At 39.6% G+C, this 72089-nt stretch overlaps 1 protein-coding gene across 1 annotated transcript; it reads right to left on the reverse strand.

Moving 5' to 3' along the window:
- Positions 1–7983: 7983 nt before the first annotated feature.
- Positions 7984–38920, reverse strand: LOC110154595 (regulator of G-protein signaling 8-like). Its single transcript, XM_020918592.2, has 4 exons — positions 38817–38920; positions 38340–38401; positions 10923–11089; positions 7984–8181 (listed from the first exon to the last, which is right to left on the reverse strand). Exons 1-4 carry the CDS (start codon positions 38915–38917, stop codon positions 7984–7986), a joined length of 528 nt encoding a protein of 175 aa, XP_020774251.1. The 5' UTR covers positions 38918–38920.
- Positions 38921–72089: the final 33169 nt, after the last annotated feature.

Here is a 72089-nt window from a genome sequence, read left to right on the forward strand (position 1 = left end):
GTTTGTCTGTTAACAACATAACTCAAAAAGTTATGGACCGATATTGATGAAATTTTCAGAATTTGTTGGAAATGTGAAAAGGAAGAACTGATTTCATTTTGGGGGTGATCCGGAAGAAATCCTGGATTCTGGATCACTTTGAAATTTTAGTTAACATTGTGGTAAATGGGGCCAAAAAATTTGTTTCTCAATATCTCAGTTAATTATTGACCAAACCCCATGAAATTTGACTCAGGGATGGACAATGGGATCCTCTTTCATATTCCAAAGGCTGATCCGGATCTGATCCAGAAGACTGATTTTATCGCAATTTATATAAAAAATGGGGGTAGTCCTTGGCGGAGGTCTGCGCTCTCTGAGTGCTTTTCTAGTTTTGAATGTTATCACAATTTTGGGTGGACCCTTTGAGAACAACTGATCTCGATACATTATAAACATTGAAAAACATTGAAAAACTACTAAACTACTTAAATAACACACAGTTGGACCTGATTTTGAACTTGAAATTATGAATGACAACAGTAAAATTTCGCAGTGGGTTTCTGGATTGTTAGGTCGGTGATACTGGGGTCCCGGCCTGAATAGTTTAGGATCTAGATAATACAAAATATTATCAATATATAAATGATTGTATATATTGTACACCCATAGAATCTTTTTTTTTTTGATACACTGACACGTGCCCCATTTGTCCAACATATTCTCTACTGCTGGTTTCAGCTTGCGTAAAACAGGATTTGAGGTCAATCCTTTCGGTCTAATGCCTGGATAAAGCACTTTCATATCTGTTATGGCCCAAAGTGAAAATAAATAGAACACACACAAAGAGGTGCAAGATGCTTTTTAATCACAAAATAGAATACTATAGGGAAAATTCCACCAGTGCTTTGCAATAGGAGTGGACTCACAGAGAGAAGAGGGACAGCGGGTGGTTCGTGTAACTGTGGTCAGAGTTTCAGTGGTGGTACAATGGTTTCTTAAAGTAGTATTTGATCATTTGTAGTACGGCTTAACAATTTGGGAAACAAAAACCTCTAATTGGGATTCTTATGACAATACAATTACGGTTAGATTTGCAATTTAGGTCAAGAATAATTGGCAAAAATACTGAAATAGGATTCAGTACAATGATCGCATTTCAGAACAGAACATTTCAATACAAATCTAAACTACTAAGGAACAGGATATTTTGTTGTTTGAGGAAGAATTGCAGCCTTTGTGATGTGATTTGTTCTGGCTAAGTCCAAGTTTATTCCTGGTTTAGTTCTGTTTTACCCGGTTTAGTTCATGCAAACCAAAACCAAAGTTTGATATACATTTACTTATTCATGCTTATATCACAAAACCAGAAGACATTGGGAAACATGTGGATGATGATTTCCTTTGGGCTCTGTTGGCGATAGAAGCTGACAAATTCTGAGAAAACTGAGAAAATGGACGGTTTTCTTCATCTACGTTTACATTTACACTGAAACATATCACCGTATCGGAAAAGATTTGCGTCCAGACATGTCGTTTTTGTGTTCGCAATCAAAGCCTTCGCTATCCACACAGTAATGCAAAATCGCCTGAAACGTTAGTCACAAACAAAGAAGTGAAGCACCGTGTCTGAAGTTGCAGCAGCCATTTCGAGCCGAGGAAGATGGGAAGCGTGAAAGTAGTAAGTAGTTCTAGCTACGCTGTTTCCCGTTTGTCTATGTTTTCTGCAATAACGTCACATGACCGATGTCACGAACCCAGCAAATCAGGAAGGTGCAAGTGACGTGGTCCAATAAGGATGGGAACTAGAGCTCCTATGTCATCGTATCAACGTTTTCAGACGTCCACGGATCAGATCTGTACTCAGATGAATTCGTGGGAGCTGGTGGCACCAGATGGGCCTGTCTTTGGAGCCGCTTTTTATCGGATTAGTGTGGACGAGCACTGCATCCGCAACGAAAATGACTTGAATACCTATTAGTGTGGATGCCTTGGTGTCATTGTATTCTTTCTTTTTTCCATTTATAATTGCCTATTAATTTGTGTATTATAAATTGTCTAACATAATAATTTTAGTGTTCCATTACATTCAGATCAATAGTTACAACCAGCTGCCTGTAAGTGATGTCGAAGATACAATTAGAGTCACGTCCTTCATGGAAAACTTTGGAAGATTGTGAAGATGCTGCTGCTGAATCCATCGTTTTATCACACCGAAAGTCATCATCCGCATGTTTCCAAAGTCTTCCAGTAAGCGTGAATAGAGCCTATATCTTCCTAAAATTGTCCTCAAACTATTTTACACGATATGATTCTATTTACTACTTAAATTCCGATTACCTTCCACCACTGTTAACGCCAGTACACTATAATCCACTGTCGCTCTCCCGTCTATGAGTGGGCTACACATGCATTAAAGGGAACATTGATCCCAACTCTACCGACTATTATATAAACGAGTGCAAATGCCATAGGAGCACGTGGTCACAGCAGGATATAGAAGAATACATAGTCCACGTTATTTCATTGTTCATTTTCCCATGCTGTAAATGCCGTTACTTTGAATAATCACTGAGTAGTGCATCATGCTGCAGTAAAGTCAAGGATTATTGCACAACACATTGACTCAGGGAAGGGCTGCTGGGTTTGGTTAAGGTTTTCAATTTTCTGACAAAAGCACAAAGGAAAAGCTCGGGAAAACAAAGGAAATGAATATAAATGGTTCATATTATTTCCGCGTTGCCTCATAAACTAGTTCCTACTGGGCTCAAATTACTGCCGTACTGTTTTTTCGATTCAGTAGCTGTCAGTATCTAGTAGAGGTGCTTGAGACCTGGTTTAGTTCTGATTTAGTCCTGGTTTAGACCTGTTTTAGACTTGGTTTAGTCCTGGTTTAGACTTGTTTTAGACTCAGTTAAGACTTGGTTTAGACCTGGTTTAGTCCTGGTTTAGACCACATTTAGTCCTGGTTTAGACCTGGTTTAGACCTCATTTAGACTTGGTTTAGACCTAGTTTAGTCCTGGTTTAGTCTTGGTTTATACCTGGCTTAGTCCTGGTTTAGTCCTGGTTTAGACCTGGTTTAGACTTGGTTTAGTCCTTGACTGCGCCTAGAAATTCTGTCCACAAAAACAATGAACAGAACAGGTGACAAAGGGCAGCCCTGAGGGAGTCCAACATCGCAATGGGACCAGGTCAGATTTTTTTCTATGTTCTTTTTCATTCTAGGGATGTAACAATATCTAACACTCTCGATACAATATGTTCACAATACACATTTTACCGTAAGATATTTATTGCAATATTTATAGTATATATAATATAGACCCTACCCCACCCCCAAAAAGACTGCCTTATGCCTTGCACTTTCTGCCTTTTGCACTATTTACTATTTCCACTTGACCCACATAAGAAACAGCCTTTTATTACTGCACTGTACTGTACTGTACACTAGTGTTTTTATCTTAATTTATTTATCTATGGTTACAGTAGTGGTTAGTGATGATGTTATCTGTTGTCTCTTTGCACGTAAATGTTGTCCTGACTTGTACTTTAATGTTCGTCCAATCATAATTTCGATTTCTTTGTACTGTATGCCTGGTACATGTGAAGAAACTGACAATAAACCTAAGTTTGAACTTTGAACTTTATATATATTAATATTTTGTGTAGGCTGACAAGTGTGAATATGCTACTTTTTGTCATAATGCAAATAATTACAATATATAACTGTTTAATAAAGTTATTTCATTATGTGGATTGGACTAAAACAGAGCAAAGGATCATGGTCTATGTAGTTCTCTCTGTTTTTTAGCTGTTGCTGCACCATAACAATGAATTTAAACATAGAAACCAGTAAATCGATATATTATAATGGCCTCCTATGATATTATTGAGACTTTGGACGATACGCTATCACGATATTTCGGTTATTCGTTACATCCCTAATTCGTACTGGTGTAACAAAAGCGTTTTAAGGATGGTACAGTGGTTTAACCCAGGTCTCTGCCAAAAAGAAATGTACTACACAAATAATTACAAACGTACAGTGCTTAGTAAACTGAAAGCGAAACCGAAACCATACCCATCAGCTCTTTTTACAGTACTTCACAGGTAAGTTACACACTGAACCTGTATACGCGTTACAACACACAAGGTTATGTAACAATAGATTAATAAGTGCAGTATCATTTGGCACAGTTTCAGATAAATAGTAGTCACTTGTTCATTGTAAACACACAAGAGGGTGCTGGGTGATAAAAGTATGTGGAAAGTATTGACATAAAATAGTAGAAAATCCAAACTTGAAGTATGTTTAATGTACAGAGGGTGAAGACTGAGGCATGTATAATGTCAGATGATCTTGAGCATGATATGATTCTTTAAGTTAAATGCCTAAGATCATTGTAAGGGTTATTTGTAGGGATGGGACAAGATCTCGTGGCACAAGATCACGTATGACAAAATTGCTACCACAAAAAATGATCTTGTGAGATTTTTTCCCCCACGTTTTTACGTTTGGATTGGATACAAAACTGAAGATAAGTACCAGTGAGTTACTGTATTTTTGGGACTATAAGGCACACTGGATTATAATGTTGATAATTCTCTCATTTCTTTTCATACATAAGGTGCACCGGACAATAAGGCGCATTAAGTGAAACAAACGGACAACACTTGAGACTGATCCCTTAGCCTAGGTGTCCATGATCCATTGGCAGATCGTGGCATAACTCGCCCGGCGTTTCCTCCCTGTCTTGTTGAATATGTATTATGAATATGAATGTGAGTGGATAATTTATACACTGAGTAATAATGTGTTTAATGCAGCTTTGCGCACATTTGTTCACGTTTTACAGAAACAAAACCTAAATCTACTTGGTTAATTTGCATAAACTATAAGTGCCCTGATGCGGTCAAGTTCTGTTGGACTAACTCCGCGAGGCTCCTATGGCAACCAAAATGCTCCAACAATCCATCAAGCGGTGCGGCTTCGTAGCTTACCAAAGTCGTACTAAAACATTTTGACAGATTTTTGAGCACAGTGTACCACATAAAATCGGTTCAAGGTCAGTAAACACAACCAGAATTAAGATATAAAGTGCACCAGATTATAAGGCGCACTGTCGATTTTTGAGAAAATGTAAGGATTTTAAGTGTGCCTTATAGTCTGAAAAATACGATACATTTTTTGAGTAACTTTAGTCCCAAAATGTGCTGCTACAATGACAGCAAAAATATTAAACAAAGTAACTCAAAAATGGTAAGGCCAAAATTGGGAAATGAATTGCACAATTTGTTTATTATGAATCATGTCAAAATCTCATTTTGTCTCGTTCTTGTAGTTCCAATCTCGTGTCTCATCTCGTATTGTGGAAATTGTATCTCGTCCCATCCCTACTTACTTGGATTAGGATGTATCAATGAAATTAAAGTAGTTAAAAATGTTGTAGTCTATACAGGAAAAATCCAAATTTAATAAATTGATAACCCAACCCCCCCCCTTCCCAAACAAATAAATGTCTGGGTAAAAGTACAATAAAAAGTTTTTAAAATACATTGGGAAACATACTCCACTACAGATTCCAAAGTTGTGACATGCCATATTTCAGATTAAAACAATCCAATTCAATTGAAATTATATAATAAGATTATAGGTATAGAACATATATCAAAGTTACATTTCAGGGGTTTCCTTTCCAGCTAGTAATAATTTAAAAAAATCATCAAACCTTTAATAGTTTTAATTAAGTTTCACCAAAAAACACAATATGGAAATGACAAAAAATGCACTTTACACTGCAAAAATTGAATACCTAGCCTGGTTAAAAGGCTCGAATTCATTAAAATGTTCAGAAAATCTCAACTGAGTGTATGCACTTCAGACTTTAACTCATCTTGGTATTGTTTTTTTTTTTTGCAGTGTAGGTTCACCCAGCACACCGAGGTAACACATTAGCTTATAGCAGGTTGTCTTCAGTCTCCACTGGTTCAGACTACAGAGGGTGGACTTCATGCATGAGGGTGGTGGGGATCGGCTGGGCACGACACAGGGGGCGTGGCCAGTTCACAGTATTCACAGCCGCTTCATGTACACACCGAAAAATCTGTCTACTTCAGCTGAAATGACTGAAATGTAGATCTTGATTTGACATTATATTTGCATGTATGAGACTGCGGTTACCTTTCAGTCTGAAGGTATTTGGCAACTCCCGGGCATTTAGATGTATTTTCTTATGATGTAATTGGACTTGTATAAAGTTAAATATTCTTAATACGCTCAAACAATGTGGCAGATGATTTGGCCTAAAAAAAAAAAAAAGTACTAGCTCGGACTCTTTTCGGGTCTGCTTGGCTACACAACGCAGCAAGATAACTGGATAAGAGCGAACGCAGACGCAGGCAAAAGCAAGACTGCAAAAAGAAGATATAGACTAAATCTCATTTCTCTTTTCTTGCTTCCTTCTCCTTGATTTTTTTCCTCGTTTCTGCAGGAAATGGGTGAGGAAGTCCCGCCCACAGAGGAGACAAAGCTGAGACCAATAAAGTTAGATTTTTTTCTAGGCTGTCTGCTCCTGAAGCCTCCCTCAGGTTTGTTCTTCTTTACATGGCTTTCTGTGGGACAACACTTTATATGACAGATTTGACGGACAAATGGTAGCCTGATTCATCAGCCGGTTTCATTTTGGGGAAACCGTCTGACCTCGCAGCATTAGGATTCGTTCCCTCGACAGTAGGCAGGTACTTTTTTATTTACCCAATTGCTGCTGTTTGGTCATGACGTATGTAAAGCGCCAAATCCCGTAGGAAGAAAGGCAATAAAGTCTTCTCCCCTTGATAAAATTCACCAAATATTCTCTTTGTTCCGGCTTTAAATCCTCGATCTCAGGAATCGTTGCCAACACAGAATATCTGGCTTCATCTACATCCATCTCGACCGCTTTGTTTACTGTTGTGCTGTTCCACAAAAGGGACCCAGACAGCCATGACTTGAGTTTGACGTCATGGCTACACAACTCTTCACTGATTTGCCAGTGCGCGCTCTACAACTTCCGGGATTCTTGGAAATGTCTAGTGTATTCTGATTCCTGACCTAGTCACTGGAGAGAAATTAAATTGAGCGGAGGCACAGGATGGCTAGAAAAATGGAGGATCGAGGAGAGGAATCGAGGAGAAGGAAGTGAAGTAAGAAAAATGAGACGCAGCCAATAACTTCAAATAATTCCTTACCAAACTTAACTTCAGTGGTGGCATCTTATAAGTTGAGCTTATATTTTTGCAACAACGATTTCCTGTTTATCGACGCACAACACGCAAAGTTATACCAGATTCCAGTGCATAATTCATCTAGTGTTAACCAAACCCAATACTATTTTATTCAAAGATGTAATTAAGCAGATTTAATGAATTAAAAGATGTTAAAACACAATGCAGAGGTGCGGAAAGGTGAAATAAATGCAAGTTGTTTTGTCTTTACTCTTCGCAGCACCAAAAACCTGGAATTACTAAATGCCTTTTTTGTGAGTTGCCTTATGATTTAAAAGTATATCTAAAGTTGCACCGTGTAACTTTTTGGGTTGGAGGGTCCGCTCACTACTTGGAGATATTATTCCATTGCCTGGAATGAGTCACAATATGGTATTAGACCTGGCCACTTCTATAATAACAAGCATGCGACGCCACTAAGCAAAGTTACAGGCCAGATCTATGGAGAGGCGACCCCACTCACAGTAAAAATGCATGGATTTCAAGATGTTTTTGAGCAATAAAAACAGCTTTAATTGAACGAATGCAAGATGGATTTGCTTAATGGCATACTGTGGAATATTCCAGACAAAGCAACATCGAGACAAACAAGTGATGAAGCCTCTCCTCGGAAAGTTACGCACTGCAACTTTAAGATACAATGAATAATAAACTCAGCTCATTTTCCCGCCATTTCCGCCCATAGCCCTCCCTTTGATTTCAGTGCAGTGGTAAAGTCCGTGCTATGGGGGTATTCGGCGCTAGACCGATCTCCTCTGGCCCTGTACGTGCGATCGGTTTACGATGTCCTGGTACATCTTGGAGCGGAGGAAGCGCGGGTATGAGTCCTTCTCCATCAGGCTGTAGACTTTGGACTGCACCTCGTTCAGGCAGGTCGGGGTGGGGTCCATCAGAAGGGTCTGCTTAGTCCGCTCCCTGGTGCGGTAGTCGATGTTGATCTGGAAAAATATAAGGGAAAAAATCTTTACAGCTGAGGCATAAATAAAGATTTGATTAGGGAATGCACAGATACTGGTATTGAATATCCCTATCCCTAATATCCAGCAGGAACATTTACTGGGTTGGGTATTGGCACCATGATACCAGTCCAGCTAATATCCTGGTTGGGCCTTTAAAGGGACAGTTCAGAATTTTGGACATAAGACCTCATTTCCTAGTGAGCCAGAGTGTTGGAGACGTGTGGAGATACTTTAAAAAATATTCCATCCAGTCCTTGTATTTGCAGATGTCGCTGGTGCTAGACCAGTGCATGTCAATGGCCATAGTTATCCTGCCACTAAAAACAGTCTTACCCACTCCACAAAACACCCTAAGCAAAACTATTATTACACCAGACTGTCGATGTAAATGAATGTGTTCATAGAATAATGTTTGAAATAAAACTAACATGGCATCGCATGAATTGTCACATGTTGAGGGACTATTTTCTCATATATCAGTCCGCCGCTACCATGCTTTCTATCAGGAAGTTCAACTCACTGCTGCTGCTGCTCAGACATAAATCCTTTAAATACAAGGTTGGTTTTACTTCTAAAATTATTCTATAAACACAGACATTCACATCGACAGTCTGGTGTAATAATAGATTTGCTTCGGGTGTTTTGTGGAGTGAGTAAGCGACCTCTGTAAATACAAGGACTGGATGGAATATTTAAAATGTGTCTCCACGTGTCTCTAACACTCTGGCTCACAAGGACATGAGATCTTATGTCCAAAATTCTGACCTGTCCCTTTAAGTGGATGTAAAATCGGCTATTTTACAGACAAATGTTGTCCCAGAAAGTCTCAGAAAGTTTGAACTTTTAGTCATACAAAGATATTCAGTAATTATTTGAATGATAAATAGTAATTACATAATATGGATCAATTTTGTAATAACTTAACACAGTTTTTTGGGGAAAAATCTGTTAGAATTGGATATCAGGAGATACTTAAAACCTCAGTATTGCTATTAAAATGGAAAAAGCTGGATTGGCGCATCCCTAGTATTTTAATGTGGTTCCCTCATCAAAACTACAGGTATATCTCAGGAATATAGAGTTTTTTCATGATGTTCTAATTGTTTTGAGATGTACTTGTATGCCTGAAGTGGTTTTAGATGTCTTCTATGCATCTTTGTGTAATCTTGTGGTTAGCTGTACAAGATCTTGTACAATATTCTGCCCACAAACCTACGTCAACAATGTTCCAGCACAGCCATTTTTCATAACTATACAAGAACTGGATACAAAACCATACACTACAACTTTATAATCTTGATGTGATGTGCAGTAGTTTCATAGTGGAATGCACGCTGATTGTACTTGGCAGCGCTCTAAAGGGGACTCAATGTCAGAAATGAAACTGAAACTTACCAAACATTTTAATTGCTAGTCCAATGAGATTAATTTGGTTTTACGATATTTTATGTTATTAGGTTCTTTTTTCAGACCTAGAGTTTTGTTTTTATACCTGACAGTTTCGACTGCTCACTAGCGGTCTTACTCAGAGTGGTCATGTGATGTTGCTGTGACCACACACAAAGCAGAACACAAACAACTCAAATCGGCCATTTCTGACCATTGTAAAAGAGAGAGAACCACATTATGGACTGGGAGGGAGCAAACATCATTGGGATAGAGGAAAACAAACATCGCCGCTGGATTAAAGAGGCAATTGAAATACAGAAACGTGCCCACGTGACTATAAACCAGGACGAGGGGGCTTTTTTACTCTCACACACCTGGGATACTGTCCTGAAGAAGTCAGACTGCAGGTGGCGCTGTCGTCCTGCCTCCACCGGTAGGAAGACAGCGCCAAAACCTGTTTAAATCAGCTGACCAGACACGTCACAGCAACATCACGTGAGCACTCTGAGGAAGACCGCTGGTGAGCAGTCGAAACTGTCAGGAATGAAACATAACACTAGGTCTGAAAAAAATAACCTAATAACATTTTAATTGCTGTTTTCTGAGAATATAGCATTTTCATGATGATCTAAATCTGTATTTGGTTCATAAAAGTATAGCCAAAGGTGCACTTTGTAATGTTCTGTAGTATGTAGTAATTTATTGATTTTCAGCTGCTTCCCTCAGAGGCTTTTTAGAGCTTTTAGGAGCTTCGTTTCAGCAGCTATCATTCTTATGAATACATTTTAATCTATTTATCGATCAATTTTAATACGTTGTCTTGGAAAAATCTTGTGTTTTTTTTTAATATATTTAATATTTATTATGATCTTAGCCAAGTGTGATGGATGATTTTAATTAATTGTTTATGGAACAAAACCATTCTGCACTGGAGTACTGTAACACTTTATTTTGTAATTGTGTTTTTGTACATGTTTATTGTTCATAATGTGGATGAATTAAATGTGAAATGTGGGACCTGCCTCTCAAATCTGCAAAACAAATTTACCTACAGGTACGAATAAAACAACCTAATCTAACCTAACATGATTTTGCATTTACTAAATTACATGAGTTTCCATGAGCTCATAATTCTGGGGAACTCCAGGCGAGCCAATGACATCTCCATGGAGACAAGCAGATGGGAAACCAGAAAAGTTGCTTAATGCACCTTTGAGAACACCAGGATGTCTTACAGCTGACACTGTTTTTACTGATCTAGGTATCAGTGGTAGTAGTGATTACACCAGACACCGCTGATTGAAAAACTAAACAAATAAACTAGAACGTACCTCTCTTGGCGCCTGCACGTCGATAAACTCCTTGTAGATCTTGTTGGCTTTGGAGGCCAGTTTGGTGGAGTTCTTGACCTTCTTGTAGTCCTCACAGGCCATCCAGAACTCGATGTTCTCGTCACTGAACTCCGACTTCAGGAAAGTCCGGAACACCACCAGCCCATCTGCAAACACACACAACAGGGACAAGAACGTGAGCGTGAAGAACCGGTGTTGCATTTGAGGTACATTCAGGACTGTGGAATAAAAGTAGTCATTCCTGTTGATAATTATGAGCATGGTAAACCAAAGACTGAATTATGTTAGGAAGAAGGAAAATCAATCTTTATAGAATTGCCATTGGTTGGTCCCCTTTGAAACTTGTAATGAAGATGTCTAAATCATAAACCTTCATAACGAAACTCTATTAGTGCAACAAAATAAATCACACTGCAAAAAAATTTAATCTAGCCTGGTTAAATGGGTTGAATAAAAAAAAAAAAAAAAAAAAAAAAAAAGATTAAGAAAATTAAGTAATGTTGACAAGGTTAGATTTGATAAAAAAAAAATAAAAAATCACATATCCCAGTGGTCCACCATCTGCTTGTCTCCGTGGAGATGTTATTGTTTTATCTGAAATGTTCCACAGTCTGACATTAAACACATCTATCTCATCTGTCAAGTTACAGTTACACTCACAGTAACACATTTTTCATAGTGTTACACGTGTAACTGTATAAAAAGCAAGCTTGATACGTTAAATGCCATAGTGTGGAACATTATAGGCAAATCATCAACATATCCATGGAGACGTCAACCAGAAAAGTTACAGAGTATATCTTTAAATTGCCTATATTATGCTATTTTCTGATCTTTGTTGTTTAATGTTGTTTTATTTATTTATTTATTTATTTGTTTTTATTCACACACATTTGCACACAAACTTCTTATTTAGGCTTCAAATTCTTCTCTCAAACTCATTCCACCTTATGATGTCATGAGGTAATACAGGCAGTGCTCCACTGTGTTTTTAAACTCCATAGACCTTCACTTGAATCATTTGGATAATTTCATTCCTGGAATTGCCAGTTTCTGCTGAACAAAGAGTAAAAGGTAGCTGTTAAGGTATAGTTTCATGATATCACAAGGTGGAACAGAGCATTTTGAGCTTTGGAGATGTACCGACTAATAAAAAAAGCTTACTCAAACATGTGTAAGTCAAACAAAACACAATTCTGGGTATGTTTTTGATGAAATAACTACATTCTAACATGGCTTAAACCTCACGAAAGGGGTCCAGGGGGTCTGCCGAAACGAGGTCCCGGACTCCACCAACCACTACATCGGACTTGCAAGACACGGAGATGCGCTTCTTGCTTCAAAAACGGGACAACCGCATCATATTTTTGTAAGCAACGACGTCCGGCTTAACAACTGGTTCGATCCGTCGTGGCGAAAGAGGATGTTACTGACGCTGAAAAGCAACAAGTACAAATCGAGTCACGCGCACATGCTTTTGGGGATGTTGTTGCAAGTTTGCCTTACGAAGAACACGACGCTAGATCCCGTCATGTCTGTGTACATAAATCCGTTCGGAGGTAGCCGTTCGGAAATCTTCAAATTGCGTAATATGGGACCTTCAGTGTGTCGTGCTTTCCAAAGGGAAGAACATCCAAGACGAAAACATCGTTAAGTAATCAAAAACGTGAAGTGTCTGCATTTCAACACGACTTGTATATTACCATACTCCTACATAGTAACACTAGAAAGCACTAACACATCCCAGGACATATAATTCTTGATTTCCTGCACTTTGGCGTGTTCTTGAAAGCTTCCTGAGAGCCTTGTTATTTCATCTAATATAAAGTGATTACGGGTCTGATTTACCGCTGTTCCATTTTGTTCCCAGAAGCGAAGGCGTCACAGAGCTTCGCCATTATGTGTGTGTGTGTGTGTTTTTTTTCTTTGCTCTGATAAAGGTCTCATTAGCGGCCTCTCTCGCTTGCATCCATAAATAAGAGGAGGTGGGTTACGGTCTAAAAGGGTTCGGTCACAATGACATGTTAACACAACCTTTATTTTGTCTGCCGTATAAACAATAAAAGCCCACGCATCGACAACAGGCATGAGAGATGGTGGTGGCTGAGTGGTTTTCTCGTCTCAAACTCAATTTCGATACTAAGGAATGGACTTGCTACTCAATACCAACTCTGATACCATGACGATCATTAAAAACACTCTTTATTTAGACTATAGAATGTGATTTTCTACATTAAAGGGCCGGAATTTCACTATTTTCTGATCTCGGTTATAATGTCGTTTCCTCATCACAGTTTTTTGGAGACAGAGTTAAATCCCGTTAACGTTCCACCCCTTACCCGCCCGGGCCAGGACTAAACCAGGACTAAACCAGGACTGAACCTACGGCGTGTCATTAGCGGATTATAAATATATACAAGTCACAAACCGCAGAGCCGATCGTGAGGACTACATCAGGACTACATCAGGACTACATCAGGACTACACCAGGACTAAACCAGGTCTAAACCAGTGTCATTAGCATACATATATACACACCGTAACCGCGGAGCCGATCACCAGGTCTACACCAGGACTGGACCAGGACTAAACCGGGACTGAACCAGATCTAAACCAGGACTAAACCAGGACTGAACCAGATCTAAACCAGAACTAAACTTAGACTGAACCAGATCTAAACCAGGACTAAACTTGAACTGAACAAGGTCTAAACCAGGACTAAACTTGGACTGAACCAGATCTAAACCAGGACTAAACTTGGACTGAACCAGATCTAAACCAGGACTAAACCAGGTCTAAACCAGGACTTAACCAGGACTAAACCGGGACTGAACCAGGTCTAAACCAGGACTAAACTTGGACTGAACCAGATCTAAACCAGGACTAAACTTGAACTGAACCAGATCTAAACCAGGACTAAACTTGGACTGAACCAGATCTAAACCAGGACTAAACTTGGACTGAACCAGATCTAAACCAGAACTAAACTTGGACTGAACCAGATCTAAACCAGGACTAAACTTGGACTGAACCAGATCTAAACTTGGACTGAACCAGATCTAAACCAGGACTAAACCAGTGTCAGTAGCATAAATACATACATTCTCCAATCGCTGAGCCGATCGTCAGGACTAAACCAGGACTGAATCAGGTCTAAACCGGGACTGAACCATGTCTAAACCAGGACTAAACTGGGACTGAACCAGATCTAAACCAGGACTAAACTTGGACTGAACCAGATCTAAACCAGGACTAAACTTGGACTGAACCAGATCTAAACCAGGACTAAACTTGGACTGAACCAGATCTAAACTAGGACTAAACTTGGACTGAACCAGATCTAAACCAGGACTAAACTTGGACTGAACCAGATCTAAACCAGGACTAAACTTGGACTGAACCAGATCTAAACCAGAACTAAACTTAGACTGAACCAGATCTAAACCAGGACTAAACTTGGACTGAACCAGATCTAAACCAGGACTAAACCAGTGTCAGTAGCATAAATACATACATTCTCCAATCGCTGAGCCGATCGTCAGGACTAAACCAGGACTGAATCAGGTCTAAACCGGGACTGAACCAGGTCTAAACCAGGACTAAACTGGAACTGAACCAGATCTAAACCAGGACTAAACCAGGTCTAAACCAGGACTTAACCAGGACTAAACCGGGACTGAACCAGTCTAAACCAGACTAAACTGGACTGAACCAGGTCTAAACCAGGACTAAACTGAACCAGATCTAAACCAGGACTAAACTTGGACTGAACCAGATCTAAACCAGACTAAACTTGGACTGAACCAGATCTAAACCAGGACTAAACCAGTGTCAGTAGCATAAATACATACATTCTCCAATCGCTGAGCCGATCGTCAGGACTAAACCAGGACTGAATCAGGTCTAAACCGGGACTGAAACTAAACCAGGACTAAAGACTCTAAACCAGGACTAAACCAAACCGTCTAAACCGGGACTGAACCAGGTCTAAACCAGGACTAAACTGGGACTGAACCAGATCTAAACCAGGACTAAACCAGGTCTAAACCAGGACTTAACCAGGACTAAACCGGGACTGAACCAGGTCTAAACCAGGACTAAACTTGGACTGAACCAGGTCTAAACCAGGACTAAACTTGAACTGAACCAGATCTAAACCAGAACTAAACTTGGACTGAACCAGGTCTAAACCAGGACTAAACTTGAACTGAACCAGATCTAAACCAGAACTAAACTTGGACTGAACCAGATCTAAACCAGGACTAAACTTGGACTGAACCAGATCTAAACCAGAACTAAACTTGGACTGAACCAGATCTAAACCAGACTAACCAGGTCTAAATCAGGAACCAGGACTAAACCAAACTCTAAACCAGGACTAAACTTGAACTGAACCAGATCTAAACCAGGACTAAACTTGAACTGAACCAGATCTAAACCAGGACTAAACTTGGACTGAACCAGATCTAAACCAGGACTAAACTTGGACTGAACCAGATCTAAACCAGGACTAAACCAGTGTCAGTAGCATAAATACATACATTCTCCAATCGCTGAGCCGATCGTCAGGACTAAACCAGGACTAAACCAGGACTAAACAAGGTCTAAACCAGGACTTAATCAGATCTAAACCAGTACTTAAACCAGGAGAGCAGCCACCGAGCCGATCCACTGATGGTTTCATGTAATAAAAACACTAAAGTCACTCTCTCAGTCTGGTCCATCGTTCCGGGAAAAGACCAGGAAATGTCTCTTGTTTCCAGGGCCATAGACGTCCTGGAGGTCAAGTATTTTTCTCCCGTTCATCATTCATTTGATTCACCTGACCCGCACATGTGTAATCACTACCCGCTCGTAAAATTCCACAACGTTAAAACCCACCTGTTTCAGCAACTATTTGTTGGACCCGGTGCAGAACTCTGACCTGGAGTTGTGTTTTGTTTCATTCACGCATGTTTAACGCACAAATCCTGCACATTTAGGCCGAGTTCTTCTCTCAAACTGAAAACCTGGTGACTGATGGTCCTGTTCTACCTTGAGAAGTCATGTGGTAATACGGGAAGTGCTCCACTGTGTTTTTAAACTCACCTACACCTTCATTAGAACTGTTTTGATCATTTCAGCCCTGGAATTGCCAATCTCTACTGAACTAAAGGTAAAATGTAGCTGTTAACTTGAAAACTACGGCTTAATGAGGTGAAACAGAACATTTTGAGCTTTGGAGATGTCAACAGACTAATAATAAAACTCTGACATTTGTGAATGAATCAAAACACAACTCCAGGTCTGTTTTTGATGAGGTAACAACATTCTGACATGACTTAAAGCTCACAGGAGTCAGTTTTGCGTGATATAGGACCTTTAAGAAAAAATGGGGATGCTGCTTTTATCATTTACGCCTCAATTCTGTGGAACTCGCTACCCTATCTATCTTGTTCCTCTTTTGTAATTGACTGTCTTCTGTATTGCACCGTGTTCTTTATTGTTCTAATATTGTAATTTTGTTTTTATTATGCGTCCGGGAAGCACCTTGTATTGCTAAGAAACACGAAAGGCACTTGATAAATAAATTATTAAATCAGAATTCTTTCATAGTCCATGCCTTATACTTGTTCTGATACAGCTCAAGATCATTCTAAAGCTGTTCAGGAAAAATTAATTTCCATCTGATTTCGATACAAATTCTAATATTGATTAGTATTTTAGATTTTCGATACTTTTGCCAACCTTACATGGTACACATTCTACATTTGAAACCAGAAATTGTGTAGAAAAAAAATAAAGAAAGTGAACTGGAAATAAGGAGGTTGTTTGAAACGAGAACATCACATCTTTGCTTTAGCGTTTGTTTGTCAGTTTGTTAGTGTATATCCCATAATGCTTTGTGATGTTTAGACTTCCCATCCACAAATGCACAAAGCGCCTCTCTCTGTAAGACATTATAGTCTATATTTCTGCTACATTAATCAGAAGGACGTCCACAAGCCGCATCTCCAAGTTTGCTTGGACACTTCACCTTTGACTTCTGTCCAAGGACGGATTCTTGTGAGTCTCTGCGCTTAAATTGGATTTCATCTTGCTGTGAAACATTTATGGAGAAAAAAGAAATGCAGTGACTTGGAAACGTCAGATTCTGAATTAAATTTCGTGGAAGGAAAAGCATTTCACTTTTCTACAGCAGTGTGTTTATAATGTAGAGGGACTATTCTGAGAAAAGACCAATAATATAATTAAAGCAACGATTCTGTGAAGATGTGTCTGCTCTGTTTTTGTCAGAAGTGTGTATTCTAAAAAAAAAAAAAACCTGATATGTTCTTTAAATTTGTTATTTTCAAAGGTAAAACCATTATGCTTAACTCTGAAAACTGCATGAAAAATACATATTTTACCAAGAATTTTGTGAATTTCTGCAGAACATCCAGCTATACCACAATGTTTACTACCAGTACAATCCCAAGTACTTCGGTTTGGAGCCATTTTTTCGATACTCGTCTAATCTTAAGGGTTTTAAAGGGATTTAAAAGAGCTTCAAACAGACTGAAAGACAAACAGACACGTGACACAGATGGGTCAGTCCAACATGTTTTTGACACAAAACAGTGAACCCTAAACCCTAAGAAATTATCCTAACAAATTCAAAATCTAAAATTGATGTCAGTCCTAAATTTACATAATTAGTATTGATATTTGCATAACAGTATTTATACCCACATAGTCTGTACTGATATATCAATACTTTAATATCGATACTCACATCCCCACACCCAGCACAAACATAACGAAATGGATTCAAACAAAACATAAAACACATACATAAATGATTGTGGTCAGGTTGTTGATATGGGGAAACAGGGAAAACACTGTATGTATAATTAAAGGTAATGTATTATACAAAATTGATATTGTTCCTGCCTTAAAAACACACCTGGAGTTGTGTTTTTTCAATCACACATTTGAGTAACGGTTTATTATTAGTTTGTCTATATCGCCTTTCCGCTTAACCTTTAGTTCATGTAGTGGACCAAACAGAAAGGAAAAGACAAGGTATAAAAATAAGTTTAAATTTAATATAGTCAAAAAAGTATATAATTTAACAAAGGCTCAAATTAGGCAAATTATTAACAAAAAAAAAAAAAACTGGGCCCAACTGGGGTAACTCAAAATCAAACTGAACAGAACAAAACTAAACCCCCCAGACAAAGGAACAGGTGTGTTTAAATACCTAAGGACCAACTAAAGCTAAACACAAGAGGGAGGAATTACACTAATTAACTAACTAAACCAATAACTTAATCAAAGTAAACAAAAAAGCAAATAATTATAACACAGAAAATAATAAGTGATAATAACGTGACCTCAACACAAACTAAACAAATTAACTTAGTAAAACAAACTAAATAGTGTTCCCCCCCTTTGCTGAGTCCTGATGGTCTCTCCCAGGGTCCTCCCGTCCGGTGCTCAAAAAAACAAAACGAACAAGTGTAAGTAAATTAGACTTATATTAACTAAAATGTGTGCACTCAAATTAGAACATAAGTCTAAATAAAGGAATTAAATTATGTGTAGTGTAATTAACTTAATGTAAATAATAATGAAAATTAAATAATACTGACACTATGGAGTGGTGGCAGAGGGATCCACCACAGTTCAGTTGAGATTGGGATGAAATAATCCAAATGATTCTCGTGAAGGTGCATGGAGCATGGATCTATAATAAGAACTAGATAAGAGTGAGATCGATTAGTGGCCATGCCAGGTACTGCAGCTCCGAGAGCTCCTGCCCAGAAACAATTTTCCCATACAGCACAATGTATTTTTTGTGAAATCAAACTGCCCGTGTTCGGTTGACAGGACATCGACAGCTTTCATAAAGGTTGGATTTTGTAGGGATTATTTTATATTTTTACAATGTGAACTTTTTAGAATATTTAAATCACCAATACACCAAAAAGTTAGCATTGTAAGATTTGACCTAGTCCCAATCTGAGTCCCTGAGTCCTCCGCTTTAACAGCTAGAGCTCTGATTGATCAGAACTGCAAGTTTCTGATGTCAAACACACTGGGCAGTGTAAGGCCAGTATTCATAGCCTGATTCATCAGCTGGTTTCACTTCGTGGAAACCGTCTGACCTCGCAGTGTTAGGATTCATTCGCTCGACAGTAGGCAGGTACTTTTTTAATTTAACCAGTCACTGCTATTTGGTCGTGACGTATGTAATGCACCAAATCCCATAGGAAGAAGGGCAGTTAGGTCTTTCCCCTTGATAATATTCACCAAACATTCTCTTTGTTCCGGCTGATATAGGCTGCATCTCAATTCTCTTTCCTTTCTTCCTTCTCCTTGATTTCTTTCCTCGATTCTGCAGGAAATGGGTGAGAAAGTCCCACCCACAGAGGAGACAAAGCGAGGAGAGAGGATATAAACTTCTCACTGTGACCAATAAAGTTAGATTTTTTTCTCTGATGTCTGCCTTGTGAAGACTCTCTCATGTTTACTCGTTCTTTACTTGGTTTTCTTTGGGACAACACTTAATATGACACATTTGACTGACAGCTGAAAAATGGTAGCCTGTTTCATCAGCCGGTTTGACTTCGTGGAAACTGTCTGACCTCGCAGCATTAGGATTCATTCGCTCGACGATAGGCGGGTACTTTTTTACCTCCGCCAAGGAGGTTATGTTTTTGCCGGCGTTTGTCTGTTTGTTTGTCTGTTAGCAACATAACTCAAAAAGTTATGGACCGATTTTGATGAAATTTTCAGGTTTTGTTGGAAATGTGAAAAGGAAGAATTGATTTCATTTTGGGGGTGATCCGGAAGAAATCCTGGATTCTGGATCACTTTGAAATTTTAGTTAACATTGTGGTAAATGGGGCCAAAAATTTTGTTTCTCAATATCTCGGTTAATTATTGACCAAACCCCATGAAATTTGACTCAGGGATGGACAATGGGATCCTCTTTCATATTCCAAAGGCTGATCTGGATCTGATCCAGAAGACTGATTTTATCGCAATTTATATAAAAAATGGGGGTAGTCCTTGGCGGAGGTCTGCGCTCTCTGATTTAACCAATCGCTGCTGTTTGGTCGTGACGTATGTAATGCACCAAATCCCGTAGGAAGAAGGGCAATAACGTCTTTTCCCTTGATAAAATTCACCAATCATTTTCTTTGTTCCGGCTTTAATTGCTTGATCTCGGGAATCGTTGCCAACACAGAACGTATGTCTTCGTCTACATCCATCTCGACCACTTTGTTTACTGTTGTGCTGTACCACAAAAGGGACCCAGACAGGTGCTTGAGTTTGACGTCATGCCTTCACAGCTCTTCCCTGATTGGCCAGTGCGCAGGCTACAACTTCCGGGGTTCTTGCAAACCATCTAGTAGATTCCGATTTCTGACTCCGCTCAATTTCATTTTTCTCTCCAGTATTCAGTATTCAGGAAGTAATACGGAAGATTTGGCACCATCTTGGATTCATCATGGAGTTTAAAAACACAGTGGAGCACTTCCTGTATCACCACATGACAAAAAAATCTTACTGCGCATGATAATTCAGGCATGTCTCTATATTTTGATTAGGAGTTGCTTTGTTTGTGATCTCAACAGACCTACATCTCTCTGAGTACGTCCCATCGCGTCCTTTTTTAATTTGTTATTGTACATTTTAAACCTTTAGACGTCCGCCACTACGCTTCCAATTTTAGACAGAAACACGAGGTCCAAACAAACGTGCTCCATAAATCACCCACTTCACCTAAATTAGCCCAGGAATTCCTTTTACTTTCCATGCACCATAGAGCCTCACGCCAATTAGTCCGGCCCATTTAGTCTCTATTTCACTAATGGGAACAATGTGGTCCACCGTACGGACGAGACCCCGGACCACGACATGAACAAGTGCACAAAATCCAACCCAGATTCACACAATGTTCTAGTAATAATCTGATTTACGCATGTGACCGTAAGGTTAACACTGACGGGGGTTGCTGGGAGTGATTTGATTAGGGAGTGAATGTGGACATGTGTTGCAGTCACACATAGCAGCACAAAAGGAGGGATGGGTTCTATGTAATATGATATGAAAGGCAAAAAACAAAAGAAAAAACAAAACATAAGTATAATTAAAAAGACCAAAGATTCATTATAATTGTTTCAATGTTACAATGTTTTGGTTTTTTTTTGTTGTTTTTTTAATGAAATGTTTTACAGTATGGCATTTTATTTTATAATCTCCATGGAGACAACCAGGACTCATCACCAGGCCAAGTTACAGGTCACATCTGTGGAAAAGTGGTGGAAAAGTAGCAGTAGTTCTGAGAGAAGGTGAATAAAAACACATGGAACTGAATAAATATTAGATGTGTTTTGTTTTTTTTTTTTTTTTTTTTCTTGCGGATCCTCCACCAGAAAATTTACTCAGTGCAACTTTAACAAAAAAAAACAAAACAGAACATAAGTATAATTAAAACAACCAAAGATTCATTATAATTTTACAACATCACTTAAAGGTGCACTGTGTAACTTTTCTGGTAGATTGTCCACCACCTGCTTGACTCCACAATGTTTTTTTTTTTTTTTTTCTGAAATGTTTTACAGTATGGCATTTTATTTTATAATCTCCATGGAGACAACCAGGACACATCACCAGGCCAAGTTACAGGTCACATCTGTGGAAAAGTGGTGGAAAAGTAGCAGTAGTTCTGAGAGAAGGTGAATAAAAACACATGGAACTGAATAAATATTAGATGTGTTTTTTGTTTTTTTTGTTTTTTTTGTTTGTTTGTTTTTTTTCTAGCGGATCCTCCACCAGAAAATTTACTCAGTGCAACTTTAACAAAAAACAAAACAAAACATAAGTATAATTAAAGAGACCAAAGCTCCATTATAATTTTACATCACTTAAAGGTGCACTGTGTAACTTTTCTGGTAGATTGTCCACCACCTGCTGGACTCCACAATGTTTTTTTTGTTTTTTTTCTGAAATGTTTTACAGTATGGCATTTTATTTTCTAATCTCCATGGAGATAACCAGGACTCATCACCAGGCCAAGTTACAGGTCACATCTGTGGAAAAGTGGTGTAAAAGTAGCAGTAGTTCTGAGAGAAGGTGAATAAAAACACATGGAACTGAATAAATATTAGATGTGTTTTTTTTTTTGTTTGTTTTTTGTTTTTTTTTTCTTGCGGATCCTCCACCAGAAAATTTACTCAGTGCAACTTTAACAAAAAAAAACAAAACAGAACATAAGTATAATTAAAAACAACCAAAGATTCATTATAATTTTACATCACTTAAAGGTGCACTGTGCAACTTTTCTGGTAGATTGTCCACCACCTGCTTGACTCCACAATGTTTGTTTTTTTTTTTTGTTTTTTTTTTCTGAAATGTTTTACAGTATGGCATTTTATTTTATAATCTCCATGGAGACAACCAGGACACATCACCAGGCCAAGTTACAGGTCACATCTGTGGAAAAGTGGTGTAAAAAAAGGTGAATAAAAACACATGGAATTGAATAAATACTAGATATGTTTTTTTTTTGGGGGGGGTTTTTTTTTCTAGCAGATCCTCTACCAGAAAATTTACTCAGTGCAATTCTAACAAAAAATAAATAAATATCATTATTTTTGTTTCACTGTCGATAACATCAGTATATTTGTTTTTATGGTAATAAGTCAGAAATTATTTTATTTGTTCAAATATTTAAGATGTGTCAGAACACCACTGTTATTAATTTTATATTTTATGAAAAAAAGTTAGTATCCGCAAAATGTAGAAAAAGATGACAGAGAGAAACACAGAAAAAGTTATTAAAGAAAAGACGTCAAAATTAAAGAAATGCTACTTAACTACTGCTGGTGATGTATAGGCGAAAATAGTAAATATACTGTTTTCAGTTCTGCATTTATTTAAAAGGTATTTATGTAAAGCTGAGACATTTTCTCTGTCTGTCCTTATGTTAGTTTTCACGGTGTTCAATGTGTTGATGGAGTTGGAGATTACTGAGAATAAATATTGACACACATGATCGTCAGTACGGAGCGTGAAGTCCTTTTTTGTGAAGAAAACCAGGGTAGCGACAATTAGTATGAAATGAGAAATTAGTTGCCATGGGGGTGGGGGAGGTGGGGGGTCTTGCTAGGCACAACTATTATTCATATTAAGCACTATAATTTCCGGACTATTGAGCGCATCTGAGTATAAGCTGCATCAACTAAATTTTAACAAAATGTTCTTGGCCTTCAAGAATGTTTTCAATTTCAGGCCATCTGCTTTTATCGCCTCTGAAAGCTTTTGTTGTTTAAATGTGTTGACTCCTCACGTTGCCTTCACCAAAATCTCACCATCGAATCACAGATGCCGAGCTCACATGCAGCAGCTCGATTTCTCCTTCTTCCACAGCCACATCAGTCGCCTTTAACTTAAAAGCTGCATTATCTGCTTTTCTTCTGTGTTTTCCATAAGGAGGGTGTGTATATGAAACGCAAAATAACTGTTCCAAACACAATCAAACGAGCATCTTCCTCAGCGTACTACTATTATTATTACTACTACTACTACTACTACTACTGCGCATGTCTCCTGCAGAAAGAGCCGCTGTCCTGTCTGTATCAAGTCAGTTTTCTCATAGGATTTCAGCAGATTTCAGGCTTTGTGTCGATTAGGTACGAGTGGATGTCCGGCTACTGAAGTTTGAGACGTTTCTTCTCGTCATTTGTGCCCCTACCTGCTTTTAACACACACGGGTAAAACGTATCGCACACACTGATGTTCATTTAGCATCATAACTTATTTTAGGGTGACCATATTTCCATTTGTGAAAACCCGGACACCTTACCGGGGGTGGGAGGTGGGGCCTTGACATTGAGCTACAGTCGTCCCTCGCTGTATCGCGGTTCACCTTTCGCGGTCTCGCCGTTTGATACAATCTGGGGTTAACAGGCAGGTGTGGTGTTGTACTGCGCTGGTGCGGTCCTGTACTGGGGGTCTCCAAAAATGGACCCGTGCAGGACTCGGTGCTGTAGGGCTCCATTTACGGAATAAATGAATCTTCAGTTCGTTACATAAAGAAGGAGGAAAATAACGTAAGGACGACAGCAGCAATAAGTTTTAAGAAGGATGCAAAAAGGGTTACTGTCCTCTCTGACAAAAGTGTATAAAGTGTGTGGTGAGGGGTTTTACAGTCTTAAAACTTAAAATATAAAGTTGATACTTTGCGGATTTCAACTATTATTTATTTTTTTATTTTTAGAACGTAACCCCCGCGATAAACGAGGGACCACTGTACTCTCACTTCACAACCTGTGCACATGGCCTCCCGCTTGTCCCGACCGGTATGGCAAACGGGGAATTTCTTGTACAAGTCATTGTTAATTTGCGCTTCGGCATGTTGCAGACTGACCGACTGTTTGTGTCTGCTCGCTCCTTCTGACATTTGCATCAATTTAAAAGGAAAAACTCAGACGCCCAGGACAGGACGCAAAATACGGACGTGTTACAGCCCCAGGCCTGCCGTTCCTTGAGTTTTGTGTGTGATTTAATTTTATTATTGTTCCCCTTGAATCCTGCTTTGAGGGCCCCGGTTCCTGATCGGTGGATTACTTCTGCACCTGGCTAATCCTGCCTCACCTCCTGCCTCCTCCCCCTTATTTAAGGAAATTTCCAGCACCAGTTCGGGGCTGCTGGCCTTGGTGGCCAGTATGCCATTTTGTGTCCGTATGTGTAGTTCTGTTTTGTGCCTTTTTTGATTTGGTCACTCGATTCTGTTTGTGGGCTTATGTGGTTTAATTTGGGGAACTTGTGTTTTAGTTTAGTGTGTGTCCCTTAATTTTAACCACTCGTTTTGTGTAAGCCTGCCTGACCCCTTTTGTGGTACAAAACCCAATTTATTCTGTTGTTCTGTTTCTTAGTTTAGGTTATTTTCTGTATGTTTTAGTCTTTTGTTAATTTACCTTTAACATTCCTGTTAATTAAACATTATTTAATTTAATCAATTTTTCCATCTTGGTTATTTTTGTTACTTCCCTCACCCTCCAAATGAGCTGGGTCGTAAAAAAAAAAAAAGAAAAACAGACGTTTGGTCACCCTAAATAAACTTTTTAGGTCGCTGACAACATCGCGAGCTAACACTGCACACTCACGTTAACCCATGTTCTATGCGTTAACAGACAGCGGCGCTTTCTGCACTCAGGCTGCACGCATCTGCTGTGTTACAAAACCAGAGCCCGTATGTACAGTATGAATGGACAATGTGCCAAACAAAGAATCTGTCCATTTATACGCCGCATTGTTGTATCAGCTCAAAGCTAAGTTCAAAGTGTGAGAAAAACCTAAAGGCTTATAGTCCGGAAATTACAGTACACTTTTTCCATTGACATTTGTACAAGTTATTTTCTCTCCTTTACTGCTGGTTCTATACATACTATATTATGGTAAAAATATCTTAGATTTTGATGACTTTCTGTGTAAAAATATCCAATTCCAAATAAGCAAAAATGCCTCTCTGAATGGAAATACTAACTACACTGAAGTTAATACACCCTGTTTGTTACGAATAAAGCCCATTGAACTGCCCTGTGATGAGTCATATTTTGCATAAACGTTCGTGGCCCAAAGCTTCATCTAACTCCCATCAACATAGCGACCTTGGCGGAACTATTGATGAAGATTTTAAGTTTGACGAGGAGATAAATGTCGAGCTTAAATCCAGTTTTTATCACTTTCGACCTACCGCATTTTATCCAGACCCCATTAAATAATTTTAAACATTATTGTTTTGTCTGGAATGTATCACAGTAGTGTATGGTATTAAACATTTCTATCTTCATGGAGACCAAACCAGATCAAGACACAGGTCAGATCTGTGGAGAAGCGGTCCGCTCATAGTCAGAATGCCAGTTTTTCAAGGTATTTTTGAGCTATAAAACCAGTAAGGTAGAACAGTTTAATGCTGTATTGTGGAACATTCCAGACCGAAAACTGACATATCCATAGAAACAAGCAGGTGACGGACCCCCAGCCTTTACGTAAATCTCATTTAAAACAAATACTTTTAGTCACTGGCTTTTATCCTGGCATGAGAATGACTTTGTCCTCTGAATGTCTTTTATTGATTTTATTTTCTTTTTACACATTTTTGTATTTTTTATGTTTTTATTGACTTGCTCCTTTAGTTTTTATGATTTATTTTATTCAATGTGTTAATTACATGGTTAATTATGTTATATTGTGCTTACTCTGCAGAACTTTGGATACTTTGTGTTGGTAAAATGTGATGGAATCTTTTGGGGTTTTTTTGTTTTGTGTCTGAGAATTGAGTTGTAACCAGGCGACTGTTTTAGTGAGTTGACAAAGTCGTTAACCACCGTTGCAGCTTCATCTTAACAACACAGACAGTGGTGTTTTTTACACTCAGGTTGTGCGCACATCTGCTGTGTTGATAAACAAACAATCCGTCTATTTCAGACGTTGCCATGAGTGTCGCCATGGAGAATTGGTGCTGTGTTGACTTGTTTGGTGAGAAATAATTTTTATTACCTTACTTTGTTGTTTGCAGAGGATATTCTATTAGCTAATTAAATGGAGAATTGGATAAACTGGTGAGGAAGGCCGGATCTGTAGTGAGCGCAGAGACTGACTCACTCGTCTGTGGCTGAGAAGATGGACCTGAACAAACTTCTGTCCATTCTGGATAATCCCCAGCATCCCCTGCACAGCACCAGCACTGAAGAGGAGACAGGAGACACCTTTGGGTTGTTGTCCCTGTTCTGCTCCATGATTACACTGTCATTTGTTCTAAGCACCACAGGGCTGTACAACTAGGGGTGTAACGGTACAAGTATCGATGCCGAAACATTTCGGTACAGGACGTTCGGTTTGGTGCAAGGCTGTACACGAGTGAATTCATGCAATTTGTGTGTATTTACATTCCGCCACTACATGTGCAGCTACACGGAAGGCTCGACTCTTTAATATTCACATGGGAATTCATCCATGATTGGGGTGGCAGTGTTTCCTACAGCGCTTTATAGTTAGGGCAGTCGCCTTGACAACAATTGTCCCATTGCCTTGATTACGTCCCTCTGAACCAAGTGAATCCTCACAAAACTACGGTTGTCACCGCGGTCCTCACTTTCATCACGGAATCTCCTCTATCTCTCAAGTTGATTTTTCTGGCCAAAAATATGAAGACTGAGTAAAACTTCATCCTGGAACTGTAAGCGCTTTACTTTACTTTTTGAAAAGTGTTTTTTACTGTTTACAAGGAATTTATTTTTATATTATTACATACAGTTGTTGCTTATTTGAGAATAATTTATTTAACTTATTATGACCAAGCAGCACTTTGCATTTATTTTATTTTCCCATTTGTATTATGTTAAAACAAATTGTTGGTTTAATAAACACACAAATGAACAAACAAATGTTTTTTTTGCATTTTGTTCCCATACTGTACCAAAAATTAACTGAACTGTGACCTCAAAACCAAGATACGTACCGAACCATGATTTCTGTGCACCGTTATGAACACTTCACCATAAATTAGTTGTTATTATTATTATGTGTTGTTGCTGCCTGAAAAACAAATAAAATAAATAAATAAAGTATTCCATCTATCTCAATGCAGTCTTTCCCGTGGGCCAGCTGAAAATAAGATTTTGATTTAATCGCGACAAAGTATAGAAACTCTAGTATAAGCTACACATTTAGTTTTCATGCAGCTTCCTGTTGTTGACTTTACGAGGCAGCTCAGACTTTATCTGTGAAATCCACTCTCCTGCTCCGTCCGTTTCATAACCTTGTGCACATACATCTAATGCTCTTGGCACCTTGTTTGTGTTGGGAACATCGTGTGGCTCACCTCTGTAATGCTCGGTCAATTGAATCAGGAAGTCCAGGTGTTTATTGTCTGCACAAGGGGGCCAGCTCTCCTCTTTACTTCCAATACCCATCTGAAATGCTCTATGTCTTCACTGCTGGGAGGAAAGGGAGGTCACTGAAGCAGACTTGTGCCCTGTCTGGTTTATGCAATTGGTTTGGTAATTTGTGAAAACGGTGCAGCCTAGTTTTGCAAATGAACTTCCAGGAAAGATTCTCGGATGTAAATGTGGTTTTGATTGTGGAGTAATGACGTGTAATGTTTTTTATAGATGGTCTAAAACTGGAAATCAAAATGAGTTAAAGGGGACATGTGTAAATTCATGTTATAATGGTGTAAGGAAGCTTAGAAAATGGAAAATTAGAAACCGCCTATCCTCACCCAATTCTCTGTACTTGCTTATTCAAAAAGTCATACATGTAGGGTTTTTTTCAACAATAAAAAAGAGAAGCAAATGCATTTCATCACTGAAACTGTTTAATTAGTGCGTTACAATGGAGATCCTATAAAGCAAGGGTCTCCAATCTTTTTCCTCCGATGAGCTACCAGTGAGACGATTTTAAGAAAGAGGGCGAGTCTTTTGACACAGATAGATGCTTATAAAACTTTAACCATTGTCTATTTATTAGTGCACAAAGTTTAGGATGACCAGATGTCTCTTTTTACCTGGGACAGTCCCAGTTTTGAGCCCTGTGTCCCCTGTCCCAGCAGATTCAACCTAAACCAGTGATTTGTCCCAATTTTATACAAGAAATGTTCCAGGTGTCCCTATTTTTGACCAATTTGATCCCGGTCAGCAGTAAAGAAAGGCATAAACTGTTATTTGTTTAGGTAAAATACATAAAAGCTGTTTAAAAATGACCAAAATACAAAGAAAATGTGACTATACTGACGCATGGTAGTCATGAATGGGTCGAGTGCAAAACGGTTTTCACAGTTTTCTTATTACCAAACATCACAAACCGGGGGTGTCCCAGTTTTTGATTATGAAAATCTGGACAAAATAATACATTTAAATTTTTGTCATACAGCACAGTGGTGTAATTCTGAAATCCACTGGTGAGCTACTTGGAAGGGGGTGGAGAGCTACTGGTAGCTCCCGAGCTACAGGTAGGATTTTTTTTATTTAACAATTTTGATTACTCTTTTATCCTTGTACTTTCCAACTTAAAAAAGACGTATCATTTTTGTTACTGCTATACTGTATAGTTATAATCTATGACACCCGTTGATCATTATGTTATAAATGACACATTTTAAATCACAATATTAATATAAAATGACTTTATAAATGAAACAACGGCGCTGAGGTCGGCACTGGAAAACTGTAGTGCTCAATGGGACTATACGACGCAGCTCAATCCTACCTGTATCACCAGTTATGACAATAAAATTGGAGAACGAAGCAAATACAAAGCAGTGGGTGTGTACCGGTGGCAGTTTAAGTAAGTGATTAAAGATTGTTCAAACATTCACAAATTTTGCGAACTTTGCGACTGTAAATGGTCAGTGGAAACAACTAGAACATGGTGAAAAACTCTGAAAAGTCGATTTAGCAAAAACAGTCTGCTTTAAGATCTTCCTACTTTACTTTTTATCTTGTGGTGTGAATGTTGCACCAATGGAAGTTTTTGTTTACTCTGTCATATCGGATGGTGCTGCTATTTAATTACTAAAAAGCTGTATTAAACGGTTTGGAAAAGCCCAGCATTACGTGACGATTCTGAGGTACAGTATATTCCATCATCTGCAGGCGGATTATCGTAATCCGACAAATACAGGGAACCCGTTGTTAGAGCCCTTTTAATTCAGGTGAATGGTGATTAATATGGAAAGTGGTTATGGCACTGACACTGGAGGGAGTGTTGGCACCACAGACGTTTAGTTCAGTAGATAAATCACGCCAACAGTTCAGAGTTTTTTATTTGTACAGTGAAAGAGTATTAATGTCTTTTGAACAGTTGATTGAACATTTTTTTAAGTACCTGCAGGTTAGAAGTTTTATAACGACTAGTCAACTATGGAGCCTCCATTCTCTGCCATAGAGAATATATGTGTTAACCATCACCAAAACAGGGGTCAACTTTCCAATTTTGACAGCATTTTACTTTTGTCCTCTAAAGAAAATAGTCTCTCATATCTACAGGCCTGGAGAATCCATGTATCATTCGTTCATTCGTTTTTCATTATAAAACCAAAAATAAGAAAACGAAAAAACAACAGTTTTCTTCATTATTTGTCTCCAAAATCAAAATGAAAAAAAAAATAATGATTTGTTTTTTCAGTTTTCGATTTTGTGTTTAAATGAAAAATGGAAAAAACGGATAACGACCGTTTCCTGTCTACGTGACTTACGTGACTGCGATGCCGAACTTTTGCACCACGTACAGACTGAACCAGGACTGATCCAGGTCCGAGACCAGAGCGGGACCAGAGCGGGACCAGAGCGAGACCAGAGCGGGACCAGAGCGAACTCCGAGCTTTGACTCCGAGCCTCCGCGAGGTTCGAGCCTCACCTTCGAGCTCCGGCCCTGCTGTGGGCTCTGAGCCTCAGGTCTGGTCCCGGTCTGGTCCTGGTCTTGTCTCGGTCTAAGGCCCACTCTGGTTCCAGTCTGGTCCCAGTCTCAGTAGCGCTCTGGTCCCGGTCTGGTCCCGGACCTGGTCCATTTGAACCAAAAGCTCTTAGTTCGGTTCGTTTTCATTGGTGTGAAAGCGTCAATTGGATGCTTTGCACCACCTCGGAACCAGCCGCGGTTCTTGAGCACGGAGGACCGGAGCAGCCCGTCCGGACCTGTAGTCAACAGCGCATTCTCGCTTTCCCCGCACGGAACCAGCGCGCAGACGATGACACGGAACCACTCAGACCGCTGGTCCCGGTCTCAGGTCCGCTCTGGTCCCGGACTGGTCCTGGTCTGGTCCTGGTCTGGTCCCGGTCTCAGTCCCGCTCTGGTCCCGGTCTGGTCTCGGACCTGGATCAGTCCTGGTTCAGTCCGTACGCGGTGCAAAAGTTCGGCATCGCAGTCACGGAAGTCACGTAAACAGGAAACGGTCGTTAATGATCCTAATGGTCCTAATGATTGTGTGAAGTGTGGTAAGGAAAAGTGGACCCTTTTTCATTGTATGTGGCAGTGTGAAGAACTGCAACTGTTTTGGAAAGAGGTCACTATTGTAATTTAAGGCATAACTGAATGTGAGATGCCATTGGACTGTAAACTCTGCATATTACACACCTTCCATAACAGCTTTAGTGTTAATTTAAGTGTTAATTTAGCGTCTCAACTGGAAGGAAATGGAGAGGTCCAGAGTAAATTAATGTCCAGCAATTTGGCACTGGTGAAGCTGAACTACATATTTAAAGGAAAACTTGAGGACTTTAAAGAGATTTTGTTGCCATTTTTGCACATTGTAAAGAATTTTGATGTGTAGAAATCATTCAGATTGAGTGACTTGTGTGTTTTAGGGTGGGGGGAGGGCCTTAATGTATTTTTTATGTTTTGTATGTTTCAATACGTAAAATCTTAAAAAAAAAAAAAAAAAACAGTTCAGAGTTGTTGAAAACATCTGAAACTTCTGTAAATTAACACAGGACTTAAACCTTAGCCTGATCCAGAATACACACTTCTCCAATATTCAACCCTGGTGGTCACTAGTGCATCTCCCCAACTTCAGACTGATGATTAGTTCAGTTAGTGAAATATGTGTATGGTCCATCCGTATCAAAACAAATATGTCTGCTTTCAAGGAAATATCACAGAGAACTACAAAACATTGCGTATTTCTGCAGAATCAATGAATGAAAATTTAATTTGCTGAAATGAGCTAATGAGCTCCTTCATTTCTCATGCGTCACTGAAATAAACAGATCTGATTATATGATCATATTTGTGTCTGGCTCGAGACCAGACGGAGGCATAAGGACCAGACTGAAATCTCTCTCTATTGTTTTTTGTACAGAGGGATATTATTTTGGATTTGCCAAGCAACCTGAATCTGAGATGCCATTAGTTTACAGTCTCACGTCACAGAAAACCATTAGGAGTTTATGACTGTGGCTATAAGATCTGGCAACACAAATAGATCATTCTGCATTCTGATTGGATAATGCAGTTAAGATATATATTCATATTGGTATGTGGTCTGCACTCTGTCATAAAAAAATAACTATAACTACAACTGAAACCTGTGCGGCCAGAACCTAAAGCTGCACATAGATGACACATACAAGTCACAGAGCTCAGAACCTCCAGAATTTCCTCACTGAGCTGCAGAGGCTGCACTGACTCATGACTGACTGTTGGTGTTGGGGTTTAGATAGTGACCATTCAGATCAGAGAGAGACATCAATGACATATCCATAGAAACAAGAAGATGATGGACCCCCAACCGAAAAGACTGTAAGGCGAACCGGATTATCAGACGCAGTATCAATAATGTTGAATTCTCTTGTCTATTTTCATACATAAGATGCACTGGATTATAAGGCGCATTAAGTGAAACAAACAACCAACACTTGAGACTGATCCCTTAGCCCAGGTGTCCACAATCCAGATGTTTCTTCCCTGTCTTGGTGAATGTGCATTATGAATGCGAATGTGGGTGGATAATTTAAGTCAGTTTTTTTTTTAAATATATCCTACGAGGAGAACTCAAATATACATTGAGTAATAATGTGTTTAATGCATTTTTTTTTTTTTATGTTTTACAGAAACGAAACTTAAAACCACATGGTTTAATTTGCATAAACTATGAGCACTGAAAAAACTGTGATTTTGACAGATTTTTAAGCGCCATGTGCTACATAAAATCAGTTTGAGGTCAGTCAGCACAACCAGAATTAATACCATATTTTCCGGACTATAAGTTGCTCCGGAGTATAAGTCGCACCAGCCAAAAAATGCTCAATGAAGAGGAAAAAAAACATATATAAGTCGCACCAGAGTATAAGTTGCACTTTTTGGGAAAATGTATTTTATAAAATCAGAGACCAGGAACCGACATTTCATCTTCAAAGGCAAGTTATAGTGATAACAATAGAACAGACAACAACACGCTGTTAACGTCACATATGAACAGTGCTTCAGATAATTATAGCATAAACAACATAAGTTTACCAAACTGATGATCGCACTCCAAATCACTAAATCCACTGATTTCTTCATCCTCTGTGTCACTTCTGTGCAACCTCCGAAGATAAACCATAGATGATGAACCACGATGTAAACAGAGCGCCACTTCCTCTTCTGTGTAGCTGTCGTCAGACTCAGCATCAGTTCCAGTTAGAATTATTCCAGCCTTTCTGAATCTCGACAGGATAGTTTCGGTTGTCATTGAAGTTCAGGCTTTGTCGATTCATCCAGTGACTTCCAGGAAAGTTGCACGGCGCACCGTCCCGGTTGCCGTGAAGCTGTGTTCTCTATCCCCGCTTTCCGCCAGTCCCTCACAAGTTTCTCACTCACTCCAAACTTTCTTTCTGCTGCCTAGCAAGACAGCGGCTTGTTCTAGAGGAGGCATGCGCAGTAGAGTGAAGAGACAGTAGTACAGGAGTAATAGTAGTACTAGATACTGACACACAAGCCTAGAGCCTCTTGCGGCTGTCAGTCTGAAATTTTTTATATGCAACTCGCACCGGAGTGTAAGTCACAGGAAACACCCAAACCATGAAAAAAAGTGTGACTTATAGTCAGTGCTGGGGAGTAACAGATTACATGTACCGGAGTTACGTAATCAGAGTACAAATTATGAGTAACTGTATTCAGTTACAGTTACTGTTTCAGTGAGTGGTAATTGGATAACATTTACTTTACTGAAATAAATGGATTACAGGGCGGTATTTTCCTGTTTTACATTTTGGGCTATACCACTTTTTTTTTTTCTTTTTTTTTTTTTTTTCGGTAATTCCACTCATCGCCGGAAACTAAACCAGGTCTAAACCAGATCTAAACCAGGTCTAAAACCAGGTCTAAACTAGATCTAAACTAGATCTGAACCAGGACTAAACCAGGACTAAAACCAGGCCTAAACTAGATCTTTGGTAAACCACATTACTTAGCTGGTACAAATTTTAACATGTGCCGTTTTGTTTCTCTATAACTCCCCCTTTACATGAACCCTGCCTGCGGCGCATCACACAGGAAGTGCATGGAGTTCAGTATGCTCGCATTGCTTACCGTCATCATTAGCGTTCACCCATTAAACCCGCTGACGCCTCGTCCCGGCTCATGCGGATGTCGGAGATGCTACGTCACGCTTTCTACCTCGTTAGCTTTAGCGTCCGTGCGTCGCTTGTTAGCCGTTAGCGCGCAGGGGTCACCGCGGAGGTCGCCGGTGATGAAGACTGTGAATCATTATTTATCATACGACGTCTTGAGTCTTATGTAAGTGCGGCTCAGAGGGAGTGCAGGGAGACGCTGGTGGTGACGGTGTGGGGGAAAATAGACTAATAGAAAAACAGGTTATTTGTTTGTCGTTTATTTATAGTTGACTTCATACAGTGCTTTATAATTGTTTTCTCTTGTGGTAAAAATACTATTAATACTTCTAATGTTAAACTACTACTACTACTACTACTACTACTACTACTACTACTACTACTGTCACTACTGCTACTACTGGCACTACCGTTACTACTACTACTACTTTTGATGCTGCTGTTGCCACTAATACTAATACTAATACTACTAATACTTCTGATACTAAACCACTAGTACTGCTACTACTGTCACAACAACAACAACAGCAACAACTACTACTTCTACTACTACTGTTGCTGCTACTACTACTAAAATATCTGATACTAAAGCACTACTACTGTCTAGTAGTAGTACTGTCTACTACTGTCACTACTGCCTCTGTTACTACTACTACTACTACTACTACTACTACTACTACTACTACTACTACTGATGCGGCTGTTGGTGCTCCAGCTACTAATACTTCTAATACTAAGCCAGTACTGCTGCTACTACTGCCACTACTACTAATACTAATACTACTACTAATACTCCTACTATTGCTCCCACTTCTACTACTTCTATTACTAAACCATTACTACTGCTACTACTGCCACTACTACTTCTAATACTGCTGTTGCTGCTACTACTAATACTCCTAAAACTAAACCACCATGACTACTGCCTCTACTACTACCACTGCTACTACTACTAGTCTACTACTTCTGCTGATACTGATACTAATACTAGAATAGCTGCAGTCACACCTTATTGCTGGACAAGTGGCACAAATCGTGTATCCAATTAACAGGCTCTATTTATGTAATTACTTGCCTATACTACTACTATTACTACAACTAGTACAACTGCTACTACTACTGCTACTATTACTACTACTGCTACTACTATCGACCCTTTTAGGAGCGATGTATTTAGAGTAGCTGCCAACAAAACAGCCTGGTACTGATATTAACCTCCTCTCTCATACACTGTAATAAGACCGCAAAAAAAAAAAAAAAAAAGTAAAACACATTCTGTTGTTTGTAAACAGCGTACAGTCTTATGAAAGTATATGTCAGAGGGAGTGCAGGGAGATGCTGGTGGTGACGGTATCAGTAAAAAATAGACTCATAGAGAAACAGGAAGGTTTAATATAGTGCGGGAGTATTTCCAGATGCTCGTGGGTTTTATTTATGGCTGTTGAGTTCATATAGAGTTTAATATTTTTATTCTGGTGATAAAAAGTCATTTACAAGTGAAAACTGGAACACATTTTGTACCCAGTTAACAGACTCTATTTATATAATGACATGTTTTGTAACTAGAATATTACTACAACTAATAATAATGTTTTATTGTTTTAATATGTGGCTTTGAATATTTTTGTTGTTGTAAAGTACTCTGATTTGACTAATACTACTACTATTACTGCTGCTGCTGCTGCTGCTACTACTACTACTTCTAATATTGCTGTTGCCACAACTGCAACTACTATTAATACTTTTACTACTAAACCAATACTACTACTAGTACTACTACTACTACTAATATTTCTAATGCTAAAGCACTATTACTGCTCCTCCTACTACTGCTGCTAATACTGCTACTTCTACTACTACTTATAATACTGCTTTTGCCGCTACTACTACTGCCACTACTAATACTAAACCACTAATACTGCTGCCTACTCTACTGCTACTATTATTAATACTTTTAATACTAAACCACCATTACTACTGCTACTACTGCCACTACTAATACTAATACTTCAAATACTAAACCACTGCTACTGTTGCTACTAGTACTGCTACTACTATTAACGCCACCACTACTACATTTAATACTGCTGTTGCCGCTACTACTACTACTACTACTACTACTACTACTACTACTACTACTATTACTAAACCACAACTGCTGCTTCTACAACCGCCACTTCTACTACAACTATTTCCACTAATACTACTAATACTTCTAATACTACTACTACTAGTAGTACTACTACTTTTAATACTACTGTTGCCGCTACTACAAATACTACTATTATTCTGTTAATAAACCAATACTCCTGCTGCTACTACTGCCACTTACTTCTACTTCAACTATTTCTTCTACTAATGTTGCCGCTACTACTATTACTACTAGTACTACTATTACTACTATTACTACTACTACTACTACTACTTTGAATACTGCTGTTGCCGTTACTACTACTACTTCTAATACTAAACTACAAGAGTAGCTGTGCCCACAGCTTGGTACTGTATATGAACTTTCTATTCTATTTATTTTAATGGGACAACAAGATAAATAAAAGATAATACATTTTGTCTTTTGTAAACAGCACACAGTCTTATGTAAGTGCAGCTCAGAGGGAGTGCAGGGAGACGCTGGTGGTGACGGCGAGGATGAAAAATAAACTAAATAGAGAAACAGGAAGGTTAAATATACTGCAGGAGTATTTCCAGGTGCTTGTGGGTCTTATTTATTGTTTGTTGAGTTCAAATAGTCTTTTATTATTTTAACTCCAGTGGTATAAATAGTTTCTGAGTGAAAAACGGGAACAAGCTTTGTACCGACTCTATTTAAATAACTACTACTACTACTACTACTACTACTACTACTACTACTACTACTTACTACTGGGAATCTGCTGTAAAGGAATGTGTTTTGTTCTGAATTTTGAGAAATTTCACTCTTTGTGGTGTTAAATGGTACCAGTTAAAAGTCTGTATTGGTTATCTAGAGAAAATTCACTTTCACTGTTCACAATTTCACACCAAACATGCTTAAGAAAAAAAGGGATTAATGTTTTGGCACTGGCACAATCCTGATAAAGGCAGCTGTTTGCATCTCAAATCTAATGCTAAGTTTTATCAAAATGGAAAATCTTCATTTACAACATTTTGTTCACTGAGGGATTCATTTGTATTTCGCAATTTTAGCACAACTCGGCAAAAAAAAAACATGGAAATGGAGGATTTGCATACATCATCAACAAGTTATGTATTAATTGAAAACACGCACTTGATGTCAAAAGTTTGGCTGCCCTTTTTCCACTTATCGTTTTTTATTTCCATGTTATTTACCTTGTAGATTCTCACTGAAGACATATGGAATGTAGTAAATGTTTAGATTTCAATATCCACCCTTTGCTATGATCCCTTGTTTGCGCTTTTGGCTTTTCTTGACCCTGACATGACACAGCTGTGAAGGGAAAACCATTTCAGGAGACTTCAATCAAGAAGCTCACTGAGAGAAGGTCAAGGGTTTGCAGTGCTGTCAACAAAGCAAAGACACTGAGAAATGTTATCTGAAATAATAAGTTCTTTAAAGGGACAGTCCGGACTTTTGGACATAGGACCTCATTTTTTTAAATATTCCAGCCAGTCCTTTTATTTGCAGAGGTCACTGGTGCTAGGCTAGTGCATATCAACAACCATAGTTATCCTGCCGCTAAAAACAGTCTTACCCACTCCACAAATCACCCAAAGCAAATCTATTATTACACCAGACTGTCGATGTAAATGTCTGTGTTGATAGAATAATTTAAAAAGTAAAACCAACCTTGCATTTGAAGGATTTATATCTGAGCAGCAGCGGCGGACTGATACCTGCCACCTATCTTACCGGCAAAGTAAATGCTGCTGCTGAGAATATAGTCTCTCAACATTCGACAATTTGTGCAATGCAAGGTTAGTTTTATTTCTAACATTATTCTATCAACACAGACATTTACATCGACAGTCTGGAGTAATAACAGATTTCTTTGGGTGCTTTTTAACCTCTGCAAATACAAGGACAGGATGGAATATTTTAAAAAGTGTCTCCACACGTCGCCAACACTCTGGCTCCTATGAGGTCCTATGTCCAAAATTCCAGACTGTCCCTTTAACTTTTATCTTCGCTACATAATTCCATATATCTTGCCTCATATATTTGATGTCTTCAGTGCATAAATAAAACAAATGAAGTCTAGAAAAAAACACTGACTGAAAGACTGTGTCCAGAATTTTGACTGGCGTGTGTTTATATAGAGCAAAACGAAACCAAAATAAGTGAACTCACATTTGTGCGAGATGAGTTCGTTGAAAGACTCGGACCACCGCACCACCTCGTCTGTGGACAGCCTGCAGACACACAGAGGGGACGAGGATAAACCAGGAAGTAGCTTTAATGTCATGTACATCTTTAACCACAAACAAGTGCATTCTTGTGTAGGCTTATGTAGACCTTTGGGGACATGTATCTTTTATTATATGAGCTGAGGTCTGCGTGTTTATGTTCATGACACAGCTTTTGCATATTTGAAAATTGTTGTTTTGGAGCATGGGTGACGTGGACTTGTGGGCTGAGTCTTTTACACACTGCTAACTGTAAGGAGGATTTAAATGGGCCTGGAAGAGATCGCAAAATTACTCAAATATGCATGGATGACATCTTCAGGCATGTTTTTAATGAAGGAACATTATAACATGGTAGAAAGCTCCAAAAAAAAGTCTTTAAAACCCTTTCTTTGTGTAGTGCTGCCGTGTCCAAACTCACTTCTGACATCGCGCTGTGGTCTCGTGGGCCGGGGGCAGGAACTCGCTGAAGTCGCTGTACGAGTCCGACTTGTGGGACAGGCAGCCCAGTCTGGTCTTCATCCTGGGAATCCTACAACAGACAGAGAGGTGGTCATGTACTAAGAGCTGTAATAAAGATATGTTCATTTTGTTCAGAAGGATCTAAGGCAGTAGGAAGCAAGTGGGAACAAGCTGTGCACAGAGGAACATCAGATGAGTCACATGAGATTTGTAGGGACTTCTAATTAGTTTGTGAAATTCCTCAGTCGTCCAGGTAGGATTCATAGCCAAAGGGAAATTCAATTTTGGACTGGATAAAAGTTTTTTGATCAAATGCATTCCATCCAAGCTGCTTCTTCAGTTCTGGTCACTGAACTGAAGTGAACACTGCCTTTTATCTGCCTGAAGGGAGGAGCTAACTACACTGAAACTACTCTGAAACTAAGGGCCTGTTTACACGAGAACACTTGCGGGTAAAAACACCAAAATATTTTATCAGAAGTGGCTTTCGTTTAGAGGATGACGGTGTTTTTGGGACTTAAAAATACAAAAATCTGAAACCACCCTCGAGAGTGGAAAAGTAGAATACACTCCGCCGTAGCGTTTCCATCTACACTGCCCAAGACACCAAAGTTTGGTCAGATCTGATCAGTATGTGTTTATGTCACATACATCGCCACCTAGAGTCACCACCGAGCCGCCTGGCAAGCAAACCCAATCCACACACTTTTGCGTTACCGTATGCATGCAGATTTCACTCATTCACTCATCTAAACGCGAAATAAAAAGTGAAGATGCAACGCCACTTTTGCGTCTTCTGTCCATCCCGTCATCGTATAAACGTAGCCTAACACACCGATTATTTACAGCTTCTGTTTACTAGCTAGGCCTATTGACCTGCACTGTGTGGGGAGTCATATCAGCAGAATGATTCAGGCCCCTGATGGGAGCTTTCACACCTCTGGGACTGACCTGGCTATTCCTGTTGTTTCCTTAGTTTTGATTTACGTCTGAGGATGGAGTTGTAAATAAGAGAGAGATGATGTCTGAGCTCTCGAAGACGGAATAGTTGCTGATTTTTGTTAGCTGTGAAATGTATTCAATCAAAAAACTTTTGTCCAGTTGATGTGGTAATACAGGAAGTGCACCACCGTGTTTTTAAACTCCATACACCTTCACTAGAATCATTTGGATAATGTCAGCCCTGGAATTGCCAATCTCTACTGAACTAGGTAGAAGGAAGGAGGTAAAAATAAATGTTGGCATGAAGACTATTGCTTCATGACTTCATCACAAGGTGGAACAGAACATTTTGAGCTTTGGCGATGTAGACAGACTAATAAAAAAGAGTTACTCAACCATGTGGGAATGAAATAAAACACAACTGCAGGTTTGTTTTTGAGGAGGTAACAACATTATAGCATGACCTAACGCTTACAAGAACCAAAGTCCTATTACATTTAATTATTTTTGAATATTTGGATATACAAACTGGTCCTGCTTCTTTTCAGAAATCTTTTTGCACAAGATGAGACTGAAACTCACAGTGCAAGACAAGTTCCACAGTTTTTCCCCTGTCCCAAACTGCAAAACCAGCAAAGTACTGTAAATCTCATGTCTTGGATGTTGTAGATAAACGGAGTGAATAAAGAGAGCGGACAGTGGACGGTGGATGCATAGACATGAGCTCTGAACAGGACTGGACTGGTTTAACAGGTGGAGCTTCATATGCACAAGGCTCTCTGCTGTTCAGTCTAATCTAATAGGAATTTAATCTGATCGTTCTACTAAAAGTCACTACATTTGACATCTGCAGTCAGTTTGATGGTGGAGATCAGTTTGCAAAGTGACTAGGAGAAGTTTTCGGTTTATGTTTTCATATTATGGGATAATACCTAAAGTTTTACTAAGTTGTTGCTCCAAACTGATTTTTTGTCTGATTGATGGACTTGAAAGTTGTGCAGGACTTCTACTTATGATGCAACAATCCTGGAAAAATCCAAACCGAGGATTTTGTGGCGGCTTAGAAGTAGCGGATTTACTACACAAGATTCATAACACAAACGTGAAATAAACGAGACACATTGAGCTTGTGACACCTGTGGATGTGATAATTTAGTAATTTGAAATCACAATATTGATCAATAACAACATTATTAGTGAAAAAAATCTGATGAATTCTACGTTAGAAAACTGCGGTGCCCACATGGGAGCTGACATTGCAGTAAACGTCATCACAACAGAGCACCGTGCAACTGTCAGTACCTCCTGTGGATAGCTGTAGATCACATTAGCGAGTGTCAGACTTGTTTCATTGGTAACAAAATCAGAGACTAAAGGTGGAAATTAGGTATTTAGTTATAATCTGGTGCGGAATATCTCAGTTTTTATGACCTTAATGTCTCTGTACATTGTCCATACAAATAGAGACTTAATTAAAAAATGACACTTTGCATATCACGATTAAGAAAATAGAACTGGAGAACGTAGTAAGCAGTGGGCGTAAACAGGTGGAGGTGAAAATGGGGGTAGATCGGAGCAATGACTTCTTGAATACAGGAAAATAAACATTACTCAAACATGTATGAATCACTCTAAATACAACTTCGAGAGGGTAAATGAGAACCATGACACTATAACATGGTTTAAAGCTAGTCTAGTTTTAATGCAATAATCCTCAAAAAATCCAAACTGAGAATTTTTGCAATGGCCTAGATGACACAAAATTCCCTAAATACAACTCAAGGTATATTTTTGATGAGGGAACGATGTTATAACATGATTGAAAACTCAAAATAGTCAATTTTACATAATATATTCCCTTTCCAATATTAGATTTCTATTTTGAGCTTTCTAAAAATGATTCTTGAGTCCCTTTGAAATTAAAATGGATCAGACTGCATAATAAGTGTGTCTCTGATCAGACAGAGTAAAGTGGGGCTCTTACGAAGGAGCATTTGTATATGTCTTTTATTATTACACAATGATGCAAATCTGGGGACAGTCCTGAACAAGAGTTCATCTAAAAACACAGTGAACACTGAAGAATAAATAGCAAATGTGACAGAACATATCGAGTGGGTTTTATTATAAAAGAACACAAGTGCAGCACTGGACATTTTGTAATCTGACGCATTCGTATGCTGCTGGAAAAGTTCAGGTCAGTTAAAGGTGCACTTCAATGTCCCTGTGGCAAAATGTCTTATTATAATATAAACTAATAATATCCCTTTAATATTAATAAACTCATCTGCTCAAGTAATATTACATAATCATCCCACTGCAGCCACAGCCAGCGTCATTAGTATCGTCTATACTAGTCCATGTGAATGACAGAGAGCCTGACCACACCACAGAGAGTCACTTTGTTCTCTGTGTCCATGTGCTCCAGACAGGCTCACTCAACCAGCACAAACTTTACATAATGTATAGGCGAGTTTCAGCTGACGTCATTGTTATTAAAAGCCCGCGTTGCATGCTGGGAAATATTTTGGTCGGAGGCAAGAAACACGATAGCGTCAAACACAGTGCGTAACCTCGCACATTTATCCCCGATAATGGTAAATTCCTGCTGCATTATCGGATGCACAAATAGAAGCACGGAAGAAGGAAAATGTCTTTTTCGTATTCTGAGTGAAAAGAACCGCTAACGGCGAATTAAACGGCTTTCAAACATCCGCAGAGCAAACGTAGAAGATCCTAGCAAACCGTGGACTCCAACAAGTTCAACAACGCATCGAGACTCTTGGAGGTTTTCATCTTTTCTGCTGTGAATGGCCCAGGAGTTTCCACCAAGTCATTGTGGATATCGCCGAAGTGAATATTTGTCCAGGTAGTTTGCGATTCTGAAAAGAAATTTGGTTTGGTCCACCTTTTGTAGGGGTTGAAAAGGGTGATTTGGCTCCATCGATGCTTATGACCCATTTCTGGTCAAATCGTCTTGGGTCCTCTGCCGTTGAGTGGATAAATAACCGGGATCAATACCCTTTAAATGCTTTCTCGCTCCGTCCGTCATGTTGAATTAGTGTTTATTGCCGCTGACCAAAATAATTCCCAGCGTGCAATGCGCGCTTTTGTCAACAATGAAACTCACCTATTACACTCATAGATTCAAGACTGTTCCTTCAAGACTGCTCCTTTTATCTGTTTTCACATTCATTATTTTCAGCAGTTTGGCCCTTTAAGCCAGGGATGTCCAAAAGTTTTCACACAGGACCACAGGGCACATTGAGGGCTTCACACTGAGGGCCACAGACCGGTGCTCATCACAGTGAGTTGGTCTGATGGGTGTAAATTATTGAGGCTGAAATTACTTTCAATAAAAATTACTGCCTACGATGGACCAATTCAATAGTATGAGGCCAACAAACACTGGTGTAAGCTTCATATTTGTCCTGAGACATTTGGGTTTATTTATATTTTTTTATGTTTACACTGTAAAATAATTTGTATTTTTTATAATACTTAAGTAGCAGCATATTTTTACTACTAATTGAATAATATTTTTATTGAGTACCAGTTCTTTTACTTGGGTACAATAATATGACAGTAAGAATAAAGCATTAAATAATCTGGAATTTTCAAGTGGTAAACACAAAAAATGTTGTAAAGAATTGCACATTATTTAATGCTTTACTCTTCAAATTACATTAACTTCAAATTATAAATTAACAGATCCCGACACAGGACATCCCGACATATATTAGTTTTCCCATACTTTTTACTTGATATTATTTTGAAGTAACGTTACGTTTTCTTGAGTACCATCCTTTATTATGACTAAAAAAAAGAGTTTAGTTAGATGCATATACTGTATATATTTTAAATCCAAATAGGAAGTTCACATGTGGACTCTTCCAGCTCCTACTGACCCTGGCTCCCGTTGACTTACATTGGAATATTGTCACCCCATTCTCTGTAACTGCTGCTGTGAGTCCTGTCATTTTGGTCTTAAAATGTATTATGTATTAACCCGATCTATATGATACTGGGTTTTGTTTTTGCTGTTTTATCCATCAAAAGAAATCCTATTTAAAATATAGAGCTGGGGTCATCAAGCCTTTGCCCCTCTGCGCCCACCATGTGAACTGGCCCTATGAGGCAATTTTCAAAAGTTGTCATAGCCTTTACTACCAAGTAATCATCAAAGCTTGTTCAAAATGAAAGAGAGAACTTATAATTTAATTTTCAAATTGCCTAATGTTCGATCTACCAGTAAAAGTTTCTGTGTTTCTATGTTATACTACCAAGCTATAACAGTGACTCTTTGTCTGCACTTGTAAATAGTTCTTATAATTTAATGCAAAAAAGGAAACCTCATCGTGTTAGATTAGAAGAAGTGACGGTGGGGGTGGGATTAAAAAAGTTTTCTTGTTCCCGCTCCTTTTTGGGCAAATTTTTGTTGTGGTTATTTTCATTTCTATTATGATTTCACTCATGTTATATGTTCTGTTGTATAAGAATGTAAACCTTTGAGCCCTGATGAAGACTAAAGTAGAGTGCCTCTGCCATCCTTTTTTTTCCACTCCACAACAATCGAAGCCCTTCAGTTTGATGAGCACCTGTATGTGCAAGTTTTTGATCCAGTGCAGCACTCCAACATTGTTATTTTCAATGTAAATCTTTACTTGCCAAAATAAAATAAAAAAATTACTTTTTGGCAAATAATAACACGTCGGAATCTTGTGTTTTGTTCATTTTTCTATTTCAAACATTCGATTTATATGAATTATTTATATTTAAATAATTATGTGATGTATTTATATTTGCCGCCGAATTTGTCGCTAAAGTTTCATCATCTGACAAGCTCGAGATCAAACAGCGACAGTCAATGCACATAACAACAACGAGTTCGGTAGTGCAGTTAAGGACAGCAAAATACTTGTGTTAAAGTACGAAAAGTTGACAGAGAGTGCCGAGTTTTCAAACACAATGAACAATAATTTATTTTTTTGTTCAGTGTAAGGACCGTGCAGTTTGTCCGATAGTGCGGCAGTTTTCACAGAATATTATCTGCGTCGCCAGGGTCATACACTTCTGTTATACGGCCGACCCGATCTCGGCCCCCCATCACGGTCAGGAGCGATAATGTGGCCTCCGGAGAAAAAAGTTTGGTGACCCCTGATATAAAGCCTGGCTGCAAATTCGGCCCTGTAACCATTAGCATCGCATACTATAGTGATGTTCCCAAATAAATACAGAAATAGACACAAATCATATAATAATAAATAGATAAAAATATATAATCCCGACTGCACATTTCTTTATCCCATTCGCTACCCCAGCAGAGACATTGTGCTGTGTATAATGACGGCCGTGGTGATCCAGAGGCTGCCCTGCATACCCGGCGTGAGCTCTCAGATGTGTGTACGCCGACAGCCCGAACCTCTGCCAGTGAATCATCCATAGAAAAGGTGCACGCTATTTTCAAACCTGCAGCTATTTTCGGCACAAGAAAAAAAAAAAGCAGCGTTTAATGAGAGAACCTAAGTATAGCGCGGCGGCGAAGAATGCGTTGGTTAGATAAGGTTTGTGTTGGTGAGTCACAGTAAAAGGGGCTAAAAACATATCGCGGTGGAGATGGAAGATTTCAAAGAATTGGACGTGAAAGCAGGCAATGAGCGGGGGAATGTAGCTGGAGCAGAAAATCTAAATGCAGTATTACTTAGTGAGTTTGAAGGGAAGCTGTTGCCCTGAATAGCTGGGAGATATGGAATTTTCATTGGAAATTTTCATTCAAAAAAGCCCCGAGTTTGGACAAAGGTTGAGACCATGTACAGAGGGGGAAAATTGGGAAATATTCTACCAAAAGTTTTGACACACCACCTCATGTTTTTAGTCTTAAAGGTGTACTGAATAACTTTTCAGTTTGCTTTTCCGTCACTTTGGAACATTTGATTTTTCACACTAAGTTCAGCCCAAATACTACACATTGAAATCAATAAAATCTGACCTTCCATACATCCTGGATCTTATTCTTTGCTCTGAGTTAATTTCATAATGTTTTATAGAAGTATCAGATCGGGACTCTTTATTGGCAGATACTTGGGACATCCCTAATTATATAATATATTTTAAATAAATAAAACTAAATGTACAGTGTGGTCAGAACAACAATACAGGTCAGAACAACCAGTAGAAGTAAATAAATTACAGTTGTGTAAAGTGACAGTGACCAGTGTTATGAAGTGTTCTACTTCAGATACAGTCATTTAGTTTTTCTCTTGTTCTTCTGTTTTAGAAATACAAAACTCTCTTGAAATATTCATTGCATTTAAAGCACACAAATAAGAAATAAACAGTAAACAATAAATTGGATTTGCATTCTTTATTTTTGAGTAAATTTATGCATTTCAACACATTTGGAAGGAAACGTTCTTTCCTTCAAAATGGTTCAAAATGCACATTGTTGTCAGTCTGGGCCTAATGAAAAGTGAACGCCCTCCTCAGTCTGGAGACCTGTGAGAGTGGACTTGGGCTGGTTGTGGAAGGCTCTCAGGCGTTACATGGACAAATATATGTAATTTCACACATTTTAATGAAAACCTTATTTCCATCACAATGTGTATAAATGTACATAGTTGTCAAATTGGGGCTAATGAAAAGTGAACGCCCTCCTCAGTCTGGAGAAGAAGCGTTTGAGGGCGGACCTGGGGCGGTTGTAGAAGTCTGTCAGAGCGTTATTGAGATGGGTCACGGCGGCTGCTTCGAAAGGTTCAGTATCTGGAGCACAAGCAGCCCTCAGGAGGGAGTCAGCCGAGCCATATTCAACTTTGAGACTTTTGGCTGCTTTTTTGCCAGTTTTTTTGAGCCCTGTATAGCTGACATGACCATCTTCATTGACTATGAGCTGCTCCTGAATCTTTCTGTGCAGCTCGAAGGCCATTTGTCTACAGTCATGACTGTGGTGTTTTCCCATTTTCAAGATTTTTTTGACACAAGCGTGTGTCACGGTGTACAACATTTGATGTCCACAGGGCACAGGTGGGTTGTTTGTCTCTGTTATAGTTTCTAGAACAGAGGTCAGTTCAGTCTCTTGATGTGTTTCTTCTGCTGGACTGTCTTCCCTGTGGTCCTCTGGCTCATGTGGACTTTCACATGGTACTGGTGTAGTGCAGCTCTGGTGTTGTTCAGCCCGAGTCTGGTGCAGGCTGCAGATTTCAGGCTCTTCTTGGTGAGTGCTGGTTGTATTTGATTCGCACCACTCTACGATGCCATCGGTTTCTTTTATAACCCCAAAGAAGGCCAACTGGGACAGGATTTCCACAGGCAGCACCTGTAGATTCACTGCCGCAGGTTGGACCTCCTCCTGGGGCTCAGCACTTGCACCGGCCTCTGATACTGGGGCATTTTCAAGGTTATTTTTGTGTGGAAATCCAGATACAATTTCCTGAGGCTCTGGGGATGTTACATCATTTTCCAGTGACGACGTGATCTCATCTTCCCGGAGTGTGTCAGGTACCATGTCCTGAAGACTGTCAGATGCCATATTGGGCTCTGATGTTATAATCTCTTCTTGTTCCTGAGGTGTGGTGGCCTCACTAACCTCAGGTGAGTGGACTGGGGCATCTTCAGGTGTCGTCTCTACACTTCCCTGAGAAGCTTGAGGTTCACAACACTGGATCGTCTCATGGTTGGTTTGAGTCTCCCCCAGAGTCACCAGTGTTGGAAGGACGTCTGGTTGCAGCAGGTGAAGCTCGTCGCCTGTTGGTTCTGTACATGTGTCCTCCTGAAGTGTTTCAGATGGTTCTTGAGGAACACCAGATATGACGTCTTCAGTCACAGCTTCAGATTGCAGGTCCACTGCTGATGATTGGATCTCCTCAGACTGGTTCTCTTGAGGAACAGGACAAACGTCTTCTGCTGTATCTTCCAGACGTCCGTTACTCTCTGTAGCCTCCTCATTAAACAGATTTGAGGAAACTTCAGCTGTGGTTTCCTGGACACGATCCAGTGGCACTTTCCGGGGACGTGGTTGTGGCTCATTATAAATGTAGTTATAGCCAAAGAAATTGAGCATTTTGGCTGCAACGACTTTCTTGGCCTCGACCCTGGACTCACCTGTCCCCACCACAGTGTGGTCTGCCACTGTCAGCTGCATGTGATAGATCCAAGGCTCGGTGTCCCTGTCTATTTCCACCAAGTTGTACTTTGGAGGCTTTTCATGCCACTTGGAAACCAGCACTTCCAGACACTGCATCATGTTTTCTTTTTGATGGAACACGGGGAGTTCACGACAGACAGTGTATTTCTTTTGCTTCCTCATCCTGGATAATCTCTCCTCCTCAGGTGGAGGAGGTAGGCGGAGCAGGTCCAGCAGAATCCGTTGTGCTGCCAACTTTTTGGCAAGCATTTTGGTCGGAGCTTCCACTTCACCTGGAGAATTCTCTGACCGTTACCCAGAAGGTGAAGATCGCGTTGTAGAGGGGACCTTCCATCTTCACTTCTTTAAAATCTACTGGCAGGTAGTGTTTTTGGGCCAGTTCATAAACCTGACTGACTTCGTGTTTGCAGTTGACGTCAATCTTTTTCTGCAAAGACATAGTTTTTCCTCTGTAGCTCTCCATTTTTGTGTCTGTTGAGTTTTGAGTCTGGCTTTGTAAACTTGTCTCTTGTCTCTTCAGAAATGTGACTTGTCTCTTCAGAAGATCTGGATACATGAAAGTCTTGTGGATGTGCTCTCATCTTTACAGAAAACTCAGCTTTGAACTATGACATCATAAAGATGGAATGCCGTCGTCATGGAGACGAGACCTATTGGAGGATTTCAAATTTTAGAATGTGATGATGTCATACTCTTGTCGGGGGGGAATGACTTGTGCCTTTTCTCCTTTGCTCTGTGTGAAGATGCTGTGGGCAGAACCTGGTTGGAGATCCCTGATTGTCAAACTGGCAGCCAATCAGAGCATGGAGACGAACTTTCAAAGGGAGCTGTGCAGTGGTGTAGTGCACCCCCAAACAAACATAAAGGCACTAGCCCAGTAAAAATCTGAAATATTTCATGTTTTTTTTTTTTTTTTTTACTCAAAATGATTCACGTTATTAACATTAACTCTGTTTATAATCTCCTACCGAACATAAATCATAGACTACATGAACACATGAACCAGGACTAAAACAGGACTAAACCAGGTCTAAACCAGGACTAAAACAGGACTAAACCAGGTCTAAACTGATAAGGTGAGAGGAAAGGGGTAACATTTCATATTTAGCCCTAAAGTGTTTCGGGGGTGTTCTGTAAGTGTTATCATTTATCTGATGTATCTGTATCTGATCTTTTAATGACAGTCTAAATGACACAGATCCGATTTTTTTCAAATGCGACCCAGGCCACTTGGATATGTGCTCCTAAAACTGATACATATTTGATTATTTTACGTGCGACTTCAGTCTGAACGGCCACGTCACATTCATCCCACCTACACGTCTGACTCGGAGTCTCGTCAATGGAGGGAAAGTGCAGTTAGTTAATTAATTGTTAAAGAGTTTTTCAAATTTTGTATAGATGATTCTTTGTCTTATTATTATTATTATCAAAGGGTATTTCTCAAAGTGTATTTCTCACAGGAAAACCAACTTCTCATTAACTGTATCTTCCCCAAGGACAGTCCTCCCTACGTACATCCCTCTCTTACACGTCAGCAGCTGACACACAGACACACACACAATACACACCTTTATTCTCTGTGTTTTTTACTGTGATAGAAAAATGTAACCGCCCATTTATTCTTGTAACCTGTGTGATTCAATAAATACGTGACGTTGGACGGTGGTTCTTCGGCAGTTAAGAGCTGTAGCTGCGCCTCTGTCCCTCGCCGCGAGTAAAAACCCTGAATTCTGCCTTCTGAGTTTCTTTGTGTTAATATATATATAATATAAAAAGCCTGTGAGCCAAATACAACAAGGCTAAAAACTCAAACAAAGTATCTGTGGACGTGTAGCCTGTCCATTTTACCTAGAACAGGACCATATTTTGGGAAACAAACTCAGCGTTTAAGTGACTTTTGTAAACACTGAGCACGCTCACTAAGTGTGACGTCATTGTGTCCTCCAATGTGCATGCGGGACACTTTTGGAGCACTTCAAATTCACACTGGAGATCACATACAAGTCGCATTTAATTGGAAATGTGAACAACATCGCAAAAACATCGGATTTCACAAAAAAATGTATGCTCCGAATTGAGCATTAAGCCCTGCAGTCTGAATGTAGCTATAGTTCTCTGGTGTTGCTAGGCAACGCCCTGAGACCTCCAGCTGGACGGAATCGGACGCACCTTATGACATCATCACATTCTAAAACCTGAAACCCACCAGTCACCTGATCTTCTAGTGTCGTCATAGCAACCCCATGAACTAAGTGACATCATAAAGTCAAAGCCGTTGAAATATTGTATGCCTGTGTCTTTCTTAGATGGACGGTCAAAATCACAATTCTTTTTATCACTCTGAACTCTGTGTGTCCACACAGAGTTCAGCAGACATATTTCAATCTGCTGAAATGGAGGAGCAACCGGGTCTGCAGGAGGGTTCCTCTCTCTATCGGGATGAAGTGGAGAAAAATAAGGCACTTCAGGAAGAAAACCAACAGAAAGATCTTGAGATCCAACGACTGAATGAAATAATTCAAAATCTCAAGTCTAAAGACGATTCAGAGGTTGGCCAACATAAAGTCTGCCTACAGTCTGAGGACAAAAGGCTGGAAACGCTCAGTATAGACAACAAACAAGAGCACAAAGGGTTGGTCACCGATGTGCTGTCTAGACATGAGGAGCACCAGAAAACTCTGTTGGATTTAGCGACAAGTTGGGAGCAGGAAAGCACTCGTCTTCAGGCTCAAATTCAAGAAAACGTAAAGATACTGACCAGTGAATTTGAATCCATCCAAACTAAAAATTTGAATCTATTTGCTACTGTCACATATTTATGTGAAGAGACAGAGGACTCAAATTGCACAATTAAGAAGCTCCGCAGTCACATTCAGGAACAAACTGAGCAAAACCAGCAACTCAGAGCTGAAGTTAGAGCCCTTCAAGAACAATTACGGAGTATTGAGGAAAAGATCACACAGCTCAGCACATATATCCAACATTTGCATTCTGGAGAGGCCAAACTTCAGAGAGATGTGATCACTCTCAAAGCTAAATTGGATGAGAGCTCCACTTTACACAGTGAGGAAGTGCAGAAGAACAATAATCTTGAGTTGGAAAACGGTCAGCTCCAGGCTAGACTAACCTCTACTGTAGATCGTTTTTGTGAAAAGATAGAGAAACAAAAAATCAAAGTCAATAACCTCAACACACAGATCCAGGAGCAACAAGAGGTCATCTTCTACCAACAGTCGAGAGAGTACCAACATATGACCCAGATCCAGGAGCAACAAGAGGTCATCTCCTGCCTACAGTCGAGAGAGAACCAACTTAACACCCAGATCCAGGAGCAACAAGAGGTCATCTCCTGCCTACAGTCGAGAGAGAACCAACTTAACACCCAGATCCAGGAGCAACAAGAGGTCATCTCCTGCCTACAGTCGAGAGAGAACCAACTTAAGACCCAGATCCAGGAGCAACAAGAGGTCATCTCCTGCCTACAGTCGAGAGAGATCCAACTTAACACCCAGATCCAGGAGCAACAAGAGGTCATCTCCTGCCTACAGTCGAGAGAGATCCAACTTAACACCCAGATCCAGGAGCAACAAGAGGTCATCTCCTGCCTACAGTCGAGAGAGATCCAACTTAACACCCAGATCCAGGAGCAACAAGAGGTCATCTCCTGCCTACAGTCGAGAGAGAACCAACTTAACACCCAGATCCAGGAGCAACAAGAGGTCATCTCCTGCCTACAGTCGAGAGAGATCCAACTTAACACCCAGATCCAGGAGCAACAAGAGTCATCTCTGCCTACAGTCGAGAGAGACCAACTTAACACCCAGATCCAGGAGCAACAAGAGGTCATCTCCTGCCTACAGTCGAGAGAGATCCAACTTAACACCCAGATCCAGGAGCAACAAGAGGTCATCTCCTGCCTACAGTCGAGAGAGAACCAACTTAACACCCAGATCCAGGAGCAACAAGAGGTCATCTCCTGCCTACAGTCGAGAGAGAACCAACTTAAGACCCAGATCCAGGAGCAACAAGAGGTCGTCTCCAACCTCCAGTCGAGACAGAGTCAACTCAACTACATGATCCGTTCACTGCGAGAAAACTCTGACCGTGAAAAGCAAGAACTTCTCACTCCAAATGAGAAACTCTTGAAAAACAAGAACACGCTTATGTTTATTGTCGACCGTATAATTATCAAAAGCAACGAATTTGGCAAAGAACCGAGAGACAAAAGCAAATGGACGAAAGGGTTCTTGATTCCAGGTGGCTGTGCTGTGCCACCTGGAGCTTTGTTGAAAGGATAGGAAAGGGAATTTTGAGTTCTCTATACCCTTTCTAAACACTCTCTTGGGTCTTGGATCAAAATAAGTTCTGTTGAAGTCTCTTGAATGGAAGGTCGGATCTTTTAAAACCTCAAAGTTATCTGGGTAGGAATCCACAATCCAGGAATCCTACCTTTAACCCTTCCAGACCTAAGGGCATTTTTGGTACATTTGTCCTCGCCTGGATTTTTTTTTCTAATTTTGCTATTAAAACTCCCCCTTTTATCCCCTAATGAAGTGCTATACATCCTTTTTTTCAGTACAACCTGTTCTTTCACAATCTGAGTGCTGTAGTTGTGTCATATGGCTGTAATAAAAGCTATAGCACTAGAAATACAAAGGGAAAAAAAAAAACGGAAAATAATATTCACACTCCTTTATTCAAAACACACAGCAAACATGTATAAACAACTTTTTAGACATAATAAATACTTAGTTTAGGGTCTTAGCTACAAAAGTGCAAAATATGAAGTTTGTAGGTATTCTAAAAATGTCATTTTTGCCCTCAAAACAAAAAAAAGTGCACTCGTCCAAGTCCTTCACTATTGCCAATCATGGAAGCAGTTCCTATCAGGCACCAGGCATAGTGCCACATCACAGGCCTTGCATTTCCATGCAGTACACTGCCTCTTCCCCTGTGTTTGTCAGCAGTGCACACATGACAGCCTCCCATATGATCCTTGCCTGCTGCGGTCTTCCTGGTGTGGTGGTTAGTAAGTGTGGTGATCGAAGATGAAGTACTGAGGAGTGGAGATCTGGATCTTCCATGCCCTCCATCCCTGCCCCTCCTCCTGCTCTCAGAGGAGATCGTAGGTGTTGAAGGTGTTGATGGTTCTGGACGGGTGGCTGGGGTTGTAGACACTGATGAAGCTGGGGAGACACCTGAAGTGAATGGCACAGGGGAATCTGGAGGAGCCTGAGGAACATCCTCTGACTCAGCACTAAACAAAAGAAAAGGAAAAAAATGTTAGTTTGTGTAAAACTTGTGTATTACATATGGACTACAACAAGTCTAAGTCTAGTGCAGCAGGGGCAAACACAATGCACAACCCCATCCCCCACCCAAATGGTGTCAACAGATTATGACCTCACTAATTAGGACATCCACACCTCCCAAACCACTTCATCCACTTTACACATGTAGTTTGTAGCTCGTTATTACAACAAACAACAACATACATGTCATAAGTCTAGTGCAACACAGGTAAACAGTTGTCTGAAGTTCACAATCTCATCCCCCACCTAAATGATTATACCCCTCACGCATCAAATAAAACTGTATCCAAACAATATGTAAATAGGCATTACGCATGCTACTATTATGTATTTACGCCCGTTTACTACAAGTGTTGCATGATGTTTGCTCTAAATAACTATGAAATATTTGCTACTTACTCTTCAATAGGGTCCAGATCCTCCAGGTAATCCAACTCTTCATCTGTATAAAAAGTGTCCACATCGGACTCGGCGTCAGACTGCCAGGCTCCGTTACCATCGCCACTGCTTCCAGCAAGGAAAGTGACGCTTTGCGTGCCTTTTTCTGTTCGTTCTTTCTTTCTTTCTTTCTTCTGATAGACTTCCCGGAGCTCTTTATCCTCTGTGCGCAAAACAACAAATGCCTTGGCACACGAATGTGTGTACGCCAAGCGCGCATCTGCGCGCACCTGCTCACACCCGCGCGCACCCGATTCATTGCTCGGCACTAGGCTGTTTACGTCCTGTTGGGTGTATTATGTGTCATTTGCAAGTAAAAAAAAAACTTTTCAAATAAAAATAGTAAGGGATGCGCAATTACGCACACCGAGATGCGTAATTTGCCATTTACTTGAGTCCTGGTTTAGACCAGGACTAAACCAGGTCTAAACTAGGACTAAACCAGGCATAACCAGAAATGAACTAGAATTGAACCATGTCTAAACCAGGACTAAATCAGGACTAATCTTGGACTTGAGAGAGAGAACCCGTCCATGGAGCAGGGTGTCTGCAAAGCGCAATCAACGAATGGTTGTGCATGAAGTTGCAGCACTAGCTAGCAATATTGTCAGCGCACTCAAATAGTTTATCGCCCTGTGATAAAATCATTATTATATTATAGTTATGCTTCTAAATGAATATTAGTGAGGGGGATATGTCTTAATGACCCCTATGCGTTAGATGCAGGAGAGTGCGTAAATGACAAGAAGAAATGCCTCAAACTTCAGTAGCCGGACATCCACTCATACCTGATCGATACACCTATCCCCGCCCCCGAGAGAACCTGAAATCTGCTGAAATCCTACGAGACGTGCAGTAGAGCGCGAGGAGAGATGGGGGCGATGCTTGCTTGATTGTGTTTTGTACAGTTATTTTGCGCTTCATACACACACCCTCCTCATGGAAAACACACGAAGAAATGCAGATGATGCAGCTTTTAAGTTACCGGCGATTGATGTGGCTGTCGAAGAAGGAAACAGAGCTGCTGCACGTGAGCTCAGCATTAGAGAGTCAATGGTGAGATTTTGGCGATGGCAGCGTGACGCACTGACTCAATGCAAAAAGACGACAAAAGCTTTTAAACAGACGGCTTGAACTAGAAAACATTCTCGAAGGTGCTGCCTATATATGTACAATTTTAAAGTTTTGTTAAAATTTTGTTGATGCGGTTTACATTCAGGCGCGCTCAGTAGTCCAGAAGATATGGTACAGTTAATTTCAGACAGATCATTTGAAGTTCGAAGTCAAGAGTCAAAGAGTTAAACCTATTCCTATTCCTGATATAGACCCTGGATTCAAATTCACCCCGGTTGCACCCTGTCAGCATCACAAGCTTCATCTGAGTGGAGCTGAACGCTGTGGGTGACGTCAAAGAAAAAAAAGTGTGTCCAAACTTTTGATTGGTCGTGTATAGCAGCAAAAAAGTGAATGAAGTGAGTTTGAAGAAGCCTCAAGCTCCCAGACTTCGGGTACTCACGCTTGGAAAAAAGGATGAGACCACAGAGGGTGAGATGAGAATGAAATGTGATAAATGACGAAGAAGGTGACCACACGAATGAGGAGAGAGGAGCCGCTAATGCATTTGCAACAGGCCCTTGCAAGAGTGAAATGTTTGGAATAGCTGCACACAGCCCGGTGTATTAACATTCTCTCCCATTCATTTTAATGGGACAACAAATGAGTGAGTGGATGCATTTTGCCACTCACCCAAGAGGCTTTTGTCCAGTTCACAGAATTAAATTTCGTTTTGCAATGGAACCTTCCTGGACGACTAACACAGACGTCTAAATATAACTCAATGTGTCACTGTTGTTCCATTGTCTTAACATACCTAACTGTAGTAGTGTAATTCAACAAAGCTTCCAAATGGAAAGGATTACATTTACAGTTAGAAGTCAAATGTTTTATGATATTTGGAGACAATTCTTACTTTTCATTGGAAGGGCAGACAATACAATTTAACTGATTGATTATGTAAATATGGACTGACCTGAATAATAATAGTAGTGGTATACATGTGTTATTTGCATCTATGTTTGGATAAGATGCACATCTATGCATGAACCAGGACTAAAACAGGACTAAACCAGGACTAAACTGGTCTCAGTCCTGGTCTCAGTCCTGGTCTCAATCCTAATCTCAGTCCTAATCTCTGTCCTAATCTCAGTCTTGATCTTGTCCTGGTCTGGTCCCAGTCTAAGACCTGGTCTCAGTCCCTGTCTCAGTCCTGGCCCTGGTCTCGGTCTGGTCCCGGTCTCAGTCCTGCTCTAGTCCCGGTCTCAGTCCTGATCACCTAACAGGCTACGCAAGCACGCCTCCAGGCTGGTCCCGACACTCTTGGTTTAGACCTGGTTTAGACCTGCTTTAGTCCTGGTGTAATGCTGGTTTAGCTCTAGTTTAGACCTGGTTTAGTCCTGGTTTAGTCCTGGTTTAGACCTGGTTTAGACCTGGTTTAGACCATGTTTAGTCCTGGTTTAGACCTAGTTTAGACCTGGTTTAGACCTGGTTTAGTCCTGGTTTAGACCTGATTTAGTCCTGGTTTAGACCTAGTTTAGACCTGGTTTAGACCTGGTTTAGATCTAGTTTAGTCCTGGTTTACACCTAGTTTAGACCTGTCTTAGACCTGGTTTAGACCTGGTTTAGACCTAGTTTAGACCTGGTTTAGATCTAGTTTAGTCCTGGTTTACACCTAGTTTAGACCTGGCTTAGACCTGGTTTAGACCTGGTTTAGACCTAGTTTAGTCCTGGTTTACACCTAGTTTAGACCTGGTTTAGACCTGGTTTAGTCCTGGTTTACACCTAGTTTAGACCTGGCTTAGACCTGGTTTAGACCTGGTTTAGACCTAGTTTAGACCTGGTTTAGACCTAGTTTAGTCCTGGTTTACACCTAGTTTAGACCTGGTTTAGACCTGGTTTAGATCTAGTTTAGTCCTGGTTTACACCTAGTTTAGACCTGGTTTAGACCTGGTTTAGACCTAGTTTAGTCCTGGTTTAGACTTAGTTTAGACCTGGTTTAGACCTAGTTTAGACCTGGTTTAGACCTAGTTTAGACCTAGTTTAGACCTGGTTTAGTGCTGGTTCAGTCCGGCATCACAGTTTAAGTCATGGAAACGGGAAATCCATTTTGTCCAAAATCGAACACTGAACACAAAATTAAAAACTGAAAAAACAAATCATTATCTTTATTTATTTATTTTTTTTTATTAATTAATTTTTTTTTTTTTCATTTTGGTTTTGGAGACAAATAATGAAGAAAATAGTTGTTTTTTCGTTTTCTTATTTTTAGTTTTATTTTGAAAAACAAATGAACGAAAGATGCACAAATTACTTTGCAGTGCACGTTTTTTGTAGTAACTGTGAGCAGTAAAACACCTCTAATGAATAAATGCTACATAGATGAGTTTAATGTCACAATGGCACTTTGAGTTATTAATGTTTTTAATTTGTTAATATGAGCATTTCTTGATCTTATGTTATTATTATTCTATTTTTGTTCTTTGTTTTATGTTATTTTATTTTATTGTATTGTAATTTTATGTCTAATTTATAACAATAGATGTTATTACTTGTGTTGGACGTACACATATGGACAGGACAATGTAATGTCATTTTAATGGAAATGAACAACATGTGCACTAGAATGGCAACAATGAGAAAACAAGACTGGTTTTGCAAGTGGAGATCATTTCAAGTTTTTCCCACTTGGTGTTTTTTGGCTGGTTTTCCACCACGGCCTGTGCCCTGCAGAGTGACCTCCAGCACGCCACTGGTGTGAATGTTTCTGCCCAAACAATCAGAAACAGACGTCATGAGGGCGGCTTGAGGGCGCCACGTCCTGCAGTAGGCCCTGTGCTCACCGTCCAGCAGCATGGAGCTCCACTGGCATTTGCTAGACGACATTAGAATTGTTAAGTCCGTCACTGGGGCCTTGTGCTTTTCACAGATGAGAGCGGGTTCATCCTGAGCATCTGAAGACAAGGAGTTTGGAGAAGAAAAGGAGAACTCTACGCTGCCTGCAACATGGTTCAGCATGAGGGGTTTGGCAGTGGGTCTGGGGAGGCAGATCAATGGAGGGACGCACTGACCTCTACCGGCTAGAAAACACCAGTCTGACTGCTTTTAGTTATCAAGATGAAATCCTTGAACCTGTTGTCAGACCCTACGCAGGTGCAGTAAATCCTGGGTTCCTCCTGATGCACGACAATGCCTGGCCTCATGTGGCAAGAGTCTGCAGGCCTGGAGGATGAAGGGATCGATACAATTGGATGGCCCTCACAATCACCTGAATTAAACCTGATTGAAGACCTCTGGGACATTATGTTTGGGTACATCAGACTCCGCCAGGTTGCTCCTCAGACTCTACAGGAGCTCAGAGATGCTCGTACACAAATCTGCGAGGACATCCCACAAGACTCCATCCGTCGTCTTCATTAGGAGCACGCCACAACGTTGTCAAACATGCAAACAAGCATCCTCATATTTGTAAAGATATCCAGCATATTTTTTCTTTAACATTGAGTTCTGATGTGTTTTTATTATTCCTTTCATTTATTTGAGCAGTTATATTGTCTGTAAGGGATGTTGTCGGGGAGGGCATAGATTTTTGTGTTTATCTATTTTATGAAAAACAAAATAAATACATTTTGGGGGGAAATGCAATAGCGTATATTATAATAAAACTATTTAACACATCTTATAATCTTTAACTTCGTTTGTTGTTATTTCTTCGTTAGAAACTAAACACGGCTGTTAGGACAAATTGTTTCAGACCACAGCTGATTGAAACGGGACTGAGAGAAACTGACAAATGTCCATTACGCGGTGTCCATAGTGTCCATACATCCATGTGTCTGGTCTGGAGGAGGAAGCGGAGATGGCCCACGCCTGTTCTGAGTCACACATGCTCATCAGACATGTATCGGAATAAATTAGCATCTCGAGACATGCTTGTAGATCTTGATTATAGGGTTACATGGGTTTTTAGTACGACTGTCAAAGTATCGATAATCAGATACTAATCAAACTAAAACTAAACTTCATGAATGTTGAGTTTCTGACCTATTTCTCGGTTGTATCCTACTTTGTGAATGTACTCCATCTAAGACCAGTACTGTAGTAGTTGTTGGTAAAGACTCCTCTAATGATACTACTGACACTTTGAATCCATGTATCATTCGTTCATTCGTTTTTCAAAACAAAACCACAATAAGAAAACGAAAAAAACAATTGATTTTCTTCATTATTTGTCTCCAAAACCAAAATGAAAAAACAGATAGCGATTTGGGTTTTTTTCAGTTTTCAATTTTGTTTTAAAGGTTGTATAGAGGATTTTCCAAGGAACGAGAAATCCAGCGACTGTTTGTCCTTTTTCAAATGTTGCGCATGCGTGAAACCACCCCCCCTCCCCTACAGCTCCCTACGTAGAAACGCCTTCTCCCGCCTCCTCACTTACGCCAGAAACAGGTTTGTTTACAGCCGGTGAGCTGCACATGACTTGTAAACAACTAACTACAGTGTTGGTTAGGCAAGGCGGAGAAGTGAGGAGCGGGGGGAGCGGGTGTGCGGACATTTCGTTCGCGGACGAGAAGTGAGGAGCAGGGAGAAGAGCGGAGCAGGGAGAGAGGAGAGAGGAGAGAGGAGAGGGGAGCGGTGCGCGGAGATTCCGTGCCCGTAGAAGTGAGGAGAAGGGGGAAGAGCGGAACGGGCAGCGGGGACAGGAGTAGGAAAGGGGAGCAGAGAAGGTTGCGCGGAGATTCAGTGCGAATGAACTAACTACAACACGCAGCAGCAAGCGGACTCTTTCTTTGCCTTGAAAATTACGTTTTCAGACATAGGATATCGCTTTCGTGTCCTGAAAAACGTTTGACTAGCTCTTGGAAATAAAGTACGTTTTCATAATAAGCAGAAGTTACCTGTCCAGGAGTAATTTGGCGACCAATGCGTCAGTCTTTAGACCCTGCGTCTGCTTCAGTCGCGCCATCGCTGGAATGAATCTACAAGAATCACCTTAGTTTGGCTTCGCTGCTTTTCCCCTTGTCTTCTTCTTTCAGCGACCTCAAAAACGGACTTTCTTTTGCGGCTAACTGCTCCTGGATTCTTGTCTGCCATTGCAACAAACTTTGTGCTAACTGCGAGGAAGATATAGGTCAAAAAAAGCCGCTAAGAACTGTTGCATTGGTGGAGTAAACAGCGTCTGTGCGTCTTGCGTCTGTGGACTGCGTGACAGGCGTACGTAAACCACGTACCGGCGGCGCGCAGGCAAGTCAGTTACGCTAGAAACGTAGGGAGTTTGATTGACAGCCTGTCAGCTAACAGATAACGAGGCGTGTCGTTATCTATTGGCAAATGTTTAGCTGGCCCCACCACGTCCAGAGTTGATGAATTTTTATTCTCTTTTTTTTGGTCATCATAATTACAAGGCTACTGCACCTCTATAATGCTATCATTGACAACTTGAAACAAAAAACAAAAAAAAAAAACCATACAACTTTAAGGCAAGGCAAGGCAAGGCAAGTTTATTTGTATAGCACAATTCGTACACAAAGTAATTCAAAGTGCTTTACAGAATAAGAAATACATTAAAATCATAATAAAAACAAATCAAAACATAAATAATCATGAAGATTAAAATTAAAAAAGAGAGACATAAATTGGAGAGAAGAGTGCGGAATGAAAACCTTTCAGTTATATGCACAGTTAAACAGAAATGTTTTGAGTCTGGATTTAAACAGCGTCACAGAAGAGTCTGTCTCACATGTTCAGACTGTTCCAGGTTTTAGCTGCATGAACCTGAAACACTGACTTCCCTTGTTTAGTCGTGACTCTGGGCACCAGCAGGAGGCCGGTCCCTGAGGTCCTCAGAGTGTGAGATGGTTCATATGACACTAACATGTCACAGATGTACTTTGGTGCTCGGCCATGGAGACACTTGTACAAGCAGAGCTGCTTTAAAGTCTCTGAGCCACAGGAAGCCAGTGCAGAGACCTGAGCACAGGACTTATGTGCTCGTACTTCCTAGTTCGAGTAAGGACCCGAGCTGCAGCGTTCTGGATGTTCTGCAGCGTCTCACAGCTCGTTTGGAGAGACCAGTGAGCAGAACATTACAGTATCTAACCTACTGGAGACAAATGCATGGATAAGTTTCTCCAAGTCTGCTTTAGACAGTAAACCTTTGATTTTTGCTATGTTTTTTAGATGGTAAAAGGCTGCAGATGTTATTGATTTGATGTGGCTGTTAAAGTTCAAGTCTGAGTCCACGAATAATGGAAAAAAAATAAAATAAATGAACGTGAACTGAGATATGGGACTGAACCAGGACTAAAACAAGACTAAAACAGGACTAAACCAGGACTAAACCAGGACTAAACCAGAACTGAACCAGGACTAAAACAGGTCTAAACCACGACTAAACTGGTCTCTGTCCTGGTCTGGTCCCGGTCTCAGTCCTAGTCTCAGTTCTGATCGTGTCCCGGTCTGGTCAAGGTCTAAGTACCGGTCTCAGTACCTGTCTCAGTCCTGGCCCTGGTCTCAGTCTAGTCCCAGTCTTAGTCCTGGTCTGGTCCCGGTCTAGTCCTGGTCTCAGTCCTGATCACCCAACAGTCTACGCAAGCGCACCTCCAGGCCGGTCCCGACACTCCTGGTTTAGACCTGGTTCAGTCCAGCATCGCAGTTTAAGTCACGAAAACAGAAAATGGCCGTTATCTGTTTTTGTTTTTTTCCCAAAATCCAACACTGGACACAAAATCAAAAACTGAAAAAAATTAATAGTCATCGTCATTTTGGTTTTGGGGACAAATAATGAAGAAAATAGTTATTTTTGCGTTTTCTTATTTTTGGTTTTATTTTGAAAAAAAACCAAAAAAAACAAATGAGTGAATGATACAAGGATTACTTTGCAGTGCATATTTTTTGTAGTAATTTTGAGCAGTAAAACACCTCTAATTGAATAAATGCAACTTAGATGAGTTTAATGTCATACAGTGAAACATGGAAACCTTGTCCATGGAAATAGATAAGGTTAATCCAGACTCTGGGACATTCTAGACCAGGGGTGTCAAACTCATTTTGGTCCAGGGGCCATATCCAACCTACTTTGATCCCAAAGGGGCCGGATCAGAAAACTCATGTCATATAAACCCCAAAAATAACAATAAGTTCAAATATTGGTGCAGAGAAATGCAAATCTATTACAGAAATCTTTTTAAATTGATGAACTCTTTCCTTTACAAAATATTATAATATTATGAACAATCTGAAACTTTAAGAAAAATGCAACTTCAACATTTTAACATGAACCTGTTTACAAATAAGAATAAGTCAATTTTTTGGGAAAATCCTGCACTTGGCTCCACTTTTCTCATTTTGGACATTTTGCTGATGAGGGTGTCATGGTCAACAGTCAAAACGATCGTCCTTTAAGAGCGTTTGGAAAGAGACAAGTCTTCATTTGTGCTGCTCTGGTGGGAGGGGCCACGTACAGAGACGCTAGAGACGCTGCTATGATAAACACTGCAGAAAATTACCAATATTTTAATAGAAAATATAATTTAAATATTTTAGTAGAAAATCAGCCGAGGGCCAGATTAAAGGTCTTGGAGGGCCGGATCTGGCCCCCGGGCCGCATGTTTGACACCTGTGTTCTAGACAAAGCAATAACATTTCCACGCAGACAATCGAGTGGAGGACGCTTTACCAGAGAGTTACACAGTGCACCTTTGGTTTAAGTTTAGTCTGGGACTTGTTTTAGTCTGTCCAGGATCTGTTTAGTCCTGGTAAAGACCGTCTGTAGTCCTTGTTCAGACAGGCTCAAAACTGGATTCTCTTAGGATTTCCTCTGAGAACACTTTGTAAATGTATGTTTTCTGTGACGACATAAGTGAAAATTAAAAATGTAAAATAAATAAATAAAACTCTTCTCAAAAACTATGTTCATGCTCCTGAAAATGAGCTGTTTCGATTTTGTATTTTCTTGAGGTCAGATGATTTCATAATTTTTTTTGGCAGTTTCTTGTCCTGTTTATTTTATATATTTTATTTATTATTAGACAGAGGAGTAGAGAGAGGAATTATAATAAAAGTCATTTTATTTAGACAAGAAACTACCAAAAAAATTCAAGTCTGAAATCATCTAAACTCGAGAAAATCCAAAATGTGTGTTGACGACATCCGCTGCAAAGTATGAGTTCTAATTTTTATATTGTCTTAAGAATCCATTGGACCTAACCCTCTCTTTAATAATAAAAATAAAAATAATAAAAGTCCTTTAATAAGTCCTAACCCTCTCTCTAATAATAAAATTTAAAAAGACAATAAAAGTCCTTTAATAATAACACAAGATCCTGCCAAAAAAGCATCAAGTCTGAAATCATCTGAACTCGAGAAAATACAAAAATGGATCGAAACAGCACATTTTCAGGAGCCTGTCTTGTTTAGGTGTTTCATTTTCAATAAAAAAGGTCAGAGTAAGTCACTGAAAACCTACTGGCTAATGTCAAATAGCTTATGACTGTAATATTATTCGAGAAAGACTTATTTAACCATCCAAAATCAGCTCATCTGTTGCAGCTAAGTCAGATTGGGATCAAATAAAGCTGAAATTAACTACATTTCTAACAAAGCTTCAGAGAGAACAGTGCGTTGACGACATCCGCTGCAAAGTACGAGTTGTAATTTTGATACTATCTCACAAATCCATTGGTCCGAACCCTTTCTTTCTCTCTCCGTTTCGCGTTTACGTGCTGAGTGCAAACCCGGCCTGATGCGGAGCTATTTTTGCTCTCTTTGACAAACGCGTGGAGACAGGAGGAAGTAGTGCGTGTACTACACTTAGATACACAACCAGACCAGGTCCAGAGAAGACGGACACACAAAAAATGATAAATAGAAAAAAAAAAAAGACACACATAACGTAGATGGGTGATACACAGAAATGCTTGGGTTTAAAATTCTACTACAAAACGGTGCTGGATGAAGTACTGAATTTTGTTAAGTAATGTTAAGTTAAGTTAAGCAGATACAAGGGCAAGAAGCTACACAAGTAAAAGTATCACATGAAAAAATCTACTTAAGTAAATGTATAAAAGTGCTTGTTTAAATGTACTTAAAAAGTACAACGTAAAAGTATTTTGTAGAGATTTTTAGAACAATTAAAGATTGAAATGTAGTGATTTTGATAAATTATTTAGCTGATTTTTAAATTAATTGAATTTCATTTATTTAATCTATTTAATTTATTCATTTATTTTCATTTAATTTTTATTTATTTATTTTTTAAATTTATTTAATGTATTTTTTAAATTTATTTCATTTAATTTATAGTCATTCAATTCATGAATTGAATTTCAACTGACTTTTTATTTTTTCTAACTGTTTTGTGTATTGTGATGCTCAAAGTTGCGATGGAAACTCAAATTAAAAGTACTAAAAAATTATTTGAAAAAAAGTCTCAGTTTCAGCAGGTCTCACACCATAAAGAAAAGTACTTTTACTTTTATTTTTCAGTCCATATCCAGATAAAATGTAGTAAAGTAGAAAGTACAGATGCTGTATATGCTCTCAAATGTAATGAAGTAAAAGTAAAAAGTATCCACGGTAAAATTTTGTATATGTAAAGTAAAAATACCTAAAATTTGTACTTTCACTTTTGTATTTTGTTACCTTCCACCACTGGTAAGTACTCTTTTGACTAGGCCTGGTTTAGTTCTGGTTTAGATCTACTTCAGTCCTTGTTTAGACACGGTGAAAACGTGTGGATCTGCCACAAGCTTGTTTCCAAGGAGATATTGATTTACCAACTTTATTTATAAAAATACTTTAAAAACTTTACAGCTGGCCAAGGTGCTGTACACAAACACAGGATACACAAAGACAATCGCATTACAACACAATACACAATACAAACACAATATAACTACTAAAAACATAGAAAACGATAAGATACTCAACAACAAGAAATGAACATGTCACTTGTTAAAAGAAAGTGAAAAAAGGTGCGTTTTTAGGAGTGATTTAACAACAGGTTCAGACTCGGCCCGTCTAATCTCTAATGGTAACTGGTTCCAGAGCTGTAGGGCCACAGCAGAAAACACACGGTCCCCACAAAGCTGCATTTAGTCTTTGGGACAGCGAGCTGGTAGCCTGATTGATCAGCCGGTTTTACTTTGTTTCACTTCATACAAACCGTGCGGCCTTAGATTTTGTTGTTTTATCATTTAACCAATCGCTGCTATTTGGTTGTGACGTGTGTAATGTGCCGCTAACAAATCCCGTAGAAAGAAGGGCAGTGTATTCATTTAATTGAGACAGTGCATATTAATGAACATCTACAACACTGCAGTGTAAATATGACAGATTATTACAGGAATGCTAATTTCCATCTGTAGTCCCGAGGCAGGTAATACCACAAATTTAACAGAGAAAAAACAACAAAAACAAGTGACAGTTTTAGACTAAAAATAACGTCTTGATACGCCTTGATAAAATTCACCAAACATTCTCTTTATTCTGGCTTTAAATCCTCGATCTCGGGAATCGTTGACAACACAGAATGTATCGCTCTTCGCTGATTGGCTGGTGCCCGAACTTGCACTTCCAGGGTTTTTGCGACACTTGAAAACACTTGAAAGTAAATAAAATAATTTTAAAATCGACTCTAAAAGCACACTGGGAGCCAATGGAGAAAGGCTAAAATAGGTGAGATGATTTTTCTTTCCGGGTTCCAGTTAAAGTTGAGCCGCTGAGTTTTAGCTTTTCGTGCCTGAAAAGTTTCACAATATGGCATTAAACTCATCTATGTTGCTTTTATTCAATTAGAGATGTTTTACTGACCAAAAATACTATTTCCTCAGAGAACACTTTGTAAATGTTTTTTTTTTTTTTTTTTTGATGGCATAAGTGCAAATTAAAAATGGAAATAAAAAAAATAAAAAAACTCTTTTCAAAAACTCTGTTTAAAATTTGGATATAAAAAAGTCCACACCAATCAAGGTTTGTTATTTTAGTCAATTAAAGCTCAAATTATCTGTTGTTTCAATTTCAATGGACAATTTTCCCAAAAGTTCATCCAAATGTTTGTTTTTGTTCATGAAAACTTGAATTGGAGCCAAGGTCATTCAGCTCCCCAGAATTGAAATTCCTGAATTCCTTCTCCAATCCACAAACCGTTTCAGTAAAAAGATTTTCCAACAACTCAAAAACCCCAAATTGATCACCGCAATCTGCAACAATTTCATCACAATTCGATTAAAATGTGATTACGCAACCGTCCTAATCAAGATAAACGTTTTTTGTCAATTTAGTCCATCTAGCTGCTCCATCACCCTCTATAATCTTCTGAACATTCGGTATCTGCCTCTCAGAACTTCCTCCGGGCTGCTTATGTTCATGTAACGGTGTAAGCATGTTCCCCGTTGTGTTACCTAACCTGGTGCATTGCAGATACCCCTCACTTTCGCTCTCATTTCAAGCCCACGCGACGCTCCCCCACGTAGAGCCAGATGGGGGGGATTATGAAACTGAATCTGATCCAAAATGAAAATCCAAAAAATGAAAGAAAAGAAAGAATTGTAATCATTATATTTGTCCCCCATTGTAAAAAACGGTGATTACTGCAGCGCTCTGATGACTCATGTGGATTTACTATGGCCCATTGTGGCGAGTGAGTCACTAATGGAGACGCTGCACATGAGTAAATAACGTACCTCTGGATTTGATAGACTTCTGCTCCGCGATTCACTTCATAATAAAGCTCCACTCGAAAATATATTGACTAGTGCTGTCAAGCGATTAAAAAAAGTGAGGGATTGATTAATTATGATCTGTAATTAATTAATCTCTTTTTTAATCTCACCTAAAAATTGCTAAGAAAAGCCTTCAACTTGAGGTATTTTCATTTGAATTCATTATTACATTATTTTCATACTATCATTAACGTTTTATATAAGTATCATCATTATTACTATTACTAATCTGCATAAATAAACTCAACTTTACAACATATAAACATAAACACTCTAGAGCCACATCAGCCCGTTTGACATTTTAATGTGTTTAATGCAGCTTTGCTCAAATCTCACAGAAACTAAACTTAAAACTGCATGGCTAATTTGCATAAATTAAGCAAAGAACAAAAAAACTAAAACAAAAAAACGCTATTGTGCGCTGATGCGGTTCAGCTTCTGTTGGACTAAAGGACACGACTCAGTGGAATATAGATGTTCTTTCTGTGACAGAGGGATGTTGACGGTGAAGGTGAGTCTGTTCTGTGTCTGTGCAAATACAGGCGAGAACAGGAATGAAAATTACAATTCTTTGCGGGAGCGAGCGGAGCAGGACTGCACAGTGCGGGACTGTGTCCTAACTAGGGATGGGCATTCGATGAAATTTTCTTAATCGATCGTCGGAAGAATTAATGATCGATTATCGATTAATCATTAACGTTTTTATATTAAAATGATCATCATTATTATTACTATCTGCACTACTAATCTGCATAAATAAATTCAACTTTACGATATATAAACCGTAACCACTCTAGAGCCACATCAGCCCGTTTGAGATTATAATGTGTTTCATGCAGCTTTGTGCAACTCTCACAGAAACGAAACTTAAAACCGCAATGCTAATTTGCATAAACTCAGCGAAGATAAAACTACAGCTCTTGTGTCGCTGATGCGGTCAATTTCTGTTGGATTAAAAGACATGATTCAGTGGAACACAGGTTAGTGTGACCAGATTTGCGTTTGTCAAAACCAGGACACCGTACGGGGGGTGGGGCCTCATCATCGACATTGCGCGACTCTCACCTGGCAAAGCTTTTTCCAACTGGACACTAAAACATATGTGCTGCTTTGTACACTGTGCACATGGACTCACACTAGTCCTGAACGTGACAGAAATCATGGAATTTCTTGTACAAAGTCATCGTTAAACACGCTTTTGGGCTTCGGTACGTTGCAGACTGACCGAATGTTTCTGTCTACTCGCTCCTTCTGAGTGCAGAGAGCTAAATGTACGGACCCCTGTTTGGTCACCCGACGCTACGCACAGCAACCTACATTCGGTTTGTCAATTAAAATTAACGTAATCGATGAAATTCTTAATGATCAATTATCGATTAATCATGCCCATCCCTAGTCCTAACAACACATAAAAACAGATTTTATAATAAGGCAACTCACATAGAGAAACAGTAAAGTTAGAGATTAAAAATAAGATTAACGCGACTAAAAAACATAACGTGCTAAATACGTCTGTAATTCATTAATCACAATTAACGTGATCATTTGACACCCCTAATATTGACAATGTGCTCTGACATCCTGCTAGGAGGTTCTGCATGTATGTCTATGGAGGAAAGTTCGTTAGTGATGACACGATGCACACATTAGCAAACACAGCCTTGTAAGTACCATTAGACCGTCGTTTCCCAAAGAGACCGTTTGAGGCCATTTATTAAAACAATAATCTCATGTGCTCTCATGTGAGTCGAAAAAGATTTTTTGGGGGGGTCGCCTTGTCACGATCTACATGTTGGTCTCTAAAATACAATTCTGCCTATAAGCCTGAATGTGTGTTGTGCTCTCCTCCTTCACTCCCCCCTCCTCTCCTGGTCGCTCCGTGGACAAAGAGGAGGCGGCTGCGGAGTGCGGAGCCTGGTTAATGCGCCAAGGGAAAGAAGTTGCCTTACCCCTTCCCGATACGTGGTAGTACGTGCAGAGCTTAAATTCTGCTGTGCGTAAAAGTAAAGCTGTAACAGAACTCTTCACATGGAGCCTAGAAGAAACGATAAAATCCACGGCAACATGTTTACAGTTTGACCGCGAGAGATGAGGGAATGAAGAGAGAGAAGACAGACATGATGAAGGAGCGAACAGACAGAACCCACTGAAAACTAGTTCATCCTCATGCTTCAAAGATGAAAAAAAAAAGTCTAATCATCCAAAAATTCCTCAATCCCTCCTGAAGTACCTCTGACACCCCTGTTGAAGACCTCTGATCAAACCGTGTGACTTTCTGGAGGTGGAAATCATAACTTTGAACAAGCTCCATGGAGACAGATATGTTTTATGCTGTAATGTGGAATATTATAGCCAAAGAAACAACATTTCCATGAAAACAAGCAGGAGAAACCTCTACTCCTGGCTTATAGAGTCAGGTTTGTGGAGATGCAAGCCCATTCACAGTAACAGTGCATGTTTTTTCAAGTTTTTCATGCAATCCAAACATTCAAAATGAAAAAAAAGAGTTTGCATTTTATTGTCATTTCTTATTGAATAATGCGTTACTGAATATTTTTACCTAAAAAGTTACGTACAGTAGCTTTAAGGTACGTTTGTGATACAAAAACGATACACTGTAAACCCGAGTGTTCAAAGTTCAAAGTAATTAAATAGATTAAGTTGAGTACACTAAAAGTTTTAGAACTAGTCCTACTAACTTAATTATGTCAAGTTGCTGTAACATGTTCTTCTTTTTGAGTAATTTTAACCAGTATATTTTTATTAAAGGGAATTAATGTGGGTAAAAGTGAGCGCAACTTAAAAACATAAATGTGGTGCAACTTAGTAGAATAAAGTAATAAAAAAATAGTATGTAATGTGTGTATAATGTACTATGTGTATACTATAAGATGTAATGTATGTAAGTATGTATCAGGAAAATTGGAAGTGAATTAAATTATTCCAGTGCTTTGAAAAATCTAACTGTGAATATTTGGGTTGAGCTAAATTAACACTTTTAATTCAGCTCTTATCAGAAGGTACAAGTAGAAAGTCATTTTTAATTAACCTTTTAATTCTGGAATATTGTGACTTTTAGGTTCAATTAAATTACCGTATTTTCCGGGCTATTAGACGTGCTCTTAAACCTCTAACCGCATCAAAAAACAACCGCATGCCCCGCAATCCAGAGCGCCCCATACACGAATCCACGTGGGTGTCCCAGCACGACTTCAGTAAACTACAAAGCCGCACCACCCGCAGCGCACGCAAACACACACGGAGCAGACAGCGACCGCACAGCGAAAAACACCCGCAGACACACTCATCACTCCACACAGACGAGGAACGGAATGAAGGAAAAAGTGAGTGCAATGTGCCACTTCTAGACACAACTCAACTGAGTCACTGCGAACACGCCGACAATCCAGAGGTCCCAGACAGCACCCTCCCTACACGCCACAACTGAACAAAGCCCAGAGTCACCGTGAACGCACCAAACAAAATCCCACTGACCCATCCAACTGTTGTGTTTCCTTTAAAGTCCAGTGTGGTTTATATGTGAAAAAAGTTTGAAAATAGACCATTTAATGACTGTGTGTCTTATAATCCAGAGCACCTAATAAAATACGGTAACTGAGGGAATTGATCGATATTTTTGAGTTCTGGTAACTTATTCGGGTTTACAGTGTATCTGTACTGAACAACAAATGCTAGATGGATACAGTTAAAGCCATACTGTGGGGCATTTCAAGCAAACAAAAAAAAAAAAGTCACATAGAGCATCTCTAAACCCGAAAGCTTTCCCAATGATTTCTTGATACTGATGGAACCCAGTCAGATTCAGTGTATTTATTATTCTGTTATTATTAGCTCAAAACAAGCTGAATGCCAAAACTGGATTACCAATCTGAACTGTGAAATTGCATCTTACGTGTGAAATTAGAGCTCGTTACTTCTGTTTCTGCAGCCGCATCTCGGGGAAAAAAAAAAAAAAAAAATCTATTTGGTTTCTATTTTGGTCCCATTCCCCTTCTTTGCCCCCGTACACCCTCCGACTTGGCTGGAGTTTGCTGATTCGCTCGGATGCCTCGCCTCGCCGTGACGTGGGGGATAAAAATGGAAGAGAGAAGTGTGACGATCCTTCACTAAAGTTTGAGATGCGTAACGAGTCCTGGTCAACGCTCCTGTCTGCTCGGCTCGCTCCGAGGTAAAAATAGCTCCGTCTCCTTCACCTATATACAGACACAACACTCACAATGGAGAGTCAGTTAATAAAATGCCAATCCACCGCATTTAGAGCCAGAGTGTGAAAATAGAACCGCAGGGATATTTTGGGCCACAACTTCTAATGATTCGGTAAAAACATGCACAAAAACATGCAATTTTTTCCCACGTATTACAGTAAAACGAGTCTAAAAAGACAAAATAGTGGAGTAAAAACACCAGGATCGTAGAGCTGGTTAATACGAACATTTTATGGCCATACCAGCTTTCAGAAGCTAAGCAGAGCTGGGCCTGGTTAGTAATTGGATGGGAGACCGCTGGGAGTTCCAGGTGCCAGGTTGTTGTGTCCTTAGGAGAGGCACTTCAGCCACATAGGGTGGTCCTTCAAAGCATAAAAAAATAATAATACAAATTCAGCTAACCTCAATTAGAACCCTGTATCAAGTTTTAGTATCCAAAAGATGTTTTAAGAAGAAATTTGGAAGAAAAAATAGATGTTTTAGAGGTTGCTCATGCTGCATGAACTTTCCTGGAAATTTTGCATTTTCAAGTAATTTTATTATGGACTTAAAATATTAATTAATTTGCATAAAATTTTGACCCAAATACTCTGGCCAGATATGGAACAGAATGCAGGGTTCTAATCTAGAGAAAAAAAGTGAATGTTGGTTGATGTTGGCCACCTAGTGCCTCCACTCATTTTCATTTCTCTCCAGCGACTAGGTCAGGAATCAGAATACACTAGACAGTTCGCAAAAACCCCAGAAGTGCGAGTTTGGGCACCAGCCAATCAGCGAAGAGCCACATATTCAGCGTTGGCAACGATTCTTGAGATCGAGGATTTAAAGCCGGAACAAAGATAATTTTTGGTGAATTTTATCAAATCCTACGGGATTTGGGAAAAGCTTAATATACCAGTTAACCCCGTTAGCAGTGCATTACATACTTTAAAAAAAAGTACCCGTCTACCGTCGAGAGAACGAATCCTAATGCTGTGAGGTCACAGGACGTAGGAAGGTTTCCACAAAGTGAAACCGGCTAATGAATCAGGCTACGTCAGAGGGACTGATGCCGCAGATTGGCGGCCTTGCTTCTGTCAATCTGCCTCAGGGCTGCTGTGAGTACAACAGTATCTTACCACCACTGAGTGTAGAGTGAGTGAATACTGCAAAGGGCTTTGGGTGTCATGAAGGTCACTATATAAATCCATTGATTAATTATTAAAACAATTAATTTTAAGACCAAAATGATGAGGCTCTTAGCAGCAGTTACAGGGATGACAATTTAAAAATGTAAAGGTAAATGGAGTTTTTGGAACAGTAAGCACCACTATGCTCACTTCCTACTTAAAACGCGCCTACTATCAAGTTAGATATGTTCATTTATATGCACAGTCTATGGCAGGGGTGGACAAT

This window comes from Boleophthalmus pectinirostris, unplaced genomic scaffold (genome assembly GCF_026225935.1).
Source record: "Boleophthalmus pectinirostris isolate CB_2022bp ecotype Guang Dong unplaced genomic scaffold, ASM2622593v1 HiC_scaffold_7, whole genome shotgun sequence".
Classification (NCBI taxonomy): domain Eukaryota; kingdom Metazoa; phylum Chordata; class Actinopteri; order Gobiiformes; family Gobiidae; genus Boleophthalmus; species Boleophthalmus pectinirostris.

What these genes read in the sequence shown, in the direction of transcription:
- LOC110154595 (XM_020918592.2), bottom strand. Translation starts at nt 38,917, where the DNA reads ATGAAGACCAGACTGGGCTGCCTGTCCCACAAGTCGGACTCGTACAGC. An exon ending in ACCACAGCGCGATGTCAGAA is followed by an intron (nt 38,402 to 38,816) that starts GTGAGTTTGGAC and finishes GTGTGTCTGCAG; the next exon opens with GCTGTCCACAGACGAGGTGG. An exon ending in ACGTGCAGGCGCCAAGAGAG is followed by an intron (nt 8,182 to 10,922) that starts GTACGTTCTAGT and finishes ATATTTTTCCAG; the next exon opens with ATCAACATCGACTACCGCAC.